At 44.1% G+C, this 71,603-nt stretch overlaps 2 protein-coding genes across 3 annotated transcripts; one reads left to right on the top strand and one right to left on the bottom strand.

The window, feature by feature from the left end:
- Positions 1–12,558: 12,558 nt before the first annotated feature.
- On the bottom strand, positions 12,559–28,895 carry DNAJC15 (DnaJ heat shock protein family (Hsp40) member C15). Its single transcript, XM_035103511.2, has 6 exons — positions 28,751–28,895; positions 22,596–22,647; positions 21,906–21,979; positions 20,112–20,188; positions 17,395–17,465; positions 12,559–12,819 (listed from the first exon to the last, which is right to left on the bottom strand). Exons 1-6 carry the CDS (start codon positions 28,844–28,846, stop codon positions 12,749–12,751), a joined length of 441 nt encoding a protein of 146 aa, XP_034959402.1. The 5' UTR covers positions 28,847–28,895; the 3' UTR covers positions 12,559–12,748.
- A 5,125-nt stretch (positions 28,896–34,020) lies between these two features.
- EPSTI1 (epithelial stromal interaction 1) lies at positions 34,021–61,562 on the top strand. 2 transcript variants are annotated; one of them, XM_060278073.1, is made up of 12 exons: positions 34,021–34,224; positions 40,436–40,494; positions 41,779–41,862; positions 44,230–44,303; positions 44,952–45,035; positions 47,883–47,956; positions 52,910–53,003; positions 53,166–53,249; positions 54,414–54,487; positions 54,944–55,046; positions 58,771–58,819; positions 60,761–61,562. In XM_060278073.1, the coding sequence occupies exons 1-11, from the start codon at positions 34,097–34,099 to the stop codon at positions 58,786–58,788; spliced, it is 876 nt and encodes a 291-aa protein (XP_060134056.1). In that variant the 5' UTR covers positions 34,021–34,096; the 3' UTR covers positions 58,789–58,819; positions 60,761–61,562. The 2 variants fall into 2 exon arrangements, with proteins under 2 accessions (XP_060134056.1, XP_060134055.1); XM_060278072.1 differs by lacking the exons at positions 58,771–58,819; positions 60,761–61,562 and adding an exon at positions 56,210–58,764.
- Positions 61,563–71,603: the final 10,041 nt, after the last annotated feature.

The raw sequence follows: 71,603 nt of genomic DNA, 5'->3' as shown, positions 1-71,603 counted from the left end.
TTTACACTACAAGACGTATTTGCTGAAATGATGCCAGGTGGTAGCTGAGAATCAGCAAGAGAGTGACGGTGCTTTCATTTTCCCTTTTTTGGCAATGTGCAGTTTGGAAGCTGAAGTCTTATTTGTGTGCAGAACATGTGCCGTGCAGTAAAAGAACACAAGGAGCACTTCTTGTCCCCACCACCCTCATGCTACCATCTGCTATAGCTACAATAAAATATCTGTTTTATTGGACTCCCATTGCCATGGAACCATGGGAACCGCCCATTTCCAAATGTATTTATTTCCACCCAAGAAGGAGAAAGGGAGGCGTTACTGTGAGGGGAGATGTCTACAGTACAAAAATCCAGAGGAAACTCGCTTCCCCAGTGCCTTCCCATCAAGTATTTAGTGAGCCACAATATTGTGAAATCAGCGCTCAGTATCCCTCCAGGCCTACTTAACCTGATCTATTTTGCATCTGAGGAAACAGCATGGGTGGGCTCGTTCCATATTGCTTGCTCTCAATATGAGGGGGGGGGAGGAAACTGGAGGGAAAAGAATGCCAAGGCATGGCTAAAAAGCAACACGGGCAGCTGGTGTAGCCTATGTGCCAAGACGATGAGGTACAATCAGCTCACCCCTGGCTCACATATTGCCCACCTGGTCTTGGGCAAACCACTTTCAGCACAACAACAGCGCAAGTCTCCTCCACCTGCTCAAGGTGTGCTGTGCCTGTGTCAGGCATTTCGGAAGAGATGCTAGCCTAGTTCCTAGAACACACCTGCCCTGTTCCTGCCTCTCAGTGCTGAGCCAATAACTACGGGGATAACAGACAAAACGGCTTATTTATAATGGACTATAAAAGTAACGGTTATTTTATTAACTGTCGTGGTCACCCCAAAATCTCCATTTCAAGGGAGAGAAACTAGTGGTGCTCAGAACCCCCTACATGAAGCAACAAGCAAAACACACACACGCACACACACACACACACACACAAAACCAATAAAAAAGAAAGTAAGCGCGCACACACACACACCCTCTTAAAAACGACAACGGAAGGCACAATATGTCTGGTGTTACCATGTTGGAAACCCCAAGTTAAAATCCTAAGACTTTATCAAATAAGGTAATCACTCTGCAGTGGAGAGCTCCTGTGTCCCCTTTCTGTGGCTGGATCCTTTGGGTCCTATGGACTGCAAGAAGATCAAACCTATCCATTCTTAAGGAAATCAGCCCTGAGTGCTCCCTGGAAGGACAGATCGTGAAGCTGAGGCTCCAATACTTTGGCCATCTCATGAGAAGAGAAGAATCCTTGGAAAAGACCCTGATGTTGGGAAAGATTGAGGGCACTAGGAGAAGGGGACGACAGAGGACGAGATGGTTGGACAGTGTTCTCGAAGCTACGAACATGAGTTTGACCAAACTGCAGGAGGCAGTGGAAGACAGGAGTGCCAGGCATGCTCTGGTCCATGGGGTCACGAAGAGTCAGACACGACTAAACGACTAAACAACAACAACAACAACACCCATTGCCTCCCAGTCTAGCAAGACTCATGTAAGTCCTTCAGCTGCTTGTTCTCCTCTGTGTCAGGTGCCTTTAATTAGTTTGTTATGCAATTTGTTTTACTGAAACTCTGTAATTGCAAAGGAGGGGGGGATCATCATATCAACCCACATAGTAAAATAAGTAAAATATGTATAATGACAATGTTCCATGTACAACACATTTACATGCAAATGGCCACCCATATAATTTACAAAGAAAACCAGAAGCCAGCAATTGCAAGGAGAAACCCATAAACAGGGATATAAATTCACAACATGAATTAGCCCAGAAAGATGAGAGGCAACTTGCTGGCGGTTATTTAACTCCTGAGAGATGAGCGGCTACCAGCTCACTGGCATATAGATTTGTATCCTGATTTCTCCTACCATATGTGAAGGGGCAGAGGGAGCTCAGCCCAGCGCATGTGGCTCTCACTCTGATGCCAGACAGCAGCCACAGAACACATCTTCGGTCTTAAGACAGATTGTTGACATCAGAGAACTGCATTTCCCAGTTATGACAACACTCTTATTACATTCGTGCAATCTCACCCTGCCGGGCTCACACATTTGCATAACAAGGAAAGTCAGATATCCAAATCTTAAGAGGCAGTTTCAAGTCAGCAAATTCTGTGGTTTGCTTTGTTTATTGGGACGGCGGGGGGGGGGCGGTGAGAGAGAGAGGGGGGAGACAGATATGCTGAGCACTGCAGCATGTGAGTGTTTGTAGCAGAATACACGCTATGGACCTTGTATGGATGGTTATAGAAAGATACTTATGGACAAGGACACTAGCAATGAGATTTCAGGCCAAGCCCAAGGCAATCTTTCTAATCTCTTGATCTATTTGTGAAATTTTGGCAACATGATCACATTGAGTACAGTCATACCTCATGTTGCATCCACTTCAGGTTATGTCTTTTCAAGTTGCGTCCCACGGCACTTTTGCCACTTGCGCATCCGCAAAAGCGCTAGATCGCGCTGCGCACAGGCGCGGTGCTTCTGGATGTGAACGCTTTGAGTTGCGGGCATGCCTCTAGGACAGATTACGTCTGCAACTTGAGGTTCCACTGTATAACTGACAGTGAGCAGATTTCTGTGGTTTTGCATTAGTTGAAGTCCCGGACACACTGTTGTGAAACATTTTGTAACCAAGCTACTGTCTGAAGTGACCAAAAGTTTTGTTTCTAAATAGGCAAGAGTTTGTATAATTAAAAACTTTGCATACTACTGCACCAAGGGAAGTTGGTCACCCGGCTGTTTTGTATCTGGCAGAATTAGGTCCCTCATGACGATTGAGAAAGCATCACCTCATGGATTTTGGATGTGGTGCAACTCTCTTCCACCTCAAGTTACACCAGCTTGCTTATTGTGTTGCTCCATTAATTTGTTACAACAAAGCAACAACGGAGTTGGTTTCCAGTCCTTGGAAGTGGAAGCTATAATAAACCTGCTAATCATTTAGGTGTCACAATACTTTCCGCCATCTTATTGAAATTTTCGTTAGTTTCTTTCTTTGCATCCCTCCAAAAATTTCTTTACGTGAATATGCGTGGCAATTCTAGCCTCAAGTCTTAATAACTTTATTGAGCGTGTGGAGAGTTTCTTCAACATGACTCCAGTTTTTCAACAGAACGTTTTATGCTGCTGAGAGAGGATCCCCACAGCAGAACTTCAATTTCCCCACGTTGGGTCCCAAAAACAGCTCTTCAGACCACCCCTGAAAAATGCCCATAGTCATTCTGAAACGCTTCCTTCTTTCGCAGGCCCTTGCTTGCTCCACCTGAGCAGCAACTTCCTCGTCTTCCATTGCCTGCAAAACCCAAACCGCAGTGACTATCGCTGGCAAAGCTGTGGCAATCCTGAGGCACAATGGCCTCCAGACCCAATTAGGAGAACAAGAATCCCGTGAGCGATCAATTAGAGAAAAACAACCTGGCGGCAGTAAATCCCTCCATTTAAAGGCAGCTGCTGTGTTTTTAATTTTTTGTGTATCATAAAGTACAAAGAAATGCATCTAATATTGATCTGGCTTAAGGGGTGAAGGCTGGTTCAATTGAAAAGTCATGAGAAACTCATTTGAACTCAAGTGGGTGTTTTTTCACGTTGTTCCTTTGCAAGCAGTATTTACATAGCAGTGTCCGTAGGACTGGCAAGGAGTAAAGACTGGCAAGGAGGGCAGAGAACACAGAGATCTTGTGAGTTGGCTGGCTTGATCACAGTCTCAAACACATGCAGCTTCTAAAACCCGTGGTGAGTGGAGACCAGCAAAGGTGCTCTGCTGCAGACATTACTCCGCCATCCATGGGCATTGGCAGGAACCATGCAAGTGTGTGGAACTAGGAGTCCCATTCAGGGCCGTCTTAAGCCCATCCAGCGCCCTGGCGCTAGGTCCCTCCAGCGGCCCCCTCCAGAGCCTCTCCAAGGGCCCGGGAGTACCAAGCGGACCGCGGCAGCAGCGGGAGGCCACCTCCGAGGACTCCACACTGCGCCTCCTTCTCATTTCCCCAGCGCTGGGTTCCGCTCAGTCAAGCTTCGCCACCAGCGCGCGCACCGCGGGACCAGCAAGAGCTGCTTGGGCGCTGTGCACGCGCTGGTGGCAAAGCTCGAGTGAGCGGAACCCAGCGCTGGGGAAACGAGGAGGAGGCGCAGGCAGTGCGGAGTCCTCGGAGAAGGAGAGAGACACGGCGCAGCCTCTCAGCTCGTGGAGCACAGTCCTGGCCAGATCACCAGAACCCTGCGCTCACTTGGCGCCCTTCCAGCGCCCTCCAGCGCCCGGTGCCGTGGTTCTCCGCGCCACTAGCCTCTATGGCTAGGAGGGCCTGGTCCCATTCTCGCTCTCTCTCATCAAGGGAGGGGTTTGGAGTGCCTGCATAGAGCAGGCATCCCTAAACTGCGGCCCTCCAGATGTTTTGGCCTACAACTCCCATGATCCCTAGATAACAGGACCAGTGGTCAGGGATGATGGGAATTGTAGTCCAAAACATCTGGAGGGCCGAAGTTTGGGGATGCCTGGCATAGAGCTTCTGTCTCTCTGAGTGTGTTGCTATGAAAATGTGATTCCTTCCCTTTCTTATATGGGAAAAGAGAATTTGAGCACTGACAACTCTTCTGCATCATGGCTATTCAACTCCTACCAGCTTCCGTGACTTTCTTGATTCGACCCCTAATCTAAATGTTCTCCCTAATCTAAATGGCACGACCATCCCCCATCCCAAAGCACACATTAATTTGTATGAAAGAACTGTCACTGCCAATTGCATCTGACTGAGGTTCTCTGGCCTTGTTTGATTTTAGTGAATTGTCGGGTGCATGAGAGATCTCATGGCCTCCATGTCTCCCCAAACCCACCTCCTGCAGGCAAGGCTCAAATCCAGCGTGCTCATTAACACTATCCACGGACAGATAAACCAAACAGCATCAAGGTCTACAGCAGGGGTCAGCAAACTTTTTCAGCAGGGGGCCGGTCCACTGTCCTTCAGGCCTTGTGGGGGGCCGGACTATATTTTGGAAAAAAATATGGACGCATTCCTATGCCCCACAAATAACGCAGAGATGCATTTTAAATAAAAGGACACATTCTGCTCATGTAAAAACATGCTGATTCCCGGACCGTCCACGGGCCGGATTTAGAATGTGATTGGGCCGCATCCGGCCCCTGGGCCTTAGTTTTGGGACCTCTGGTCTACAGTGAATACAGGACACAGAGTGGGGGGCAAGCAAACAGAAGGAGCAGCATGTGGGAACATCACAAACCTTAAGCAGTAACACCAAGCAGACCTTTTTTTAAAAAAAACACCCTGTTCATACTCTGTTTTGCTATTCCATCCACTTTTAATGAGGGTGAACTTCTGCAGGAAATGTGGCAAAAACATTTTTTTAAAAAACCTTGCCATCACACTCAACCCAATTATTTTTTTAAAATGGTAAAAGTAAAAACAAAACCCTCAATTTATTTTACAAAAAAGAGACTCGCCATCTGTCCAGTGGAGCTTTGCTAGTGTGCAGGTGTGGCCTTCAAGGAAACAGATCTGAGCATGCTCAGAACAGACGTATTGGTTCCTGGGTCTATCAGGATTGTCATCGTGACAACAGGAGGGTGGGGAAAACTGCTAAGAGGCAGTAGCTCCATTAAGCAAGGGTGGCAAATTTGTGGCTCTCCAGACATTCTCAAATTGCAATCCCACCATCCCTGACCGTTGGCCATGCCAGCTGGAGCTGATGAGAACTGAAATTCAACAACATCTGGAGGGCCACAGGCTCCTCATTCCTGCTGTAAATAATGTCTTATACTAGGGGCACACAACGGCAGTTTTCATATTTCCTAGAGATGGTTTTATTTTTTAGAATTTCAACACACGGGATAACAAACTAATGGAGACTTTGCCAACTCAGCAAATCCCTCCCAGCAGGAGCAGGAGAAGATTTTATTCTGCTCCGTTTTACAGTACTTGAGATGTTGTCATAGTCTCAAAATCCTTCCAAGTGATTTCCCTTGGGACTTTTAGAACTTGTAATCCTCTTTATCTAGCTCCAGTCTAATTACTTCTGTTATATATTAGAAATTAGGTTGTGGTTTGAAATGGACATTTTTTGGGGGGGTCAACTGCTCTGAATTAAATGGGAAGAAAATATGGCTTCATTCTAGCTTCTCTGCAGAACACCAGGGGGCACAAAACGCTGAACTGTCCATTGGCCAGCTGCTGCGACCCATCTGCCTTTTCTGGTTGTGAGTTGATAAGGTTGCGGAAAGCCCAAGCATTTAAACCAAAACCTTTAATCGTATTGGTCTGTATGAATTTATTTCATTTATTGCATTTATCTATTAATTTTGTTTCGTAAAATTTATACACCCCTTGATTGTAAAAATCCTCAAAGCGGGTTACCAAAAAACCAAAACCAAAAAACAACCACACACACACACACACACACACACACACACAAAATTCAGAATGACAGGAACATGGCTGTGATTAATGTAGCAAACTGAACATGGCCAGCCTTAGGGGGGCTCCTTGTGTCTTCATCTTCACTGCAGGGGCCTTAGTATGGGGACCTTTCATGCCAAAATCCTCCCCACTTCCATCCCATGCAACCAGGTGATGTTTCTCTGTGTGATGGGGCATGAATTCAATTCCGTTTGCATTAAAACAATGTGGGAACTTAAGCACAGCCATGCTTTGAAATTCACACTTATCCGAATTTTGCAATGCAATTCTGGAACCAAACAATGTTTACAGAAATGCCTATATTAAGAGGGAAGTGTAAATAAAAAATGAATATTTGAATGAAAGTAAACGGTATACAAACATGTGCTTATTAGGAGAAATTCACGTTAAAATGCTGATGGGTTCTGTAAGGGTTGTGGTTTTTTTAAAGGAGATTCCTGCAGATATGTGGACAACAATTAAAGACTGGGGAAATGAGAAATTAAGAAAACCTACATTAACGGATGCATCTGTCCCTCGTTTCAGAGAAGTGTGCATGCCAAAAGTCCAAGGTCCAGCCTCTCGAATCTCCGGTCAGACCTAGGAAAGACTCATTTACTGACACCCTGGCACCAGGGAGCTTCTCTGTCCCTATCCATGTGTCAATGGTCCTTTCAGTACGGCCACACAAACTTGCTGCCACCCCCCAGCACCAACATGCAAACCACGCTGCTAGTTCCTGGAAAGACTCTTGTACACCTGTAAAGCTGTGATTTAATAGAATCAGGAGCTGGAAAGGAGAATTTGCTGTTGCTGGTGGCTGCCTTAAATGTCCCTTGTCGGAAGGACAGGTCACAAGCTTAACTTAATAACTAAGAAGTACACCTTACTTGAAGGCATTTCTGTTTGATGAGAGTCCTCCTGCCTGATGGGTGTGTACTTTAATGAACTGAACAGAGGAATGGTTATGAATGAGACATTTGGAGGGGTGTGTGTGTACATAATTGTGTTAAGCTTATTTTAGTTGCTATTTTCTTAATACTGTTTTATACTCATACATGCGTTGTTGATGATTCATTAATAATATAATAGGGTTTATGCTGTAATTGTGATGTATAGACTATTTTTAGTTGCTGGTTTGCCAGTAGTGCTTTTATAGATGGCAATTGCTTTATTGATGTTTCGTTAATTATATTATATGATTTGTGCTGCAATTGTGATGTTTTCTTAAGTTATTGTTATTTATTGTTTGTAAGATGCTTTGGGATTCATGAGAAGAGAAAGCAGCATATGAAGTCCATAAATAATAATAATAATAATAATAATAATAATAATAATAATAATAATAATAACTCCTTTGCTACAGCCTGTTCTGCATCAAAACATTCCATCTGTTTATGGGTTTAATTCCACTGAAAGAAGCCTAGTACATCATTTCCTTAGAAATCCCCACCTAGGTTCCTCTTTGCTGGCTTTTAATAATGAAATATGGAAGGTTTATTTTAGGCTTCCATGTCTTACAGAACTGCTTCCTGCTTTTCTGAGCTGGTTGCCTTTTGAAATTTCCCTTCCTATTTCTGCCTATGTACCCATAACTCATCCTGGTGTTCTCCAGATCTTGGGGGACCTCCCTTCAGCAGCACCCCGTGTGCCAATTCTAATGAAGGAGGAGGGGTGTGTGTGTTGTTTGATTAATTTTATACCAGGTACCCTTGACCGTTAGGTCCAGTCGCGAACGACTGTGGGGTTGTGGCGCTCATCTCACTCTATAGGCCGAGGGAGCAGGCGTTTGTCCGTAGACAGCATCCAGGTCATGTGGCCAGCATGACTAAGCTGCTTCTGGCGAACCAGAGCAGCGCACGGAAACACCGTACACCTTCCAGTTGGAGCAGTAACCTATTTATCTACTTGCACTTTGACGTGCTTTCGAACTGCTAGGTGGGCAGGAGCTGGGAGCTCACCCCATCGCAGGGATTCGAACCGCCGACCTTCTGATCAGCAAGCCCTAGGCTCAGTGGTTTAGACCACAGTGCCACCCACGTCCCACCCAGATTGTTTAATTAGCCAAAGGCTTAATAAGAGGCTTAATTTTGCTGGGTACCCAAGGATATGTAACAAAGGCACCAGGCAAACCTCCCTGGGGAGAGCATCCTACAAGTTGTGTCGAAAAAAATCTGGGAGGCACTAGGCTGACAAAAGCTGTTGTTTCTGAAAATGAACAGTTACGGTCTCAAGTGATTTCTGGAAGTAGTATTGACCTTTACAATGAAAAGAATTTTACCCATGATTATGTATCTCTATATCTATCTATGTCTATATCTATCTTCTAGCTGCTAAATATTTCCCCCATGGAACTAGTCATTTGTACTCCCCTCTTTTTAAATGCCTCGTAGTGATATAAACGGTTTGCTTATCATTAACAAAAGCAATAAAGCTCTCAAGAATTGGTTGTTGACAAACACCCTGCCATTCTGTTTAATATTCAGCAGCAAGTCCTAAGTGCTGAAAATCACCAATTTATGGCAGATTATTGCCTGAATACATTTCAGAAGCAAATGCAGATCATTAGGCCTACAAGATAAAGTTTAAAATTTAAAAAAGCTAACTAAAGCTACTGATTTTCACTGAGCCAACTAGTGACATAATATATTTTTTTAATTTGAATGCTAAATGAAGCTTTGTTCATTTAAGGATTGCTGTTATCTACAAAAAAAATAAGCTCTAACCCTTTCCCATTTTTCTTCAGCAGTAGAAAAAACAAATAGATATGCATTTTAAAATGGGTGAAGACTTCACATCTAAGTGTATATTTGTATATGCATATATCACAAGAGAAGCATACAGCTCATGCAGTCTGCCGTATGTTAGTGAATTGCACTTACTTCAATAGCAAAAATATATTCCGATGGATCATGCCATGGGTGCCACCTTTTTTGCAATGAATGGCAGGGACCGTCCTCACCATAGCAACTACGGTTATCTCGAAAGAACGTTAGCCTCCTGCATTAGCAATTTTACATCCTTAAATATAAGAAGCAGTTGCATGGCATTTGGCGTGTGTGTGTGTGTGTGTGTGTTGTGTTGTGTTTTCCTCTCTCCAGCACTTACTAATGAAAAACTGAAATATATGATGAGATAATTGAAGAGCTAAGAACATACAAATCACACCACCCCATTATTAATGGGGGGGGATAGAGACTTTCTTTCATTCTGTTGCTCTCTTTTCCACATGTGACCTCCCTGTTGTTGAGAACCTTTGCTAAGTGTCAGATTTTTAATTTTTTTTTAAGGCTCTGAGCGGGGAGGAAAGCAGGAGGAGAAAAGATGAAAGACTGCAGAATTTCTCCTGATTGGCATAATATCTCATTTTGCATGGCCTCTATCCTTGTGCATGCAAATCTAAAATAAACTTTTAAGGTTCACGCTGCCAGAAAGCTTCCTTTGCACCAGAGGTTCCCAATTACCGAAATACTGTGGACCTCCAGTTTTTCAGAAGCCAAAACCATTGACTCCCTACTATTGCTATCTCTTTGACAGTTTTTGTTATGTGCCGTGCACCACCCACTCCTGGGAGGGAGCACTGAACACCTGTTGGGAACCAGTGCGTTAAAAGAAGCTTGCAGACAAGCACGGCAGGCCTTGTCCCGTCACCTAGTTTAATCTCAGTAAATGTCCAAAGGGCCATGGAGGGAGGGCAGGAAGTTTATCTTGTTCTTTTTGCCCTGGTGTTTCCTCTCTCAGAAGCCGCACCTCAAGGCACAGAACAAAAACTGGGAGATATTGGGGGGGGGGGGAGTTTGGCAAAAGCACCACTCAATGCCGTCATGTGGCTGTGTGCTCCTTTGTGCCTGAGTGGCGCTGTGGTTAAACCACTGAGCCTAGGGCTTGCTGATCAGAAGGTCGGCGGTTCGAATCCCTGTGACGGGGTGAGCTCCCGTTGCTTGGTCCCAGCTCCTGCCAACCTAGCAGTTTGAAAGCATGTCAAAATGCAAGTAGATAAATAGCGGGAAGGTAAACGGCGTTTCCATGTGCTGCTCTGGTTTGCCAGAAGTGGCTTTGTCATGCTGGCCACATGACCTGGAAGCTATACGCCAGCTCCCTCGGCCAATAATGCGAGATGAGCACGCAACCCCAGAGTCGGTCACGACTGGACCTAATGGTCAGGGGTCCCTTTACCTTTTTACATCTTTCCACCCCAGCGACAGGGGTGGAAAATTGATTTCCTTATTTCCTTTCTCATACCCCCCAAGTGTCCCAATGTCATGTGCTTGGATTTTACTTAATCAGCTGAAATGTATCTATGTATTTCAATTTTCTATGTATCTATGTATTTCAATTTTCCTGTGGCTAGTAAGCAGTCTATAAACGGACCAAATAAAGCAAATTAATGAAATGTCAGTAACTGCAAAGCAGCTACATGAATGTATGAATGCAGATGGCTTCAGGGCCTTCAAATGCTATCCATATGTTCCTCTGGTCAAAATGTGTTAAATAAATTGGAATACACAAAGCACCTCCTCCTGCCTTGGTTTGTAATGATATCCAGCCAGAAAGGGATACGGCATTTTGGTAACATCTGCAGAATGGTGCTTATTACGTAGGTGGGTAGGTAACCTCGACTGGCTAGACGCAGAGCAAAAAAACAAAAGCCTAATTGTGTGTCATCAACATAGATAGGTTGCAATTGAGCATGAAAACTACTTGCAGATGTTACATCTTGCCGCCTTCACACCTGGTTTGTAGCAGCCTACAAATTCCCAGGGCCTTTGCTGAAATGCTGTCTTCATGCTAGAAACAGCATTTCAACACTCCGTGGAGAACGCAATCAAGAAATAGCAGCACCCTGCCTGCATGCCTTACTCCCAAAATCCAACGAGCCCGTCAGCTGTTGAGCACACTTGTATACAGGGAAAATGTAGTTATCAATTCATCTATTTAGGTTCATCTGGGCAGGTGCTTTTCTCCCTTTTAACGCACCTGACATTTAGAAGACATCTGAAGGCTGTTCAGGGAAGTTTTTAATGTGTGACATTTTAATGTATTTTAAATTTTTGTTGGAAGCCGCCCAGAGTGGCTGGGGAAACCCAGCAAGATGTGCGGGGTACAAATAATAATAAATAATAATAATAATAATAATTATTATTATTTCAGCACAAGCCACATGTGGACATTCCCGCCACCAGAAGTGGATCTGCAATTCTTCAAGTTAAAATCCTGAAATTCTTCCACTGTTTTTGACTATTATCATTTTCCAGAACTGAGCTCCGCTTTGACCTTGAACAAGTGTCAACTAAGAGGTTGTCTCTTCTGGGTAGACTCCAGAAGGGACCTGCAACCCATTAGAAACACCAATTCCCCCCCCCCCCCGGTATCCAATCTTGAGAACAGAGCATTTCAGAGCTAGTTAGCTGATCAAACTCACCAGCTTCCCTAAGAAATGCCTTTAGTGAGCTGAGTTTCCAAATGATGCCCATTGCAGTCTTGGATGGCTGCTACAACAAGGTCCTGTATGCAGACAGACTTTGCATTTGTGGTCAACCTCAGGTGGAAGACACCACACATTATCTGTTAGCCTGCTGGAGTGAACAAAGGTTTCAGAAAGCAGTATTTATATCACTTTTTGAAGCCTTTGTTCACTCCAGCAGGCAGACACACCCCAGCAGAAACCGCCTGTTTTTTTTGAGTGACAACAAAACCTTCATGACACACAAAGTGGCCCTCTATGCACTGGCTGCAAAAACAAAATCAAGAAAAAGGAGTTAGATAACATCACTATAAATTGTTGTGGTGATTCAGAAGTTCTATTTGAAATCAAGCTAGATTTGGCTTTGTTGGTGTCTCTGGTAATCTCTCTTACATCATGGATGCTGGCTCATCGATGTTGGATGTTCTTTTATTGGTATAGATGCTGCAGGTTTAGTACGGACTTTGGCTAGAATAATAAACTTATATTGTACTGCATTATCTCATAGGGGAGGTCTTCCTCACCTAGGCTGCCATTGCTGATGTTTCTCACTGTTTTGGCTCCTAGAGGCAGATGCAAGGGTCCTGGGGGGAGCAAAGGAGTTTATTACCCATGGAAATGTACTTCCTACAAGAATGGCACATGTGAGGTTTCTAATACTGAAAGTGAATTTTATTATTAAGTGCATGAAATTACAAATTCAACTTTCTTAATACACTGTAGCTGAAGATCAGATCCAACATTAGCACCCACACAAAACAGAAAGCCGCTTTACAGGACGCTGCATGATCTACGATGCTTCTTAACAAAACAGAATCCTGGAGCCCTAATGTTTACTGCTTGATTCCAACAAATCTTTCGCTTCGTTGATTTTTGTTGCCAAGTAAGGAGAGCCACCTAAATAAAGAGAAGAGAGAATAAAGTGAAGACTACATAATGCTGGATTTAACAAGAAGCATAGTCCTCAGTTATGAAAAGGAAGATTTATAGGTCATCTCACTAAGTTTCATTAACTTTCTAACAAGAAATTGACCCAAAGTATCACAATGAACCACACTCCTAAGGGCAATTAAATTGCTTTTCCTGATGGCGCAATTCTATCCGTGTCTACTCGGAAGTAAATTCCATTATAGAGTCCACTAGGGTTCAAATTACTCCCAGGTATAGTATAGCATTTCAGGTTAAGACACAAGACAACTGACTTCCCTAAATCTATTGACTAGCTAATGTCTCATTTTGTTAGGCAATGGGTTCTCTGGAATATCCACAAGCAAAATTTTGGAGTGTTGCAATTCAGAGCCTTCTCAGTGGTGGCACACCATTTGTGAAACCCTTCCCAGTGATGCCTACCTGGTGCCAACACACTTTCAGCACCAGACAAGATGTTGTTTTTTCCCAGGCTTCTTAATAAGCTGCAAGTGTTTCATCTTAGCCGACCTGGAACTTCTGCTGTAGAGCAATATAGACATCTTTTGAATGAATGAATGAAGTGAAGCACTGATTTCTTCAAAGTCATTCCAGTCCAGTGCTGGGCTTTGAAGTCTATGTCAGGGCTGAGGAACATTTAGAACCCGAGGGCCATATGCTCTCATGGGTGGGCAGCCTTTCAGGGGCCACATGCCAGTGGTGGGCAGAGCCATGGATGAGGCTCTTCACCAGGCCCTGAAGTTCCCCACTCCTGACCTAGAGGCAAGGAAACACTGCTCTCCATCATAAGAAAAGTTGGGATTGCTTTCCCAAGATCAATTCCACAAGGACAGATATATAATTGTGCAGTAACAGCATCAAATTTTGAGCTCAGACCACAGGCAGATTAAGGTACCGCACCATGTTTAATTTATTTTTGACAGCATGCTTTGAAGGAAACTCCTGGAGGAATATTTTAACGTAGAATCATTAGGTGCACACTGCAAACATGGCCCATTTTTCAGTTAAGGCACAGGCATACCAGCCAAATGTGTCATGTTAATGTTGTTAGGCACAGAATACTGCCTTCTTCTTCCCTGTCCTTAACGCTGCCACTGCTTTCCAGTCCATCTAACAATCTGATTACAGTTCAGCAGCCTCGGTGTTTGTTTTTTTCACCCTCGAGTGCCAACCATCTGCCTCCTGCCACTGAAAATAACCACCAAAGGTCTGTTGTCAGGAGCTCACCATGCAGCAACAAACACCTAGATGTTTTTTTCTGGGACAATGTGCTTTCCACTGCAGAACATTACAAACAACCTTTTCTAAGCATCTGCTCAGAGGAATCACATACAATGGAAATTCCAACTACAGATTACCATGCTATGAGAATCCTGCACTTGGTTCCCTTCTTTTTATAGTTTTTGATCCATGTGCCGACCCCTCTGCATTTAGGGTCTGGAGGGAAGGAGCAAAGATGTGCAATGCGGCACACATATCGGCCCCTGCATGGAACAAACACCAGCTAAAGCAAGATGCCACAGGACACATGAAACCTTGCATAGGCAAAGACATTTCGCACACCCCACATCTTGTATAGCATTACGTTAGCATCAGAGAAGCAGGGAGACAAGTGGGAAACATACAAGGCACTCTGCAGCACTTTCGCAGCAGGAATCTGAGCATGCACACAAAAAAATCCTAACATCCAAACTGAAGGGAAGTCCATAGTGCCTTTACACCATTTAACAGGAACAGAAAAACCCCCCAGAAATAATTAGTACATGTCGACAGGATACAGCTTCTCAAAGTGAGGCATCTAGATCACCTTTGGTTAATGTGGGGAGGGAGAAGGGGGTAGAAAATTGGGTGGATGTTGCTATGAAGGTGGGTGAAGGGAAAGAAGAGGAAAAACAAGTGAAAGACAAGGAAGGAAACTATATTCTGGTGAGATGGCAGTGGGGCATCCCGTGGGTAAAAAAAGGAGAACTCTGAAGCCCCAAACTCCGAAGAGGGGCAGGGAGTGCTGCATTGCACATGCTCCTGATAAGGATCTCGACAAACAGGAACAGAAATACCTGGTAGATAGCAAACATATCGTGGAATACGGATGTAACAGCAACAACACTTACGATTCTTTGATACTGTATTATGTTCTCCCATCAGGGGATTTTACCGTAGTCACTAATCAATATATTTTTATCTGTGTCTAGGAATGTGTAAATATGTACGCCAGAAACTTGCCCCAACGTTTATTCAGGGATATAATGCCTGAATACACAATATTACTCCGCCAGGGCATTGCTGTAAACTGGCTGGCCTCAAATCTCATTGCTGAAAGTGCAGTAACTGGGAGAATCCCAAGCAGATGATGTTCCTGATCTGTGCTAGCCTTGGAATCACTAAAGAGCAGCATATAGCTTACACAGCATAGAGATTATGACCACAGCCTCTCAAAATGTCCCGTGCAGGCACATATTACAACTGGATATAATACGGCTCCATCGGAGGACAATAGGCAAGGAGACAGAGCAAAAATACAAACTAGCAAAAATACAAACTATGGTAGGTCACAGATATGAAAACATGATAGTACAGTGGTGCCTCGCTAGACGAATTTAATTCGTTCCAGGACTCAATTTGTCCTACGAAAAATTCGTCTAGCAAGTCCCAGTTTCCCATAGGAATGCATTGAAACTTAATCAATGCGTTCCTATGGGCTCCGGGGGACTGGCAGCAGCATGGGACGGGGCTTCGGAGAAGGTCTCCGAAGCCCCGTCCGATGCCGGCTGTGCGCGAGGCGCCGGGGAGAAGCTCTTCTCCCCACCGCCACCTCACTTGCCTTCCCCGGCATGGGACGCAGCTTCGGAGACCTCCTCTCAGCTGATCTTCCTTTGCCTTCTTCCCTTGCTACAGCTGGTTCCCCTTTGCTAGACAAATGCCTTTTGCAAATAGGTTTTGTGATCGGAGGTTTTTATGGCCACGCTTCGCAAGGCGAAGCGGCGGCCATAGAAAACCTCGTCGTCTTGCGAGGCAACCTCCGATCGCAAAACCTATTCATACAGCGAAAAATTCATCTAGCGAGGTACCACTGTATCTACATTTGTCAGCTGTGTATTTTCAACTCTTGTAATATTTGAATCTAACGTCATTTCACCCGTTGTGATCACTTTTTCAAAGCAAACCTCCATTAAGGAAACTGGCATTGCACAATACATTGTACCTCCAGCATTCCCACGGTTGCTCTTAGAGCTGCCAAGGTTTCTGCTGCTGACAATGATTGATGTCCAGGACATTGACTGATGCCAGCAGAAGTGCCTTAGCCAAGGCCCACTCCCTAAAAATGATCAGAATGAGCTTGACCTCCTGTGGGAAACTGAAATGGAAAAATCTCATGAAGGTCACTTGGACAACTAAAACTTCATGCTGGGCCAAGAGATCTGATATATGTCCAGCCCTTTTAGGTCTTGGAATGATGGACGGGCTGGATGAAACAGGAAGGAAGGATTGTGCCCAGTGCTGTCTCAAAAGCATTCTGCACGTGTGTAAGTGGGTGCTGGGGAGCCATTATGAGTTTTGTGCTATAGCAACTCCCCCTTCACTGCAGCTCAACTGCAAAACTCTTCCCTTTGCCCGTGACTCTCCAAGGGTTAAGCAGCAATGCAGACTAACACAAGAGGGGCAGTATTTTGACCAAGGAATCACACTTCTTTGTTTGCATCCAAATGCATTTTCTTCCATAATTGTCTCGTTCCTGCATCTACAGAGTAAATCCAATTTTATTTATTTATTTAATGAATAAATTATTAGCAAAAAAGAAGGGCAGGAAGAAATAAGAAATGGTGTACTCCACACCTTTCACCTTAATGAGATCAGAATTAATTTTATACTCCTGAAATGAGAAGGAATAAACTATAAATCTGTCAACGAGATATAAAAGTCTTCACTTCCCCCCTTTTGGCTTTTTAAATACTGTGCAACTCTATACCATCTGTTGTATCAAAGTACAAACAGCAATGAACATATGGGCTTTCCTTCTCAACCAGCTGTAGTGTAGTTAAAGTTATAATAAGAGCTTTTTTGGGAGATACATACATTAAAAACCTGGCTAGTTAAAACATCTGTGCCTGGTTTTATAGTTTTTAAGAGCACTAAAATCTAGTACATACATTTGTATAACATTCTGCTCAAAAAGGTGTTTGTCTATTTATGGTTGCACATACTCTGTTCATGTAGACATGGATTTTTGCAGCTTCATGGCTAATGTTTCCCCTTCTTCAAAAGCGAGCTACTTCACACAGCGGTTCTTCACGCTGTTCGACAGCCTACTTAGTTTGTGATCAAGTAAATGACCCCAAAGGCAGCTATACATTCCTTCCTTTGGATCACAGAGACCGGATGCAAATCTGTCTCACACTGCAGGCAACACTTCCAAGATATGTTTTGAAATGCACTGCACAGAATTTGTGAAGTTAGTGATCGGTGTTATGCTTCATACACATGTAAAGAGAGACGGTCTGGCAGCATGTTACCTATCGACTAATATTTATGAAACTCAAAGCTTACCTTTATCAGGGTGATTCAAAAGCATGATTCTTCTGTGAGCATTTCTAATCTTGGCCTTCCCAGCAGATGGGCTGCAAAGATAGAGTGTTTACCATAAATAAAGATTCTTGTGGGCTCTAAATTAGCAAAATTGTTTTCTTCTGATAAACAACATCTAGAGGTATTTGCCATCTGGTGGGGAAGCGACAGTATTACGCCCTTGAAGAATGAAGTTTCAAAGTACAGTGGTGCCTCGCTTAACGAATGCCCTGCAAGACGAATTTTTCGCTAGACGAATGGATTTTGCGATCGGAGGTTGCCTCGCAAGATGACGAGTTTTTCTATGGCCGCCGCTTCGTCTTGCGAAGCATGGCCATAGAAAAACAAACCTCCGACTGCAAAGTCCAGCGTGCAGCGAAAAATTGCCAGGGCTTTTTGCCGCCTGCCTTCCCCTTGGCGCTCCATGTCAGGGGAGGCAGGCAAGACGCGGCGGCGGGGGAACGTCTTCCTCCGCCACCGCGTCTTGCCGCGCACAGCCGGCATGGAGCGCGGTTTCGGAGGTGTCCGAAGCCGCGCTCCATGTCGGGGGAGGCAGGCAAGACGCCGCGGCGGGGGAAAGTCTTACGCCGCGGCGGGGGAAAGTCTTCCCCCGCCGCCGCTTCTCGCCGGCATGGGGCTTGGCAGAGGTGGGGGAAAGGCGCAGGATCGTTCCTTCGCCTTTCCCCCACCCCTCCCGACAGAGCCGGATCCGACGAAGCTTCTGAAGCTTCGTCCGATCCGGCTCTGTCGTTGGCAACAGCGGCGCTTGCTCTCTTGGCTCGGGGAAGCGCCTGCCTGCCTTCCCCGAGCCAAGAGAACAAGCGCCGCCGCCGCCACCAGTTCCCCCCGAGTCCATAGGAACGCATTAATTGATTTTTAATGCATTCCTATGGGAAACGGTGCCTTGCTAGACGAAATTTTCGTAGGATGAATTGAGTCCTGGAACGAATTAATATCGTCTAGCGAGGCACCACTGTAATCCATAGCTTTGCGTTTTGGGGATCTTTTGAGAGTGGTCTGCACACATTTACACATGAGTATTCACCTGTGCTGATCAGTGGTAGGAGACACCTGCAAGCAGTGCCAACGGCACTGACAGAAAGTATATTGGTGGAGCATGAGATGGAGAAATCCCCTCCTAGTGGTGCAGCAATAAAACTGCTAGCACGTTTGCAAAGCTAAGCAGGGTTTCAAATTGGATGGGGGACCTCATGTTGAGATTCCTGCATTGCAGAGGGTTGGACCAGATGACCCTCGGGATGCCTTCCGACTCTTACCATTCAATGGAGAGCGGACTATCAAATCAGGCTGTAATACATCTTCTCTCCAACAGGTCCACCAGCCTGGGCACTGCTGTGTTGCAGCAGCCCTGCTGGGAAGGGTGATGAATAGCCAGCCCAGAGATCTATGAAAGGGCCTCATCCCCTTTGTCTGTTGTTTGGATAGCTGCTGTTTGTGGGGGTCAACTGGCGAGTCCTCTTCAGTGAGGCCGTCACAAAGTTTACTCCAATCTGTTTGTCAGAGCTCATGTTTGCGGAAGAGTAGCCTGGCTGACGCCCACAAATACAGGTTTACATGCCAGGCGTACGGGAGACTGAGTGCTTGTTATAATGAAGTTCCACTTGTATTGGGCCATGTAGTTTAATGAATTGAGCAGAGTGAATGATCAAGGGCTTGCGGGAGGAAGGTTGGGAGGCTGCTTGGCAGGGCTAGCCTATTAAGTGAAATATTGAGGGGTGGGGTGGGGAATGGGTCCCATGCGCTGCCAGGGGGAGGAAATGGCCCCAAACGACTGGTTGAGGCACTCAGTCTACGCAGGACTCCTTCTGACTAGCTCATGTGCACAAAGCATAGATTTTAAGGCATCCAAGTTCTGAATCATGCAGAATTAAACATGTGCAAAACCGCAGAAGTATAACTGTACAGTGGTACCTCGGTTTATGAACACAATTGGTTCCGGAAGTCTGTTCATAAACTGAAGCGAACTTTCCCATTGAAAGTAATGGAAAGTGGATTAATCCGTTCCAGACGGTCCGCGGAGTAACCGTTCATAAACTGAAGCGAACTTTTCCATTGAAAGTAATGGAAAGTGGATTAATCCGTTCCAGACGGGTCCGTGAAGTACTTAAACTGAAGCGTTCATAAACTGAAACATGGGTGTAATTGGTTCCGGAAGTCTGTTCATAAACTGAAGCGTTCATAAACTGAAGCGAACTTTCCCATTAAAAGTAATGGAAAGTGAATTAATCCGTTCCAGATGGGTCCGCGGCGTTCATAAACCGAAAATTCATAAACCGAGGTGTTCATAAACCGAGGTTCCACTGTATAACTCTCCATTGAATGGTAAGAGTCGGAAGGCACTTAAAACTCTTTTTAATACGGAAGAATTAGTACCCAAATTTGCTATTGCCCCCTTTCCATGGTCATCCTTTTTGTACTGTCCAATTTAGTATAAGCCACTTTTTTATTTTGTAAGCTATTTTGAATTTATTAGCAGAGGTATACAAGTATATAAAGGTAGATAAATACCAAGAGTTCTTTCAACACAGCAAACTGGGTAGTTTTTGCATGCCACTTCTGTTAGTGATTTTTATCATTAATGAAACTACTGGATAAGATGGGCCTACCCCCACATTTTATACCACTTTTCATTCAGGCTTTGGCACTGAATAGATTCTGTTTCAATGCAAAACACTTACCTTGTGCCTAAAATAAGACTAGCTTCTCGGTGATTCATTTTCTGTTCAAATCCGCCTTTATAATAGGAAGAAAGATTCTGTATGGGAGAGACAAGATGAAGTAATTTGATCTGCGCGTGAGGTATAATGACCTTGATTCAATTTTGTAGCTAGGGCAAAAAGTGGCAGCTAGGCTACTCAACACTGTGGCGTGCTGCAGTCACACTGCATTGTTCTCAAACGAGCTGCACTGCCTACCAATAGCCGATTGGGCCAAGTTTAAGGTTTTGGTTCTCACCTGTAAAGCCCTAACAGTTTGGGAGTAGGTGATGTGAGGGAGCATATTCACCTCTCTTGCCCTCTTCAAGTGTTACAATCAGTTGAGGAGGCATCCAAAGGAAGAGGCTTTTCTGTGACGGCACCCTTCTTAATAAATCACCTCCCCTCTGAGCTCAGGCAGGTGCCAACACTGATGACGTTTTGGTGCCTACAAAGAACATATCTATGTTCCCAGGACTTTACAGGTGTTTAATTCCAACAGATTGCTTAAGTTTCACCTCTGCCCTGTGTACATTGATTTTAATGTGAATACAATACAAGTATATTTTATAAATTTGTTGTTACTCTGTCTCCAGACTGATGTGGCAAGTGGTATGGAATCATAGTTAGAAGGGACCCAGAGTCCAACCCCCGAATCTCAACTAAAGCATCTCTGACAGATGGCCATCCAACCTCTGCTTTAAAAAGATCAGATGTGGTTTTGAAATATGATCAATGGAACAAGACTTTTGCTGTTGCTGAAGAGTCATCATTGCTAGAGGAGATAAAATCATATTGTATCTACTGTAGTCATTTTTGACACATTTTTGAGGAAAAAATAAGTCATAAGGTCTCTTTGTAGTTTTCAAAAATGATTCTTAACTCCTAAGTCCTACAGTATTAGTAGGGTACTCTTTCCAACGTTTTGTGTGATTCTGAATATATTGAACTTCTATTTAAAGCTGTATCTTTAATATTGATCAAAGTTCCTTTGAATCTAATTTCATTTGCATTGAGGGATCAAAAGATTTCCTCCAAGCAAACTAGTCGATCTGGAACCTGATTTATACAACTAAACTGACTAAAACTGGAAATTGGAAGGATGCACTTATTTGCTCTGTAGAAATGCGTAGGAATTACACATAGTAATGGTTTACTATCTCAATCCATTATTTGAATGCACAATTTAAAAAAAAGATATGATTGGCAAGACCTAGGGAGGACTTGTGTGCACAGAACCAAAAGAAAGGAGGGAAAGTTAATACGGAAGACATGAAAGGGATAGTTGAACTAAAATGTTCTTTATTTTTCTTAAAACTTAATTCTGCCTTTTGCATCTGTCCTCTTGCCTTTTCTAAACAAGCTTCTAAAAATTGGCTACTGCCTGCAAGAATCATCTGCCTAGACCTTTTGGCTCAATGCTGCATGAGGTTTAAGAGACGTTTGAAAGAAGAAAGCTGGCTACTTTGGGCTCTAGTGAAGGACCAGTAAGCCAGCTGCTTGCCTTGCACCCCCAGGTTTCACTTCCACCCAGGACTGGAGGAAATGTAGAAGAAATGTGGTGGCCATATACCTGAGAGTCCCTTGCATGCCTGGCCAACCCAGACTTGCAGCCATGGTGGGACAGGAAGTGGATGAGTCCCTGCTCTGTTATGGTAGCCATCACCTAGTTGGGTCAGGGTTAGGTATACTAATCCTGAGCACAGAAGGGGCAACGTTATCTCTGTCTCTCTCAAGCTTCTAATCTCATCGGAGAGACCTGAGCTCTAAACTTACAGCGGCTGAAATTTTCCTTGCTGTTTCTGTGATTACTTGTTCTAGTGGTTTCCAGAGCTGGGATGCATAACGACCTATAAAATATTGAAACAAAAGCCAATTTAACATCTGTTCATCTGCTAAGCAAGCATGCAGCAACAATAATTTCTGCAAGAAAACAGAGAAGAACCCAATTTTTCATCTCATTTGTCTGAAGGTCCAAATTGTTGCCCTTTCCTGATTCAAAACGTTCCCTGAGTGGCTGCTTTTGGAGGAAAGCCCAGCAATGCACCACGATGAGCTGGCAGGCACACCTCCCATTTATAGCATCACAGGGAAAGCTGTCTTTTAATAGAATCATTAGGAACAGCAAAATTCTTATGTTAATAAGCAAGTCTTTTATAAACCTGCCTTGTGAATTTCAGGGGAAATCTTCCTACTCAAATTTATTTCCTTAGTTGGGAAGCCTCATGCTTGGGACACTGGAGAATCACTGCTAGCTAGAGTAAGCAATCCAGGGCTCAGTGTGCCCATTACAAATATATAAAATATAAAATATTACAATATAAAAAGAAGTGCAAGTCCTTTTCTCATTAAAACACATTCCATTACTATTCTGTTTGTCTTAAGAAAGGCAGTGATGGGTGACACATTTGTTTCTAAACACACACACACACACACACACAATTCCCCCCCCCAAAAAAAACTTACCAGCAAAAGCAATGGCTGCAACACCAAGGCCAATACTTATCATAGATCGAGCCTGTTTAAAATAGTAACATACTACAATTATATAGGAATGTGTTAAGTTGGAACTAGTCAAGCTGGCAATACATATAACAAACAGTGGAGGAAAATACAAAAGGAGTCCAAGTAATTTTAAATATCGACACCAGATTTCTAGGTGTCAATATTTAGCATTTTAATATGTTATATTTAATACGTTTTCTAAGGCACAGCACATACAGCCCCGCCCATAGCTCACTAGGCAACTTCCTTTCTTTTCCCCACAAAAATCTTCCCTGCAGCACTATCTCAAGCCTGATGTAACGGGATTTTCAGCAGACTGAACCACCCCTCTCACTTCCAGCCAATGTTAGAAATTTCCCAGGCGCTTTTTGCGACTGACACGGGTCCAATCGAGACTACGTGGAGATCTCTGGTTGCCAGGTTGGCGACAGACATCTCCCTCTGGCTGGCCTCTCCAGCTTTCTTAAGGAGGTCAGCAGCAGAGATTATTTACTGCATTTATATCCCACCTTTTTCTCCAATGAATACATGGTATTCATGGTATTTTATTTTTCTGTTGGAAGCCGCCCAGAGTGGCTGGGGAAATCCAGCCAGATGGGCAGGGTATAAATAATAAATTATATATTATTATTATTAATTATTATTATTAGTATGGGTCCCCCCCACTTAATCCTTACAACACCCTGCAAGATAGGCTAAGAGGCTACTACTGACTCCAAGGTCACCCAGTGAGCTTCATGACGGAATGGGGGTTTGAACCTTGATCTCCTCGTCCAACACTCTCACCACTACACCCCACTGGCTCCCTATAGTCCTTCTGCTACGGAGCAGCTATATAAACTGAGCAGGTAAATAAATATGGGGAAAGCAAAATGTCACTTAGAGAAAGATCTGGAATATTTCTCTTGTAGCTTGAATTTGTTTTCTTCCAGACTGCTCTATTTGATGTTTTAATGTGTTGTAAACCGCTGTGATATTTTTTCTTTAAAATATAAAGCAGTATAGAAACCTAGAAACGAATGATAAAATTTCAGAGTTTAAAAAAAGCGCCTAGACATCCCACTGTGGCAACTGCAGCCTAGGTTTAAGGCACCATTTGGCAATTAATTTATACACCTGAGTTTGTAACACTGCTTCCAGCAATTTCCATACTTTGGGAACCATGGAACCATGACCGTTTATTACCAAGATTCTACACATTTTATTTTACTTTCAGACCACTCTTCAACCTGCGTATCACAAAATATAAACATTAGATTTAACAGGATTAAAAACACTCCATCCAGCCATTTAAAAATAAGCATGCTTAGGGTTGCACACATACCCAATGCCTGGGTTGAAAATATGTGTTTTAACCTGTCACTGAAAAATCATTGATGAGGGAGAAAATTGTACCTCCAGAATGGTGGAACATCTACATACGAGGTGCTATGATAAAGAAGAACGTATCCTGAATCAACATAATATCAGCTATACCCATTGATAGGATACGGCTTCCCCTGAAGATAACAAGGCTTGGACTGACAGATACGGGGAGAGGCATTCACGTACAGTCGTACCTTGGTTGATGAACAGAATGCGTTCCGGGAGTCCATTCAACTCCCGGAACCATTCAAAAACCAAGGTGCGGCTTCCGATTGGCTGCAGTAGCTTTTTGCAGCCAATTGGAAGCCACAGAAGCCGCACTGGACGTTCAACTTCTGAAAATTGTTCAAAAACCAGAACACTCACTTCCGGTTTTCGATCGTTTGGGAGCTAAAATGTTTGGCAACCAAGCCGTTCGTCAACCAAGGTATGACTCAACACACCAGCAAAAGTAACAGTTGCAACACCAACGCCAGTGGTGACGAAGTCGTTCAGGGCTTTATACATTAAGATCAACACCCTGAATTGACCCAGTAGTAGATCAGCAGCCAGTGCAGCTCCTGAAGAGTCCTGTTTGTTGCACTGTTCAAAGCACTTGTGGCTGCATTCTGCACCAGCTGCAGCTTCCAGACTCTATTCCAGGATAGGTCCACAAAGACTGTGTTAGAGTTGTCTAGCTGGGAGGTTATTAAGCCACGAATAACTGCAACCACATTACTCTAGTCCAGGAAGGACTATAGTTGGCAAGCCTGATGCAGCAAGAAATAGGACCTTCACCACCAAATCCATCTGGGCCTCAAATAACAAAGCCTCCCATTTTCAAGTTCAGTCCTGTTATTTCAAGGGGAGCACAACTCTATCAAAAACATTATATAACTGCAATAGAGTGTGCTCTATGTGGGGCTGCCTTTGAGGCTACTGCAAAATTCAACAGCTTGACTGCTCACTGGGGCAATATATCGCCATCGTATTACGGTGCTACTGAAAGAATTGTATTGGCTGTCCATTCTCTACCAGACTAGTTTCAAGGTGCTGTTATTGGTGTAAAAGGTAAAGGGACTCCTGACCATTAGGTCCAGTTGTGACCGACTCTGGGGTTGCGGCACTAATCTTGCGTTATTGGCCGAGGGAGCCGGCGTACAGCTTCCAGGTCATGTGGCCAGCATGACAAAGCCGCTTCTGGCGAACCAGAGCAGCGCACGGAAACACCGTTTACCTTCCCGCTGTAGCGGTACCTATTTATCTACTTGCACTTTGACGTGCTTTCGAACTGCTAGGTTGGCAGGAGCTGGGAACGAGCAACGGGAGCTCACCCCATCGTGGGATTTCGAACCGCTGACCTTCTGATCGGCAAGCCCTAGGCTCTGTGGTTTAACCCACAGCGCCACCCGCGTGTGGCCCACGAACATGCTATTATCTATAAGATGGGTTGACTATGTAGGGGGTAAGACCCATAGCTGCCAAGTTATCCCTTTTTTACAGGGATTTTCCCTTATGCTGAATAGGCTTCCTCGCGAGAAAAGCGAAAACTTGGCAGCTATGGTAAGACCATTGCTGCATTCCACAGGAGAGGGTACCCTGCAGATACCACCCCATCAGGAGCTCCATTGCACACAATTGCACACAATGTTGGAACGGGACCTTTACTGTAGCAGCAACCACCTTTTGGCACCTGCTAAAGACATTCCTCTTTCAACAAGCCTTCTAAATGCAGGTCTTTTTCCTAGTTACTGTCTGCACTGGATTTGAAGTGATTTTATGTATGTGCTGTTATTTTAAACTGTATCAATTTTTTAAAAATTGCTCTTATATGCAGTGGGCCCGCCACCAAAGGCAAAATCGTGCAAAGTCAGGAATCCCTGGAACTTAAAGGTCTACTGCCAGTAAGAACTATAAAACCATTTATGTATCCCCAGTGATGTTTCCACAAACTGCAGTATGAGAAATCTTGCTATAAGTATGGATTCAATGAGAAAGCAAGGTTACATTTAAAACTATTTTAAAAGTGTTCAATGACAGCAACCAAGAAACCCATAATTTAAGGTGCAATTAGATGCAATGGCAGCAGGACCCCAAAATCCTACAACACTATTTCTTCTAAACAAATTTTTTTTGGCCATATGTCTAATTTCTGTGTCACTTGCTTATGCATAAAGAGATTTACAGGTTTTTGTATCATCCACACATACAATTGCTGAACATTTACAGCTGCATTTTCTTGCATGGCAGGGGATTGGACTAGATGATCCTCAGGGTCCCTTCCAATTCTACAATTCTCTCTCTCATGTACTAATAATCTTGACTTCACAGAGAATACAATTGTTAAGACTTCCTTTCACTAGTCACATGTAAATAAATAACATGCGAAACTATCAATAAAGGTACTCAGTACTGTTTTAAGCTAAAAAGGAAAAGAGCTTTTAAGCTAAAAAGGAAAAGGAAGAGTGCTGCACTTAATTTCATTGAAGTAAATTGTAACTTTTCTCTATAAACACATTGTGAAATAGTAGTAACACTTTCCAGCATACAGATCTTTAAAACAGGATGAACGTATAAATTCTAACAAACTTCATCTCACCTGTTAACGCGGCTAGACTTTATGGTCCTGCATAGAGTGAATATGCTGTACTGATTCAGAGCTTGCTTTCATTCCCTAAGAAATCACATTAATATTCTTTAACACCCCAGCAGATGCACCACTTCAAGTGATTACAGTTCGCTGTTGGAATTCTTGTCATGTTTTGCCTGGTTACAAAAACCCAACTCATCATTTTCAAGACTAATTCTTTCCACTTGTATGGCATCTTTAATCTAAACCTCTTGAAGCAGTTTACAAACATTAATTCTTACAATAAGAGACACAAGGTAATTAGATTGTTCATTTTGCTAATGGGAAAAGGCTATGTTTGTTGCCCCTGACCTCCAATCTATGCCAGAAGAAAGCAGGTACTTTATGTTAAGTGATCAAGAGGTTCATAGTATATTAGTACAAAACTAAAACAGATAACAGAGGTTGGTCAGGAAGGGACTGGTGGTTGAGTGGCTCAATATGGCAGCAAGCAGCCAAAGTAAATGTCATTTAGGTTTCTGACCAGTTCTATTGCTCTCTGCAGTGACAGAATGGCATGCATCCCAACCCTGCAATTAAAATGTTTACACAATACACATTTTAATTTGTCTACGATCTCCAAGCCTACCACGACATTTCATATTGATATATTCCTACAAAAATCATGCAGTCTCATCGGAGCAGTGTTAGAAACTCAGATATGTAAGCTATTTGCCAAATGGCCCCTTAAAGCTAGGTTACAGGTGCAACAAAGGAATGTCCCACCCCCAAAAAACCATGGGGATCTTAGTGACCTGACAGAAATGCATCAAACATAGAAGGCTTTTGTGCTAAAGGTGGGATTCCCCACCAGTGCTGATTGGACAGTTCGTTTGCCATTCAACCCCCCCCCCACACACACACACCGTGAAATCTCCTGCCTGTCGAAACCGGTAACAAAGGAATGTCTAGTCACCATTTTTTTCAATATTACAAAGCAAAAAATGAAGTTGGTATATTGTCAACGTTTTAATATATTTTACAATTCAGTCACACATTTTACCAATTACAGTAATCTCTCTCTTTTTTTAAACACGTGAATTAATACAGGTAGGTAGCCGTGTTGGTCTGAGTCGAAGCAAAAATAAAAAAATTCCTTCAGTAGCACCTTAAAGACCAACTAAGTTTTTATTTTGGTATGAGCTTTCGTGTGCATGCACACTTCGTGTATCTTACGAAGTGTGCATCTGATGAAGTGTATCTGACGAAGTGTGCATGCACACGAAGGCTCATACCAAAATAAAAACTTAGTTGGTCTTTAAGGTGCTACTGAAGTGAATTAATACACAATTCAAATCAGTGACACATCTTTAATATCACATTTTTAATAGCAAATGTTTAATTGCTTTCTAATGATTGCTTTCCCCCAATGTTTTTAGCTGTTTCTATTTTATCTGTAAGTCACTCTGAGTTCCTGTCTGGGGGAAAAAGCAGGATATAAACATATAACAAAACTTACATCTATCTGGCCACTGGAGCAAATACCAAAGCCTCACAAGCCAATCGTGTAAGAACCAGTGCTATATATATCTAGTTAACAAAGCGAAAGAACATTTGCACTTTTCTTCTCGCCTATCTGCACAAATCACACACAGTACCCCATGGCACGATGGTTGACAGGCGAAAGCACCCTATAGAAATACTTTTACGTTTTCGTGAAGTCATGGAAATTCGCAGAAGGAACTGCCAACACCAGAAACCCCAAGTGGGGAAAGTGCCCAGATGCTAGCAACGCTCCTTGGTCGGAATCGGGTGGCAAAGTTGGTAAGAACCCCCCCCCCCAATTCCCCCCTAGCACTAGCGCAGGGGAGGGGGGGTCTCCGCACAGGCCCTGCGCTCCCCCCCTCTCTCTCCTGGGCCGAGCCCCTTTAGACTTTGGGGAGCTGGGGGGTGGTTCCCTTTTCGAAAGGGCTTCAGTTTAACGACCGGCAGGGCGACGGCGGGTCCCGCGCCGCCCAAGAAGGAAGAGGTGCGACAGAGAAAGGAAGGCCAGGACAAGGTCTCCCTACTGCGCAGGCGCGGCGGAGGGACGTCGCTATGGCGACAATCGGGCGCTCGAGTGGGCGTCCAACTCCCGCTAGGCCGCAGGGTGCGCGCGCACGCCGCTGACCCACCCCCACCCTACCCGACCCCGCCCACTCACCAGCCCCTCGTTCATGCCGGGCCCGCTACCGCCGCCGCCCTTGTACTCGGCGTAGCGAAGGCGCTCTCCCTCCGAGGAGCCCTTCGCGCTCCCCATCGCAGCCAGGCAAAGCGTAATGGAGATTGCGGCGTCGGCGGTTACGGGGCCCCGCGAGGGACAAAAGGCGCGCGCCTCTCTTTGCCCTTGCCCTCCCACGGCCAGGAGAAGCTGCACTGAGCATGCGCGTCGTCCGTCAGCCGCCTCGAGCCCCTTGCCTTGAAAAAGGCGGCGTGTAAACGAAATACGTACCGTAGTCATCTTGGCGATTTTAGCGCTCTGGGTTAGCGGCTGGCTGGCAACCCTACAGAAGAGATGCAAGAAATGAATTAAGTGATTCTGCTCTAGGTGCCTAGCAGGGCCGTCTTTAGCAGATGCAGCACCGGGGTGCAAATATTCGCCCAGCACCCCCAAATTACCAGAGGCTTGGGAGTGAAGTCGCGCCCCTCCCAAGACTCCCTGGGAGGAGAGTGCAGCTTCCCTCCCAAGCTGCTTCGGGAGGAGAGCGATCCCCGCAGAGGCTTGGGAGGGAAGCTGCACATCCGCCAGCCTTATGGTTGGCGGGGCGCAGCTGGTGGGTGTGCAGGGAAAGGGGAGGCTGCCGGCAAAGCTGTGCAACTCCCCCACTTGCTGGGGCACCCCTGAAGAGGCCCGCGCCCTGGGGCGATGCACCACTAAGCCCTATGGGAAAGACCTCTCTGGTGCTTAGCATGGGATTGAAAAAATGCTCGCTCCACTTTTCAGGAGGCGTTCACATGGTATCAAATCAGTGTTCTGGGTTTTCCTGGTATTTCTTCCCCCACCTTCCTGTAAAGGCCCAGCTCAAAAAGGCCTGCCATGAAGGCTAGGGGACCCTTTGGAGGTGTAAGACAACCCTGCCATCTTGCTAGACACCTCCCAGTCTGCTGAGTTTACCCAAAACACCTATTTACTTCTGTTCCAAAGCAAACCTTGTCTTTCTAATGATGTAATGGACAAAAATCAAGTAAGCACATTTAAATTGCTGCAACAAATGCTTTCAAACTAATTAAATAATCACGGAATGGTCAGGTGAATTTATCCTTCCCCCCTCACCACCACAGAAGTTATGTCATGACACTGGTATGAATGGACAGAAACTTCTCACCACTCATTGACAGAAACTTCCAAACAGAATGTTGGGCTCTGTGAAGGTGGCAGTTGGGACAGGTGAGCCAGAGAAGCTCAGGGATGTGCTTTGTATGTTGCCACATCTGGCAGCAACCTGTTGACTGCTTGTATAAGTGTAATAGATGTCAAGTAAAAGGCCTCAGCATCGGTTGGTGCCTTTGCGCACAAAAACAAAGAAAGACCCCAACGTGAAGAAAGGCCACAAAATGGGGTGAGTTTTGACTTGCCACACAAATGCCAACACACAAAAAAACCCGTGAGTTTGTTGTGTTTATGATAAAGGCTTAGGCGCATGTCTCCCTCAGTATGCAATGCAGAGTCTGAAAATTTCCCTCTGCTCAATTCAGAAAGACTTGATGCTACAAACTTTATTGACATTTCTCAGGGAGAGCAGCTTTCAAGAGTTCTCACCTAGATTGTAAGGTTGGTGCAGGGACACTAAACCTTTGGGTTGGATTCAACTGACCAGTCCCACACCAAGACTTCAGCTAGTACAACAGGACTTCTCCCCCTGATGCCCCCAAACTGTCTTAAAGGTAAAGGTACACCTGACTGTTAGGTCCAGTCGCGGACGATGCTGGGGTTGCACACTCATCTCGCTCTATAGGCTGAGGGAGCCTGCGTTTGTCTGCAGACAGCTTCCGGGTCATGTGGCCAGCATGACCAAGCCGCTTCTGGTGAACCAGAGCAGCACACGGAAATGCCGTTTACCTTCCCGCCAGAGCGGTACCTATTTATCTACTAATTATCTACTTGCACTTTGATGTGCTTTTGAACTGCTAAGTGGGCAGGAGCTGGGACCGAACAACAGGAGCTCACCCTGTTGCAGGGATTCGAACCGCCGACCTTCCGATCAGCCAGCTCTGTGGTTTAGACCACAGCACCACCCGCGTCCCTCAAATTGTCTTAGGGGGAGATTATTATGTTAGGCAAGTTCAAATGGGAAACATTTGGGAAAGCGTGGAGTTGAATTCTTCCCCTTTACACCTGCGATGTATATTTTTAGGACCCACTCAAGTTGGGATTGTATTTTGTTTTATACTGCTTTTTATTGTTGTATTTTACGTTGTTGGGAACCACCCTGGGATCTTCTGGCTGCATTTGCCCTGCACCCACCCCACAGTGCCAGCCGTTGTGTGTACAGTCGTACCTCCTTTTGCGTCTGGGATCCGTTCCGGAGCCCTGAATGCTCGGCGAAGTCCCGTTCTGTGCATGTGTGAAGCGTGATTGGCAAACTCAGAAGGAAGCCATTGTGGCACTTCCGGGTTTGCTGCTGACGTTGGACGAAATGGACCCTAAACAGGGCGGACTCAAAACGAGGTACCAATGTCTGGAAATTCAAACACAAGAGATGATTTTAGATCTGGTTGGTAGACAACATCCATGTAAAATGCCTGCAACAAGCAAGAGAAATCACTAGCCCAAATATAGAGATTATATTCCACCAAGTAAAATCTACTTGGTTGTGTTTACACACCTCATAGCCATTGAGTTTTATTTAGAACAAGGGGCTAATATGAGTTTGCCCCTGAAAAGGGAACATATTTCAGTGGCCATTTTCTGTTATTAGTTTAGTTTGTCACTTGAGCATGAGACTCTGAAGCTCAGGGTCGTGGGTACAAGCCCCACATTGGGCAAAGGATTTCTGCATTGCAGGGCTTTGGGCTAGATCAGGCATCCCCAAACTGCGGCCCCCCAGATGTTTTGGCCTACAACTCCCATCATCCCTAGCTAACAGGCCCAGTGGTCGGGGAAGATGGGAATTGTAGTCCAAAACATCTGGAGGGCCGAAGTCTGGGGATGCCTGGGCTAGTTGAACCCTCGTAGTCCCTTCCAACTCTACGGTTCTGTGATTCTGAGTTTTGCAAGATGATCTACAGAAGAACCTCAGAAATAACTACATGTGACAAACCATACTTTACAGGTTTGCAGGAGAACATCTATTGAAAATGATGCTCAGAAATACACCTAGCAATTACAAGATGGACAGGTTCATATTTTGAACCAGAATATCTCTAATGTGAAATGAAAAGAACTAGGGTATATTTCCCTGACAGAAGAAGCGGTTTTCCCTATTGCCCAACAAGCACACCTATTTCTGGATTTATTTGTTACATTTTAATCCTACTCCGTCCTCCCAGGTGTTTAGGATTCACCCCCTTTTAACCCTCAGAACCATGGGAGGCTAGGATGAGTAATGTTGTTGAGTAGCCCAAGGTCACTAGGGAATACAGTGGTACCTTGGGTTACAGACGCTTCAGGTTACAGACTCCGCTAACCCAGAAATAGTACCTTGGGTTAAGAACTTTGCTTCAAGATGAGAAATCGTGTTATGACGGTGCAGCGGCAGCGGGTGGCCCCATTAAAGTGGTACCTCAGGTTAAGAACAGTTTCAGTTTAAGAACGGACCTAACTAATTAAGTTCTTAACCAGAGGTACCACTGTAGCTAGATTTCAAATCCTGTATTTGATAGGATTCAAGTCCAATAGTTACCCGCTACAGCACCACTACTTGTACAACACATTTAGGTTAGGGGACTAGACCCAACAGTGGCAGATTCCTGTGCCAGAATTTCAGTGATTTCTTATAAAGGGGGCGATTCAAAGTTCAGCAGGAGAGGGAGGAGAGCTAAATTCTACCCCTGTTGAATTTCTACCGTCCTGCTGCTTCTCTCTGGCTGTCATCTTTTAAGGCTCCAGTTCTGAAAGTAACCCATAGCAGAAGAAAAATGGATAGGAAAAACCAGGAGGGGGGGCATGTAAAGCACTCAGTTCCCCCTTCCTGCCTGCCCAATCTGTGCTTTAAGTTACTTCTCCAACTTTATATGGAATTGGTGCAAATTGCACACTGAAACAAATGCTGTGTACCATCTAGTTTTGCTCTTGAGGTCTCCTTTCTTAAGCAGGATTGCCACACACATCGCTCTTCTGTGTGGGATGGGAGCCCCGCCCCCCCCCAACAATTATGGGTTTCTGTATGCCAGAAAGAGCAGCAGACCACCCCGGCTCCCATTTCCACGCCAGAAAACTCCCCACCAGAAATTCTTTCTGCGGTGTGGCTATTAAAAGCACAGGAAAAAGAGACGTCACCTGAATTATTCCAGAGAAATGTGTTTGCATACAGCAGTCTAGAAAATTGCAAGCTGTTTCCAGAGTGTGTTCTGGGACATTCCTATTGACTTCAACGGGGCCAAACTGCATTTGCTTCAGCAGCAGAAATTATGTGGGTGAACTTTTCCTGGATGGGAGATAAGTGGAGGGAAAAGACTTGCCTGCTGTGCATCAGGCTGTTGTTAAAGGCACAAAGCAGGTCCAGGAAAGGGAAAGGAAAGGCTGGAAACCTTGGAGTTGGCAAAGGCCTTACTAGATAACCATTTCCAGGTTACTTCCCATACAGAGCTTGGCTCTGGCAAAGTGAATGTCCTTTCCCCGTCATGTCTACTAGGCAGGTTTGCTCAGAAGTGCCCCCCAGCATCTAGCCCCCCCTAATTCTCCCACATTTAAGCTACAGTCGTCAACCCACATCCTAGGGCGCAAGGGACCCGCAAAACTTGGACCAGAGGACTGCGCCAATGGGATTGTTCCCTGAGCCACCACTTGCAACTCATGAGAACGTTGGTCCCACTCAGTCAACTCAGTCTCAATGAGCACAGTGCATATGTGCCACACAGTGCCAGGAGGGAATTTGGAGATGCAGAGCTGAGGAAAGTGGCACCTGCCGGGGGGGGGGGGGCTCGTTTGCCTCTTCTTTGGGTGGGTGTCATGGGGAGCCCCCCTTGGCCCCTGAGCTTCCTCTGTGTGAACTTGAAGGCAACACACAGGCCTTACAGCGCCAGCCCAGCCATGCCTGCCCAACAGCGAGTCCTGTTGCACTGCATGGCACTTACTCGCAGGTAAGTGGGATCCAGAATGGCCCTGCAACGGAGCATGCTCAGCGCGCATTTTGGCCCCTGGGTGTGTGTGACTCCATCCCTCATGGAGACCACCTGTGTCCCGCCGCGGGGGCGTGTATTCGTGAGCGGGGCGGGAGCGTGTCTTTTTGAGGAAAGCGAAAGCAAGCGACTGCGGCATACTTTCGCTTTCGTTTCCGGCGGCTGGGCGAGGCAGCAGCTGTTCTGGGGCGCGCGTGTATCCGCGAGCGGAGTCCTTGCAGCCGGAGCCATGAGCTGGACGCGTTCGGCTTCTCCGTCTTCCTTGCCAAGGGGCGCCTCGCCGGGCGACGCCTCTGCCGGCCCCCGGGATGGGGGAGCTTCGGGGCCGGAGGGCGGGCAGGTGCACCGGCCGCAGCAGTAAGTAGCCCGGGCGCCGTCAAACTCGCCCGCCTGAAATAATAAAAGGGAAAGATAAGCAGAGCCGTCTCATTCCAGTGACCCATTTCGTCCCGCGTTAGGATCTATTTCTTGCTTTATTTCTTTTTAAAAATAATTTCTTACTAAAGACTTTCTTAGTTTGCAAAAGTACATGCGTTGTTGTCTCTCTTTTCAGGTTGCGTTTTCTACAGATCAGTTGCATTCGTTGCGATTGTATTGCATGGTACCGGTATATGTCTTGCTTCCTCTGAAGCTCATTATTCTCTTCCCTTCATTTCAATAGGACTCCCAGTAATGTCCGTCGGTATTGGCAGTTGCCCTTGTTTCCTATCCATTCTAAACTTGTTCCCAGTGGGTGGTATTTATTCATTTATTTATTTAGTGTAGCGCCACTTGGTTGTAGTGTATCATACTCTAGTGTTGCCAGCTGGCACAGGCCTGTCTTTAAGAAACCTAGTTGTCGTCTGCCAAATAATATATTTCAAGAACCTCTTTGTGGTCATAGGAGCTTTTGGGTTGAATTTGTAAAGTATCCTGGATAAAAGGGCCCTTACAAAGTCTAGTAAACTACTGTGGTTTTCAAAGTATGCTGCCATCTACCGTGAATGATACTAACAAGGTCTTGTTACTGTACTACCAGCCCTATTATAATACAGTTTCTGCACACTTCCCCTTCTCCTTTACCTAGAAAGCACAGGTCCTAGCGGTTTTCCATTTGTCCCACAGCTCTCCCTGGAGAAACCTGCCATTTATTTTCCACTGAAGTGGAGCAGATGGCCATCCATTGAAAACCTGGTTGACATTTTCTCCAGTTCAGTGGTAATGAGGGGGCTTCCCTATGAGAAAGCAGCAGGACAAGCAGAAGTGTGGCTGAGCCCTAACTGGCATGTTCCTGAGTCTTTAGGAGTCATTTGTGGGAAGCAGCCATCCTGTTCCTACAGGTATGAAGAGAAAACCAAACAGCAGGTATGGCCAGAACTTCTGTCTCCATTGAAGGCGGTCAGCTCTCATGCACAAAACATGTAAAACCTCATTACCGGTAGGTGTAGCCACATGTAGACATTTCTCATCTTGCAAAGGGGAGTTTGGGAAGCTTTGCAAGACCACGCCCTACCTAGAAACTTAATTGAGTCATGCTCTGGAGAACTCCCATTGCTACGTAGCAGGAAGTAAAAATAGGAAGGGTTTGGTAAACCCACTAGCTCAGCTTGTTGTGGCATTTCCAGTACACAACTTTTTAGAAGCTTGAACACGACCTTAATTGTCTTTTAGGTGCAACTGCACAGTCCTTGTGTGGTGTTGTTTGCGAATACGTTCCAAAATCAAGACGATCCACAAAATTGGAACAACAAAATGCACTCTGCTTGTTAGCTCAGCTTTTGGTTAATTGGAATTGTGTTTTGAATAAACTATTGGGGGCTTTTTCATGAATCAGTTCATGATCTGATCACCACCTCCCTCAAGCACTCCAACAGCATTATTCTGAAGTCTAATGTGGACAAAATGAGAGTGCCATTATCATAGCTTCCAATGCGTACTTTAGAAAGCTGCATGGGGTTCCAAACTGGATAAATAAGGGCTGCAGTACTGAAAGTTTATGTGAGAATCATTTTTTCTCCATGTAATTTCTCTTAATCTCTTTCCCTGAGCGGCTTTTCCCCCTGCTGAGATATTGGGAGTCTTCTGTACCCATAAAACCGGGTCCTAAGAAGAAGCTGTTTTCTTAAGAGTTTGATTGTTTCCGCTGCAGCATGAGCAGTAGTAGGAACCTAGGATATATTGACTAATGACGAGCATAGTTTCCTGCAAAAATGCCCTACCAATTCAAAAGAGGCTTGTATTTTTTTAAAAAAAGTCTTTGAAACCTACTTCTTACATTATTACAAAATGTACAATCCACCTTTCGCCCATATCAGGGCACAGTGCCACAAACAAAATAACCGAACATCAGAAATGGAATTTCACAAGCATAACAAATTAAGACCGCTAAAACTTATCAACAGCACAGCTGGGTTAAGCAATCAAAACTAAAACTCTGAAAATGCCTGGATGAGGAAATATCCCAAAGCAACTGAGTTGGTGCCAGTCAGACCGCTTTAAGGAGAAAGCAGTCTATATCCAGAGGGCCATTACCCATTAGGGTCTCTCATGTATTGCCACGTAATGGATTTCCATAGATAGTGGAAGCTAAAGAAGATGCCACTCCTCAGCCCCAGACTAAAGGCGCAGGATAGGCAGAGGGGCTCCTTGATTAGTGTTGTCTAAGGCTTTAACATGCACCTTCAATTGGTCCAGGAAGTGAACAGGCAGACAATGGAGTAATTCTTCTAGAATTGGTGTCGTGTTGTTGCATCTGACTGAATTGATTAAAAATGTAGCAATGGCAGACCCATGTGTAGTGCATTAAAGTAAGGCAGCTGGGAAATGACCAGAGCACAGAGTTGCTGTGGCCAAACACGCTCTGTCCAGAAATGGTCCTAACTGGGGAACCATCTGAATCCAAAAGAAGGTACTTTGTGCCACAAAAGACATTTGCATCTCTAGTGACAATGTTGGATCCAGGAGTCCTCACAAGTTATGTAGATGCTCCTTGAGAGAGACTGCAATCCTATCGAGAACAGGCAGGGTACCTAAATATCAGGTAGGAGAACTATCTCTGTCTTGTCAGTATTCGGTTTACTGGCCTCCCGCTTTGACCAGCGGGATCCAGAGCCCACGATCCAGAACCCGCAGGTCAGGTAAGTGCGGTAGTGAGGTGGCAATGGGTAGGGATGGGAGACCCGGAGCTGCCTTTTGCTGCCGCCAGTGCTGGGCCCGGTGGCAGCCTGGGCATGACTCTGCAAGGCGCAGGGTGCAATCCACCCCAGCGCTTAGCGGATCAGGGCCTTTGGATGTCGCCAAGGGGTGCAGGGCCCAGTGGCAGTGTTGGCCAGTTTTGCAAGGTGTGAGGTCGCCTGGTGCTGCTGACATGCGTCTAGTAAATAACAAAGTGTCTACTCAGAAGAAAGCCACACCGAATTCAGTGGGCCTTACTCCCAGGTAAGATTGTGTGAGTCTATCGGGTTTTATCTAGGCCAGGCTTCCTCAACCTTGGCCCTCCAGATGTTTTGAGACTTCAATTCCCATCATCCCTGACCACTGGTTCTGCTAGCTAGGGATCATGGGAGTTGTAGGCCAAAAACATCTGGAGGGCCGAGGTTGAGGAAGCCTGATCTAGGCAGCCAGGGCTCCTCCAGATGACAAGATCTTTTTCCAGCAGGTCAGTGAGGACCACTTGCTTTTTAAAATTCTCCCATATAGAATTCCCTGTGCGCCTTTTGGACTGTATCTGTAGGTTTCCCCCATCTGTGTCAAATAACTGGGGTCAAATAAGTGTTGTTTTCTTTTTATAATACCTGGAAGATGGATCTGCCTCGGGAGGTTCTGGACTCTCCTTCCTGGGAGGTTTCTAAGCAGAGGCTGGATGGCCATCTGTCATGGATGCTTTAGCTGAGTTTTCAACATTGCAGGGGGCTGCACTTGGGCGTCCCTTCCAGCTCTAGAATTCTATGTTTTTGTGCTTCAACAATATTTCATTAAGTTCCTATCATTTTATGCAATTGTATTTTGTATAAATTATAAAAAGTATAAATAAAACATGTTCTATTTACAAACAAAGCATTTAAATAGCTACCTTTCTCCTGGTAGGATGGGGGGTCGCCAGGATTTTTCTTGGGTGGGCAGAACCTCAGATTTGTATTGATTTATATTGATTTTTTTTCTTATTGGGGGGCAGTTGCCCCCCCTGCCCCCCTTGGGGGGCACAGGAAGGAAACAATGTCAGAATGGGGCCACATTCAGAAAAAGGTTGTGAAACACTGATGTACACAGATCAGATGCAAGCTGATACTGATAATTACTTACGGCAACTCTCTAATGAAAGCTTTAAGAACAGTCGGCCTGAGAAGCAACCGCTTGCATTTCTGCAGGGCGCATAATGAGGTTGTACAGGTGTTAAAATCCATTTGCTACATGTTCATGTGCCTAATTAACTGAAAACATGTCATAGAACAGGGTCATCAAGAGATGTGCGAAAAGGCAGCAGTTTTGCAACAAGGTCAAACTGCCACATAGCATTTTTAATCGCCCCACCGAACTAAGAATATTGCTGAGTTTAGATGCACTGTATGTTATCACCACTCTCTAGTGATGTACAATAAACGGGGATATCATACCAAAAGAGGAAATCAGGGTGTGTGCAGTCTAGTCTTTGGGCATCTCTTTAATTCTCTGCTAGTGTTTGGCAACCCTTTCTTTCTGCGCTCCAACTTATAAATCACTTTGGCTTCTCCTTTCCTTACAGATGTCATTGCTATTCTTGCTGACTTGCAGAGCTATCATACCAAGTGTTGAATGTATTTGGATTTTGCCTTGACAGATTGTGTAGAAGGACTCTTGTTCCCTGGCGATGTTCTGTAAGCGTCTCACAGAACTGAGCGAAGGCCTCTGTCTGCATAATAAAATAAGATTTGTTGCCTTTTCCCCGTGCGCTGACATTTCCTGTGTATGCCACAACTTTCTCATATATACTGTATATAAAATGCTAGAATCTATCATTTGCTATTACCAAAAGCTACACAAAGCCTTTAACTTTGATGCCATGGAAATGAAACGAGAATCTGCCCAGGCTGTGACAGAGTTCTGCTACTGCGCTTAGCAGCAGGCATTACGATTATGATCTAGGAAGTTTTGTCCTGGGAAATAAAAATACATTCTTCCAACTTCAGAAGTGTCTGCAAGGACGCATTCACCACTCTCCTTCCTCTGTAACAGGGAGAAGGCAGCATAACTTCAGGTAGGGTGGTGGTGGTGAAGGAAAAAAATTGTATTCTGTGCAAAGTCCCAGAGAGGTTAGAATAGGTAAGGAAGCAAATAGAAGCACTAGGGTAGCCATTCTGAAAATGCTTAAGTTCATATTTCTTCTGATAAATACTAATTAAAAGAAATATGAACAGTCATACATCGACATCCGAATGCTTCGACTTCCGAAGTCGACAACCCCCAGAGTCTTTTCGTTGCGTGTGCCCAGCACGTGCGTTCTGCACTTGCGCAGAGCGTCGTGCGAGGTCGGCGCATGCGCAGAAGCGCAAAATCATGCTTTGCGCATGCGCTGTAGCGGCGCTTCGACATCCAAAAACCTCGGCTTACAAAGACGGCCGTGGAACGGATCGTCTTCGTAAGTCGAGGTACCACTTTTATTATAATTATTTATGGCCTGTGTTTCAGGATAATGCTTCCAAAGCAGTATACGATTAAATTGATCCCAAGTGAGACTTTTTCCTTTTCTTTGGGGCTTCTCTTTTGGGGTTTTCTTTCAGATTTATTTAGCTTCATACGTTTTGTGAGACGAGCAGCTGTGTCTTTTCATAGCTGGCAAAATGAAACTATGGGTGGTATTTAGCTGTGGCTGTGTACACATTAATGGCTTAAATGTTGAAGTAATTTACCTCCTCCCTCCCTCCCTCTCTCTCCATTTCAATTCACATTTGCCCTTTGCTGTACACACCAGAGAGGGGTCAGGGGTGTCTTCACCCAACAAGTGTTACCTGCTTGGTTCTCCTGCCCCTGCAATGCGCGCACACACAGAACCCCTGTTCGTGAAGCTATCACCTGTGAATGCTCATTCATCTGAATGTGCACAATGATTCTCTCAAATGCACACACCAGATTCAACATGAGAATGTGGCCCAACTTTTCTAGTTGCATTGAAGCAGGTTTGAAGAAAAAAAAAACCATCAAACACCAGGGGTTATCTAGAAACTACAAAATCGATATGGATTGTAGGTAACATGTAATGTATACTCCGTGCGTACCCAGGTTTTTACTCAGAGGACACCCATTGCAATTAAGTTATGCCCATTAATTTCAGTAATTCTACTATGAGTAAAACATTGTTTGTTTTTTTACTCATATGAAATATGGTTGCCATATTTTATAGCAACCATCACCATTATTTTACATTGAGAGGAAAGACTGGATCTGTGCAAGAAATAGTTTTGGAGGGTGACATATGAATGTCCTTTTCTCAAATGAACAAATGAACAACTAAAAATCTACAACAATCTAAAGACACATCTAGTGAATGCTAGATAGTAATGCATTTTCTCTCTCCCCCTCCCATGTCTCTTCTTCCAACCTGCAACCTCTCTAGTCTGGGTGCCTATGCTGTGATTCCTCCAAATCCAGTAAGGAGGAATCAGTTACAGAAAAGTAAGTACGTTATCCTGTTGATGAACCTCTTCGTAAGCGTATCAGTTCCTGGGTTGTATGTTGCCTTTGTGGCCAGGAATAGATGCTTGCTCACAAGTCTTCTGTCTTGCTGACAAGTCCTGAGAAGAGGATGGGTGTCACTAATCTAGAAAGTTGCAGATGATGTATGAAAGTGCCTCAAACCACCTGGGCTAGATTGGTAAATGGTAACAGGCAGCTCCTTATGCTTCAGTTTTAACAAAGTGCACCTCCCAATTGGTGTGCTCTATAGCTTTTTTCAGGACATGGGTGGCGCTGTGGTCTAAACCACTGAGCCTAGGGCTTGCCGATCAGAAGGTTGGCGGTTCGAATCCCCACGACGGGGTGAGCTCCCGTTGCTCGGTCCCAACTCCTGTCAACATAGCAGTTCGAAAGCACGCCCCAAAGTGCAAGTAGATAAATAGGTTCCGCTCCAGTGGGAAGGTAAGCGGCGTTTCCATGCGCTGCTCTGGTTTTGGTGTTCCATTGTGCCAGAAGCGGCTTAGTCATGCTGGCCACATGACTCGGAAAAACTGTCCGCGGACAAACGCCGGCTCCCTCGGCCTGTAAAGTGAGATGAGTGCCGCAACCCCAGAGTCGTCTGCGACTGGACTTAACTGTCAGGAGCCCTTTACCTTTACCTTTTTAGAGCTTTTTTCAGCTAGAGAATATTTTTATTGGGCAACTCGTACATTATTAAAGTATACATAAACAAACGGCCTTTGCAATTCAATTGCACGTGGGTGGATCTGATGAGATCTTTCCGTTGTGTCTTGAAAGGATTATGAGGACTACAACCTCACTTCTGCATTTTGTATATCCACTGAATCATTGACTGAATTGCATCTCACTCCTTTCACTTCTGCCCCTGTGCTCAGGGTATCATGACCGACTTCAGCTATTACAGTGTAATCCTATAAATGTGTAGTTGGAAGCAAGCCTACACCTTGCAAGTGGCCTTCACTATTGCGAATTATAGTGCCCTGTAGAAATCATGGGCGCCGATGGGTGGCAGAGCCTTGCTCTCCAGGGCCGGCCCACCCACGAGGCAAGGTGGGGTGACTGCCTCGAGCGGCAGAAGCCCCTGTGGGCACCCTGCCACCAGCGTGGTGACACATTCCCATTTTGCCTCAAGCGGCACTTGAGTCCATCAAGTGACTACTGACACTAAACTTGTGAGACATGTAAGGGGCCATTTCTTTTCTGCCTGGCCTGATATCTGTTCCTTCAGTATTTTGACTCTTTGCTTCACTTACCATATTTCAGTTGCTACCAAAGAGTTGGAAGACCTGGAGAAATGGAAGGAACGGCACAGGCCGGGGCTAATTACCTTGACACCCCAGAAACTGGGTAAGCGAACAAGGGGGGGGGGAGAGGGAAATACATTTGAGTTGCTGTGTTTTTCTTAGCTTATTTTGAAGAATTCAGATTGTGTCCCACTGTTCGATTGTTGTGAGAATTAAAACTTCCTCTCTTTGGGGAAATGGAAGCTTCAGTGGCCAGATCATCACGCTGCTTTAACTTTGAAGCTTTATATCGCACACTTGGTAACCTTGAACAAATAGAGTAGGAATTCCCATAATTATTGAAATATTCCATGCCCGCAGCTGACACCCAGGCAGGCAGCTCCAGTGTCTAGCTGATCTATAGAGCCAAGGATAAAAGCAAATAAGATCACAGAACTCACTGTCTCTTCTGTAATGGAGTCCCAAGCAATAACTAGCATGGGTTTATAAATAGTTTGTGCCTGAAAAACTTGATTGGAATTGTTTATCACTTTGCGTTTAGTGATTGTGGCCATGTAAGCATTCTGCCCTGAGTCAACCGTGTACAGTTTTACCTCGGGTTACAGACGCTTCAGGTTACAGACTCCGCTAACCCAGAAATAGTACCTTGGGTTAAGAACTTTGCTTCAGGATGAGAACAGAAATTGCGCAGCCACAGCGGCAGCAGGAGGCCCCATTAGCTAAAGTGGTATCTCAGGTTAAGAACAGTTTCAGGTTAAGAACGGACCTCCGGAACAAATTAAGTTCTTAACCTGAGGTACCACTGTAATGCACTTCATAAACTTACCTGGAATATCAAAAATTCACTATTGAATAGTTTGAATAAACTGGTGGAAGTGATGGAAAATAGCAATGATGTGTTGAGTAGAGGCCAAAGCCCAGAATATTTGACTCAGCAATAGTCTTTGTCTTAACATAGCAACTTGGGTTGCTTCCACACTAGAGCTCTTCAGTGCTGCAGAGGCATTTATTTTGTGTAATTAGCTGGAAGCAGAATTTAATACTGTATAGTGCTACATTATGCCTCCTGGAACACTCATTTCCACTAGCAGTGTCCTTTCTCATGCCTAAGATCTATGCCATTCAGCAATGGCCTCTTTCAGCATTGAGGAAAAGTTTTACTGGGGGGGGGGGGGTAGTGGAGAATAGCCTCTGCCATGGGCAGCCTTCAAAACTTCCCCAGTGTCTGTCCTGGGGTTAGGCTGGCAAAAACTGGGGAAGGAAAAAAGGCAAGAAACTCAGAAATTAAAAAGTAGTTGCCCTGCAGAACAATACAGGGTTAAACGTCGTCTCCCTCTCCCAAACTATTGGATAGTGCTATGTAGAGAATTAACTATATTGTCCTAGATTGGTTTTTGTCTCCCTGTTGACTTTCACAGGGTGTTAGGTTTCTACAGTGGTACCTCGGTTTATGAATACAATTGGTTCCGGAAGTCTGTTCATAAACTGAAGTGTTCATAAACTGAAGCGAACTTTCCCATTGAAAGTAATGGAAAGTGGATTCATCTGTTCCAGACGGGTCCACGGAGTACTCAACCTGAAGCGTACTTAACCTGAAGCATGGGTGTAATTGGTTCTGGAAGTCTGTTCATAAACTGAAGCGTTCATAAACTGAAGCGAACTTCCCATTGGAAAAGGTCTGGTGACTTCTGTTGCAGTGTATCTGATGAAGTGTGCATGCACATGAAAGCTCATACCAAAATAAAAACCTAGTTGGTCTTTAAGGTGCTACTGAAGGAATTTTTTTATTTTGTTTCGACTCAGACCAACACGGCTACCTACCTGTAACTTTCCCATTGAAAGTAATGGAAAGTGAATTAATCCGTTCCAGATGGGTCCGCGGCGTTCGTAAACCGAAAATTCGTAAACCGAGGTGTTCGTAAACCAAGGTTCCACTGTATTCTTCTCACTGTGCAGGTCACATGCCTGTGTTATGCATTCCAGCAAAAAATGTTGGAATCACAGGAGCAGATGTTTGCTGTATTCTGTTTCCATTTGTTTGCTTTTTCTTCGGTCTTCTCTCAACAAGAGGAGACATGTTTTCCTTTTGTTCTGCCTTACCTTTACATTTAGTAAAGTAGCTTTTAGCACACAACCTCAGCCTGGCTCCGTTTGCGTTTTATCTCTGCTGGACTCTGAATATTTCCTCAGTGTCTCCAAGACATGGGTCGTAATAAGGGCTGTTGGGACTCCCTAGAGCTGCACACTGAACGCTGATGGGAGAGACGGGCTGGATTCGTTCCTGCATTATGCTTGTGGATCGTTCCTGCCCCCGGCTGACCCAACACTGGATACGTCCCTGCCTCTGCAAGTTTTTTTTGTAGCCATAACCATTGTGTCAGCAATGAATCCTTCAGCTAGCATACAATGTAGTTTGATGCTGCCTCTGACAATGCAGCATCAAACAGATGATGCATGTTTGTATTTATAGGTGGAAGAATATCGGAGGCTGAAGTGAGGCAGAAACAGCAACTTGAGCACATCCAATCTAAATACCAGCAAAAGGTCAGGCAGAATGCGACTGTCAGTTCCTTGGTCACACCCTGAAACCAGGAGATGAATCTGTTGCCTTAACTTACCTTACGCCCTGTTTAGGGAGGCTTTTAATGTTTAAGAAATTAGTGTATTTTAATGTTTCTGTTGGAAGCCGCCCAGAGTGGCTGGGGAAACCCAGCCAGATGGGCGGGGTATAAATAATAAATTATTATTATTATTATTATTAACTTTTTTATTTTTTGTAAAGGAAACAAGTGCATGGAAACACGAACCTTTTCCAGCACTGATTCAAATGGTCACAAGAGGATAAAATTCTGAAGCAGAAATTTCTGAACTCAATAATTATCCCTTGTTTTTTATTTTACAAGAAAGGTCCCAGGGTGTGTCCGTGTCTGTTAAAAACCAAATAAAGCTGTTACAGCCATAAAATACTCGATTTACTCAAATCTAATGCTCACCTTTTTGGGGCAAATTACGTTGCGAAAATTAAGGTGCACATTGGATTCGATAGCACGTTTACATTTGCCAACAAATACTTTTTTGGGTTTCAAGGTTCTGCTTGTCAGTTTCCTCCCTGAAATGTTAGAAGGGTAAAAGTTAGCTTGCAGGCAGGTGTGTCTGGCCTGTAAAGTGACAGAACTTTCCCTCTCCTTGTAGCTGAAGAAAGAAGAATATGAAAGACTCAAAAGAGAAGCTGAAGAAGCTGACATTTTAAGAATGAAAATGATCCAGAGAGAGAAAGTAAGAAGAACCGCTCAGGCCGTTTTAACATATATTTTTCTCACGTACCCCTTGCAAATGGGCATGTGTGTGTGTGCCCCACAAACCAACTGACATTACAGTGGAACCTCGGTTTATGAACACCTCGGTTTATGAATTTTCGGTTTATGAACACCGCGGACCCATCTGGAACGGATTAATTCATTTTCCATTACTTTCAATGGGAAAGTTTGCTTCAGTTTATGAACGCTTCAGTTTATGAACAGACTTCCGGAACCAATTACACCCATGCTTCAGTTTATGAACACTTCAGTTTAAGTACTCCGCGGACCCGTCTGGAACGGATTAATCCACTTTCCATTACTTTCAATGGGAAAGTTTGCTTCAGTTTATGAACGCTTACTCCGCGGACCGTCTGGAACGGATTAATTCACTTTCCATTACTTTCAATGGGAAAGTTCGCTTCAGTTTATGAACGCTTCAGTTTATGAACAGACTTCCGGAACCAATTGTGTTCATAAACCGAGGTACCACTGTACTTGATAGTTCTGGTAAATAACCTTTCCCCACAATGGAAATATCTATTGCACTCTTTTCAAAGAAATACCTTACATTGCAAGAGTGGCTTTGTTTGGAAGCAACACTAAGCTGGGGTTCAACATTATGTGCTTCTGCGTCAGCTCCTGAGTTGCCCCCCCTTCCGTCTCCTCCTCTGAGGTGGTCAAGCGGGAGGCGGAGACCTTTTGCTTCTGTTTTAAGCCAGCTGTAAGGTGGCGCTGTGGTTAAACCACTGAGCCTAGGGCTTGCTGATCAGAAGGTCGGCGGTTCGAATCCCTGTGACGGGGTGAGCTCCCGTTCCTTGGTCCCAGCTCCTGCCAACCTAGCAGTTCGAAAGCACATCAAAATGCAAGTAGATAAATAGGAACCGCTACAGCGGGAAGGTAAACGGCGTTTCCATGTGCTGCTCTGGTTTGCCAGAAGCGGTTTGTCATGCTGGCCACATGACCTGGAAGCTATATGCCGACTGCCTCGGCCAATAATGCGAGATGAGCGCGCAACCCCAGAGTCGGTCACGACTGGACCTAATGGTCAGGGGTCCCTTTACCTAATTACTTTATTTATCATGGCCAAGCATAAGCGATGCTTTTAAAAATATATACATAACATTTTATTAATTTTCCAAAAGTAACATCAACAATGAATAAAGGTAACAACAACAATTCATAAAAGGGGGGGGGAAGGGGCGGGGAATCATAAAGAAATTTTTAAACCATAATTTTTCCTTGACTTCCCTCCACTCCCCCTCTTGGTTCCATTGTGTTCATGCACATCCTTAAAAACTTATATTGTGAATAGTCCAAATTTAAACCTAGTTCATCATGTTACAAGTGACTTTTAAAAGTCATACTAATGTAGAAATCTGTACACAAAACTTATAAGGTATGCATTAAATATTGCTCCTTTTCAAAAGTTCAAAGTCCTCTTTCTTGGGTTTCAGGTTAGCTAATTTGTCCTGCATAGTTCAATAGTTTCTTTTTCCTGTCATCTTTGGCGGAGGCTTCTTCCTTCTGTAGAGGCTGGCTGGTCTTGGCCTGGCATCCACTCTTAAGTACAGGAGCAAAATCTTTCGTTCAAAAAGTCCATCAAGTCCTGTACATCTCAATATTAAAACTTCATTATTTTTTAAAGCAATAATCACTTTCCACATTCCTTTCAAATCTTTGTATGTCTTTCATGGTTTTGGATTTGCACAGAATATCAAACCATTATTAATGGAAAAGATAAGCCAAAACTTCCAATATCCTCAGCAGCCATGTTGGGGGCATAGCTGCCAAGTACCCCGTTTTCTCCGGGAAAGCCCCAATTTTACTTACCTTTTCCCGGTGGTCCCCCGTATCACTTCGTCTCCCGTTTTTCTCCGTTATTTTCTCCTGCCGGTGGCCATTTTTTTTCTTTCCGATTTGCCCTTCTATGGGCACCAAAAATGGCCGCCGCCGGCTTCAAAAGTCGCATCTACGCATGTCCGGAAGTGCATAGACGCTACTTCCGGTGTCGGCGACGGCCATTTTTGGTGCCCATAGATGGGCGGAGCGACACCGGAAGTTACGTCGACGCAACTTTCGGTGTCACACGGCTGCCGGTCCCAGATTCTGCAGTCCGGGACTTGGAAGGTAAGGTTGGGGGAGGGAAGGGAGGAGCGATATCAAGCCATCAGCCCTGGGTCCAAAGCAAACTGCTAGGAATGAAACCCTGGTACCTTTAATGAGGTTGCCCCTTGTGAATTGTTTCAGGGGGTGGGGGAATAAATCACTGTTACACATGTACAATTTTTTATTGTCCTGTGTGCCTGGTTTTAAAAAGGCCCTCAAATGAGAGCTGGTGTAATAGTTAGCATCTGCCCAGATCCCTACTTTGCTATGGAGCTTGCTAGGCTACTCGTAAGTTTGAGATTTAAGAATAAAACAGAGAAGAAGCCATATATGCCACCCTGAGCCCATGGGGGGAAAGGGCTGGATAAAAAAATGCATGAAATAAAATATATTTACTAGTAATAAGGGACAAGCAGATTGCAGAAAAATACGGGTGCAGAGAATCAAGATTAAGTGGTGACTTTATATCAGGCATCCCCAAACTTCGGCCCTCCAGATGCTTTGGACTACAATTCTCATCATCCCTGACCACTGGTCCTGTTAGCTAGGGATAATGGGAGTTGTAGGCCAAAACATCTGGAGGGCCGCAGTTTGGGGATGCCTGCTTTATATCTTTGGGTCTTCTCTCGGCCTGTGTGTGTTTAGCTTCTGGGTGACCTCTGTTAATTATTTTTTACCTGCTGAGATGACACATTGTTTTGATGCCTTCCTGTTATAGGCCAACAAGCTTGAAGAAAAACAAAGGCAACAAGAATGGCAAAGACATCGGATGCTTGCTGAAGACCACTGCTTGTAAGTTGAGCTTTGCCTTCAGCCTGAAAGGTGATGCTTTTTTTGCTTTTGTGCCCAGACAACTTGCCACCAATTCCTGATAACAAGCAAACAATATCCTTAAGTTCTGGCAATGTCCTTTTGGACTCAGGCCGCTGTGCTCTAGTTGAGCAGTCCCTTCCCCTTTTCCTTGTTGCATGACATTTCACTTGGCGCAGTGAGATGTGTGACCTATTGTTCTCCTTCAGGGTAGGCTAGCCTCTATAAAGCATGGATCACCATATGGTTCCTGGTGACACAATGGCACCCAAGGTCTTCCCCAGTTCCTATGGTTAGCTTTTTAATAGAGCGGAAGGGGAAAGAGTAACATTCTTTCCTGCTTCCTCTTTCTGTTCTATGTGCTTTTCAAGGCTTAGATTAATTTTACAGCTTCTGCTTTTTAGCATCCCCTGCTATAAATAAATAGTTGCAAACTAACACAAAGCATCAGAAAGGTAGCTGTGTCCTCTTGCAGAATCTTGGAAGTCGATAAAAAGAGTCCTTGAAGTTTATGATGGACAGAGTGCAATACTGCATTTTTCTAGTAAGATAAGGTCATTGACAGGTCCTTGTGGTGGTTCGTCTTCAGTACCTGAACAGGTCAGGATGTGTGTGTTTTTTAAAAAATCTTATTATTTCCAAGGTTATTTCTTCTGACACTAAAACAGGTTCTAAATTTTTGAACTATATCCAGCTCGTGAAATAAATTTCACATTTTAAAAATTATTGCACTACCAAAGCATTTTTTAAAAAAAAATATATATTGGGAAATATTCAGAAGAGATATAGACTTAATCCATATGAATAGACTTAATCCATATGAAAGACTGCTACAACAGAAGAACCGTCTCTGAATATAAAATGCTATTCATTACTCAGAATTATCAAACCTATTATCAGCAAATAAAAGTTGATGATAGAAGAGCATTCTTTGTTAAGAATTCCATAAACAAAAATAAAAATCTAATTATAAACATGAATCAAACTTTATTTTAATAATATGCCTGTCCCATTAGCGTAATAAAATCAAAGGGAACGTTTGAGAATTGTTCTAGTATTAAAACAAATTCTCATCCCATTAGGTGGAGCAGTTTTTTCATTCACTTTAAATTTCTATTTTAGCTACAGCAAATAAACAGTCCTCCATATTTGTAGGAATCAGATTAAGAATGAAGGGCAGATGATTTTCATGTCTGCTGGAGTTATTGAAAATTCAGTCTTGTTGCAAAGAGGTTTTGATGATTAAGAGATACAAGCTGGATAGATTCACAGGTGACCTCTTTTGAATATTCCAAAAGGGCTCCCAAAGGGTGTCGGCAGTGAATTGCATCTTTAATTATGAAACCCTGTTGCCAACAGTCCATGAAAATCATTTGCCTCCAGTTCTTGGCAATATCACAATAAATCTGGAAATGTTGGGGGCTGGATTTGTGTAATTTTAAAAGGTGTAAGGTGTCCTCTATAGAACACCTTAAAATAATGTTCCCTAAGAACAGTGACTATATACATAGAGTGCTTAACTTCCTCATTGGAAACAAGTTTCTGCATTTGTTAAAGTTAATTCTTTCTCAGTCATTTTCCAATAGAAAAATTCAGGGGCATGTGGGGAGAGGAGAGTGCAGACCAGTTCCATTGCACAGCTCAAACTCCATAGCAACTGAGGCTTAACCCTCTTCCGCTCTCAGTAGTCCAACTTACAGCTGTGCAGAGCCTCTTTGATTGCTCAGCGTAGATCTTGAGCTCCAAACTTTTTAGCTACATTGTCTGACCATTTATTGAGCTTGGTGACATTACTAGTCGCAGTTTTAAGTCATTACTTTAAGCTCCCCACTACAGTCAATAGTGTGAATCCACTGCAAATGGAAATACCAGCTTGTTTCCCCTGTATGACAGAGATCTTTTTCAGAAGTGGTGGTCAAGGATGGCAGGAGGCAGAGGGTCCCAGTAACTCCTCAGCTGCTGTGTATGATGTTTAATATTCTGCAAAGTTTTAGTAGAACTTTGCCAAAATGTCGCAAGGGTCTTCTGGTGTCTTCAAATGTAGGGTATGAACCTTGCCAATGGAGACCTTTTAAAATTGTCTATCCACATAACTATTCCGTGTCGTAGAATTGATCTACTTAATGATTCAAATAGGAAAGCCTTAGGAGCAGGGCATTTTTTCAGTCAGAGCTAACAGGAGCCCAGCTCCAGCAACCTCTCAGGTGGATGCCATTGCCATTCTAAGGGAACAAGGGAGGAGTTTGTGGTGACTTCCGGCACCTCTTTTTCTGGAGAAATAGCACTGGTGAGGAGGAATGGAGCCATTGACGATCTCGCTGCCGTGTGGCTGTTGCTAAAAGGCTGGAACCCCATTTTCACCCCTGAAGCCCTCTCATTGTGTCAGCACTTTAAACCTTTCTAACTACCATAGGTCTGCTTGCTGCTATGCCCAGTTTTGCTTTTGCCCCTGATTATTTGGGCATGGTCAAGTATTGATGGCTAACCAGCAGAAAACTAGGCTTCTGTGGGCATCCTCTTGAGCATCATAATGAAGGCAGTTTGAATGCCTGTGAGGGCGCTTTCTAATTGTGCCCATTAATCTGCCCATTCAAGCTGGCTGAAAATGTAGAAGCAGATTGCCCACACAGATGGGGAACCCAGGATGGCTTGCATGAGTCAAAACCTCTGCAATATACACTTCGTGGCTGTAATTTCCTATGCGCTATGGGATTTATGTCAACTGTTTCAAAATAATAAATGAAATCTTGATGCCTGAAATTGCCTCCAGCAACACACTAATAGGTTAGTGTAAAAAGAAGGTAGGCAAGCAAGCAGAGAAGCTAAGTCTGCCAGCCAAGAAAGAGACATGAAATAACATTAAGGTATTGGCAATAAAAATAGCTGATTGGAAAAGTTAATGAGAACTGAAATAAGATGATGCCATGAAATTTTCTATTGATCTTTTTCTGCCTACTTGCTATCAAGGAAAATAAGGTTAGATTACCAGATACTTGCACCGTTTATCAAAATTCTATCTCTCTGTGTATTCATTCCACTCTTGAGGGGAGAGAGAAATGAGTGTTGGGAACTGGGGCCTCTCTGTTTAGTGACTTTATCTCCATCTTCAGGTTCTGTGAAGGGCCAGATGAATTATTTGGGGGTTTAGAGAAAATCAAAATAGTAAGTTTTTTTAAAAATCATCCCTTGTAAGAAATGGAAGCAGGACATTGTTCTGACCAATGATTCAACAATTTTATCATCTCCCTAGGATATGATGAAAACGAGAGAGCAGAATCCCATTGGTAAACTGGAGACATCTCAGCCTAGATCTTTAAATGACTTCACTCAGCTGTTTCATGTAGATGTTCTTGTTGAGTTTTGTTCTCTCCCCAAACTGGAGCTACCTGAGCATGGTCAGAAAAAGAAGCCCTCTGTGTTGCATTGCTTCCCAATTCTTTTTCAGGAACTTGATAGTTACAAGCAAAAGTCAAGTTGTCTTGTCACCATTGCAGGCCTTTAAGCCTTTGTGGGCAATGTTTTATGCACAGTCCCCCAGAGTCTGTCTTCCAAATACTGCAGGAGTTTTCATTCCACCTCTTTTCCAGCATTTAGTTTATTTTGGGTGGTATTCAACTCAGTTATGTCTATAAAATTGAATTGGTTGACTAAATTGAATACCACCCTATATTTCTGTATTCATTTTAGTTTTATGGCCATCTTTCTGAAAATTGCCCTTGGAATATAATTCAAGGATGATATAAAAATACACCTTTTATTTCTCTTGTGACTGAGCAACAGGAAAGCCATCCAGCTTAGCCTGTCGCAACTTTAACTAACTTTAAAGGAGCAGGTTTGGATGAAATGCAAGACATTTGCAGCTGCATGTCCTGTGTTTTCTGCGGTTAAGTTTGAGGAATATAATTCTGCTTCTGCTATATCCAAGATGGAAAAACACCTTGGATACATGGTTCCACATGTTTTAGTATGGCTAATAATAGCTTGCATTCAAGCTGTCCTTGACCCACTTTAAGGGGTAATTCAAAATAGAACAGACTGTTTAGATGGATCACAGAAATGGGAGGGTGGGAGAACCTGTGAGCATTTTCAGGCTATTGGACAAAATGAACGGCCTTGTTTGGAGACAAGTAGAAACTACTGCCTGCTGAATGGCAGAGTGGAGAGAATGGAGAACAGGACTTACTAAGTGTCCAATGGGTTCTTCTGATTCAGCATGTAATCGAAATGCAGGTTTCTGGTTGCCTGGCTGTAAACTCTAGAGCAGTGTTTCCCAACCTTGTGCCTCCAGATGTTTTGGGACTACAACTCCCATCATCCCTAGCTAGCAAGACCAGTGGTCCGGAATGATGGGAATTGTAGTCCGAAAACAGCTGGAGGCACAAGGTTGGGAAACACTGCTCTAGAGCAAAACTTGGTTGCAGCTTATGGTTTGTCTAGAGTGAGACAAACCATGAGGCTGGCTTCAAATGGCTATGCAGCAGCAGCAGGACTGGCGGAAGAGCACAGCCCCTGTGTGGTCATGCTAAACCATGGTTTGGCTTAGTGTTACATGCAGACCAGCTCAGCATGAGAGACGTTAGCTAGAGCAGAGAGATTTGGGTTGAGACATCAGAGTGGTTTCTACATGGAAGGGATAGAAAGAACAAGGAACAGACTACAGTATATTGCAATTTTATGTTGTGAACTGCGCTGAGATTGACGGATTATGGGTGATATACAAATTCAATAAATAATAATAAAACACCTTGCTGATAGCTAAGTAAGCAGTTCTCTTTTGTAATCAGCTATTTTCTTTGGCATCTCACTTTCTGATCTTTAGTTCTGCTTGCTATTTCTTGGTCCTGTTGCAGATCTAGCTACAATCCAGGGTCTGATAAAATGCAGAATCCTACTACCCTGAAAGCTGTGACAGCCATATTTATATCCATCTTACAGGAAAAACTCTGAATTGTTGCACAGATTGGATGGAAGCCCATTGAACAGAACACCTTGTCCAGTGGACCACCATAACCTCCAATCCACAGCCTGGGTAAATGCTTTGCATGAGTTTGTTTTGTTTAGCAAGTGTGGATCATCCTTTCTGTTTTGAAAACCATAAGGGCTACAAATTACATAAGCATGGTCTCAAGGTCTAAATTCTATAAAGCTAATTAATGCATACCTTTTTTGCGCATTGTTTACTTTGCAACAGACCAGGAACCAGTCATACAAGCAAATGCAAAGAGAAGAAGAAAACAGGAAACTGCAGCTGATGAAGGAAGAGCAACGAAGAAAGGTGAAGAAAAGCAGCAAACATAGAACTTGCTTTTTCCATAGCTTGTTCTACAGCTGTTCCCTTGTTTTGCCCCATGGCGTCTTAAAAGATGAACAAATTTATGATGGCATAAGCTTTCGTGGATCTTGTGGAGTCGACTTCATTAAATGGAGGAAATAGTCTCCTGAATTGCAAGTGTAAACCTGGTTGGAGAGGTTTGCAAACAGTGAGGTAACAGGGATAACTTCGAAGGATCCTTGTGGAGCAAGCTTCAAACACTGTATAGAGGACATCTTAGGGATCTGTTTTCCAACTACAGTGGTACCTTGACTTCCGAATGCCTCGACTTACGAAGGTTTCGACTTACGAAGTTGGCAAACCCGGAAGTATTTTCGCCCCGTGCGCAGCCTGCGCCTGCGCAGAAGCGATGCGTGCAGTCTGCGCAAAGCGCAAAATCACGCTTCGCACATGCGCAAAATGGACGCTTCGACATCCGAAGTTTTCGACTTACGAAGAGCGCCGCAGAACGGATTGCCTTCGTAAGTCGAGGTACCACTGTATTATGTTTTTACTTTGTTAATTAAATTTGTATACCGCCCATCCTCTGAAGATCGCAGAATGATTCACAACATAGAAATGCAAAATGAGAACACAGAATACATAACAAAACAAAAACAAGCTAATAACCACCGCCTCCCACAAACAAATTTAAAAGGCTATAGAATGTTAGTTAGCCAAAGGCCTGGTTATAGAGGAATGTCTTCGCCCAGCACCTAAAGATAGGTAATTAAGGTACCAGGCAAGCCTACACTCTTAAAGGAATTATCTGCCAAGCTTTTTTTTAAAAAAGAAATGTGTTTAGTGTTGCACATATAACCAAACCATGCAAGTTTAGTTTTGCTTCTGGGAGAAAACATCGATTTGCATACTTTCACCAAATTTTTGAAGGCAAGTGCAGAGTTCCATACCATAGAATTACATCTGTTTCCCCCTGCTTCTGTGACGGTTGAGAACACTAATTTGTGTACCAGTGATAACAATAGTGGAACCGGTTGTCTTGGTGTGGCTTGGCAGGGCCTTTAATGGTGAAGTATAATGCTAGTTTATTATCATATGATAATTGCCTATTGCGTTCTGCATAACTGTTGAACGTTAACTCACAGGTTTTTATTTATTTATTGTCAGGCTGAATGGTTGGAACTTAAGAAAAGGGAAGAGGAGAGAATAAGAATGAAAGCACATCAGAATGAGCAGAGGAGGTAAAATTAGTGGAAGGAAGCTTGTGACTTGTCATGTGAAACATTTTTTAGGTTTGAATTCAGATGGCAGTTTTCATGTATGCTTCATATAATATGACAATTGGTTATAGTTCTGTAGCGCACAGGAGTGCTTTGTGGACCAAAGAGCAGGATATAAATGTTGTTGGTTTAAAATCTTCTGAATAAGACGCATTAATCTTTTTTTTTTCCCCGTACCAAAGCTTCCAAACCTTTTGCCATGTCTCATGTAAAGTGTGTAGGAAATCTGATGGAATGCATTGCCCAAAAATGTCCACCACTTTTATTCTAAACAAATTTAGAGGGTCCCTCCCTCCCAGCAACTAACTCAAGTCTTGTATTACACAGCATACCACTGGATTTTTAAAAATCAGGTTTCATAACCTCTGCCTTTTGCAAGATTCTGTTAATGTTCATTTTCTCGTTTCTATTTCTAAGGGTGAATAATGACTTTCTGGACAGACTACAAAACAATAGTCAGCCAGGTGGCATGTACGAATCTGGATGTCTTGGGAATATGCCTTTTATTGGTGACAGCTGGGTAAGTAACAAACCTCATATTTCAAAATCCTAAAGAAGAAAAACAGTGAGGTGTTTTTTAAAAAGTCACGCTACTTGAATAGTCTGTGTTAGTAATGTTCACTGTCTGGAGTGGGCATGGAGCCAGACTGATGAATATAAATTCCACAATCACTTTCGAGGAGAAAGGAATCGGGACTTAAAACAAGCTTATCTAAACACCAAATGACAGCTGCCCACTTCTGCAGAGTTTAGATTGCCATGAATGTTCTGTTTTATCACTCCTTCTGTATACCACAACAGAAAGGGATCTTGAGAAAAATGTGTTTATCTGCGGAGGCAGAAATAATAGCTCATATATAAGCATGGCAAGCAATACAGTCCTTCCAACCTCTAAATATAAAATGTTTAGAAGTTGTTTAAAGGAGGAGCGTTTGGTGCTCTACTATCGCAGCTTGTCAGGAGTATGGGCAGGAGTCAGGCTCTGGGACCTGTAGTACTTTGCAGGACTGGGGCCTGCCTCAGCTTGTGCTGGAGAAGCAAGGAGTGGCCACTCAGGTGAGGCCACTTGATACCTCACTGCACCTGGTGGCAGGAGCTGGGAGGGATAAAAGCTCAGCATTCATTCATATTTTTGTGTTGTGCGATCCATCCTGATGTGCCACAAACAGATTGATATCAAGTTTTGGCAACTTTACCACATTGCCTCCCACCTAAAAATGTCTATGATGGCTTTTCTGGCTGATACGATTGCAGAAATAATTATCATTAGAGAGCTAAGTTCCACTGACTGAAAAAGTGTGTCAGCAGTATGGGCAGGAGTCAGGCCTGTAGTGCTTTGCAGGACTGGGGCCTGCCTCAGCTTGTGCTGGAGAAGCAAGGAGTGGCCACTCAGGTGAGGCCTCAGCTTGTGCCAGAGAAGCAAGGAGTGGCCACTCAGGTGAGGCCACTTGATACCTCACTGCACCTGGTGGCAGGAGCTGGGAGGGATAAAAGCTCAGCATTTCCCTTCAGCTCTTCGCCACAGCAACGCTATCCCTGCCTGGTTGCCTCTGGCCTCTCGCTCCTTGGACCCTTGCCTTGCCAACGCCTTGATCCTCGACCCTTGGACCCTTGCCTTGCCAACGCCTTGACCCTTGACCCTTGGACCCTTGCCTTGCCGACGCCTTGATCCTTGACTTCCAGACCTTCGCCTCTGCCTTGCTCCTTGACCCTGCAACTGCCTGCTGCTGGACCCTCAGCCCTGCACCTGTTCCTGCTTCTACATCACCATCTTGCCTCTGGTCCTGACGTCCTCAGCCAGGGCTTCAACTGCCCGCCGACCGGACTGTGACACAGCTTCTACTATTTTCACTTGCTCCGAGTAGTATAGGCTGGGGGGGGGGAGGCTCAGAAGAACTAAACGCAGGTGCCCAATTCTCCTTTGAGGGCTGAGAAATAGGGGGAAGGGGGCACTGATCCCCCTAATAGTTGTGACCTTGAGGGGCCCTGTCCACACCCTGGCATTTGCCTCGGCATACCTACTACTGACACCAGGCCTGCACACAGCTCCAAATAAAGTGTTTTGTCTTTACTCCAGCATGCCGTGCTGCATCCCCGTTGAGGTATATACCTCTTAGAGGTATATTTGCTCAGAAGCATGTGTTTCCACCTCACAGTCTTGCCTTCGAGCCCCAAAGAAGGTTATCTTCATGACTGAAGTGGCTCCTGTTTTTCATGTCGCATTCTTGAAATGCCTTGTGGAGAAATAGTTTCTTTCTGAGGCAATATTTTTGTTTTAAAGGATGGTATAAAGGAATTCACACGCTTCAGTGTTGAGGGTTAACTGACTGCAAGCTTTCTGCCGAGAGAGCTGAGGAATCCGCAGGAGGGCTGTAGGTTTAACTGACCTTTTGCATTGTCAGCAATGGGATTGACTCTGCTGTCCCTGTGGATTGAAAGCTGTTGAGTTGTCATTTCCGTATCACCGCTACAAGAAGGAAAGAAAACAAGTATAAGCACCAGATATTGGAGAATTTTAGATAAAAGGTTTTTCTTTGCAGCATATTAAAAACAACTCATGACCTAAGAAAATCACAGAACCCTAAGACGAGTGAACACAATCCTAGATGTACATGGTAGTGTTTGGGTGGTAAAAATTAGTGTTTGGGGAGATCATTGGACCAGAAAGGCAGCTGAAAGTCTGGAGGTTGTCTAAAGCAGAACCTGAATGGGCAAGAAAGGCCACCAAGTAGCAGCAACTTTGTCTGATTTTATTCTTCTTTACGAAGTCTGCTTCGCTGCGCCAGCTTGTTCCACTCCCGGTTCTTTCTCCAGCCTCTTCTCCTCCAGCTGCCTGGCCATCCTGCGGAATGAATTGCTTTTACAGGCAGACACCAAATTGCACAGAGAACTCTTACAAAATGTATCCTAGGATGGAATCTCCCTCCTTGGAGGTTTTTAAGCAGAGTTTGGAAATAATAATAATAATAATAATAATAATAATAATAATAATAATAATAATAATAATACTTTATTATTTATACCCTGCCCATCTGGCCAGGTTTCCCCAGCCACTCTGGGCGGCTTCCAACAAAATACTAAAATACAGAAATCCATCAACCATTAAAAGCTTCCCTAAACAGGGCTGCCTTAAGATGCCTTCTAAAGGTCTGGTAATTGTTGTTCTCTTTGAACTCTGGTGGGAGGGTATTCCACAGGGTGGGTGCCCACCGAGAAGGCCCTCTGCCTGGTTCCCTGTAACTTGGCTTCTCGTAGCGCGGGAACCGCCAGAAGGCCCTTGGCGCTGGACCTCAGTGTCCAGGCAGAATGATGGGGGTGGAGACGCTCCTTCAGGTATACTGGACCGAGGCCGTTTAGGGCTTTAAAGGTCAGCACCAACACTTTGAATTGTGCTCGGAAACGTACTGGGAGCCAATGTAGGACTTTCAGGACCGGTGTTATGTGGTCTCGGCGGGCGCTCCCAGTCACCAGTCTAGCTGCCGCATTCTGGGTTAGTTGTAGTTTCCGGGTCACATGTTGAATTTGATAGCACTGTACACTGCTCCCATTTGGTTGAACAATTCTTCCATTTCTTGCCAGGTCCTGAGTGCCACTTAATCTTAAATCCAGGTTTTCTGGCCCTCTGCTTGGTTTCACAACCTATTGTTCTAAGGGCACCGTTACTTAGGATAGCTAGAAATTTTGGCCTCTTAGTTGTGACTGGAGCATGCGAAGTTAAGTGAAGACGCTGCAACACTTCCCCTTTGTGTGACTCCTTCATTTAATCATCCATTTAAAGATCACTCTGGGGGTTTAAGTCGAGGGGGATGAGGGTACAACCGCTGCACTGAATTACTCCTGGATCTCAGTATTGCTACCCAGACTAATTCTGTGGCAGTGTTTGCCCTTCTGGGATTTCTAGCTTGTTAGACTCCCATGTCCTCTTTGTTGCACACCCTTCCCTGGCTCTCCTTTGCAGTTTGCATCCAGAGACAACTGTGATCCATTGGTTCTCCCCATTCCATCAGGTTTCAGTCATGCCTTCCAGATCTCTGCACTCCTTTAAAACCAAACCCCCTCAATTCACTTCTGCTGGTTCAGGGACATCAAGCATTAGCGCACATGCATTTTACTCTGTAGCACTTTGGCCTCTTCCGTATTGTTTTCTTGCAACTTTGATCCCTAGCCTACCCCCCTTTGTAACTTGTTGTTGTGCCACAGCATAAGAATGTACTAATATATAATGATTTTTTTTCATATAACAGCCTGAACATTTCCAGTAAAAATTGATCTACAGAACCCAAACTACAGAGGGTAAGTGGGGTTTTTTCCCCTCCTCTCAAAATGTAACTAGATTTGTATTAAAACATTATGTTGGCTGCCTGAATTTCATATATATATATATATATATATATATATATATATATATATATATATATATATATATATAATTTAGGCAGCTTGGCTACAGGTACAGTGGTACCTCTACTTACGAATAACTCTACTTACGAATGGAGTTCCGTCCGCCATCTTGTATGTGGTTTAGATAGGATTTTTTCTACTTATGAATTTTTTTCTCCCAGTGCATTCCTATGGGATTTGACTTACAATTTTTTTCGACTTACGAATGTGCGTTTGGAACGCATTAAATTCGTATGTCGAGGTACCACTGTATGTGAATGAGAGGTGTTCTTACAGGTATACGGCATCACTGTATGGGCAGGCAGGCCTACACTTGTTGCCAACAATACTGCCCTGTACATAGCTGCCAAGTCTCCCGTATTCCCCGGGAAACCCCCGTTTTTCCAGCTGTTCCCAGCTGAAAAAAGACGGATTTTTTTGTTTATCCCCGGTTTATTCTGGTGTGGCGGCCATTTTGGAACTGGGCGGAGCATGCTCAGAAGCGACTTTTGATGCAGCTCTGCCCAGTTCCAAAATGGCTGCAGTACGACTTCTGGCGCAGCGGCCATTTTGGAACTGGGCAAAGCAGCATCAAAAGTCGCTTCTGAGCATGCTCCGCCCAGTTCCAAAATGGCAGCAGTGCTACTTCCGGTCCGGTCCCTTATTTCTCAGACAGCAACTTGGCAGGTTGGCCCTGTATGCCGGGACTCATGCAGCTTATCCACACTTACGGTTGTCCCGTGAACCTCACTGTTTGCTGCTGAATTGGAAAAGGCCTCAATCCACAGAAAACCCATGTCAGAGAGGCTGTGGCTCTGACCCTCTCTGATGTTGCGGTCCTCACACAGCAGCCCAACACAGGCTTCAGTGGGTGAATGTCCCGTCCATCACTAGTCAGTAAGACTTGATTTAAATTATTTTTTTACAGAAAGGTTCGACCTTGCTGGTATCCTCTGAATATTTTCAATCTGCTGAAGGCTTCATTTTTGGAATAATAAATTTTCAGAGTAGTTTTTACAGTTATATCAAAGATGACTGATTTGGTTATACTATCAGAAATACATACAGATAATTATTTACCCTGTTTCCCCTATTTTAAGACGTACCCATAAAATAAGCCATAGCAGGATTTTTAAGCATTCAAGGAATATAAGCCATGCCCCGAAAATAAGCCATAGTGATGGGCGCAGCAGCAATGCCGGCCGCGGCAGGAGGAGGAGGAGGAAAAAAATAAGACATCCCCTGAAAATAAGCCACAGTGTATGTGTTTTTGAGGAAAAAATAAAGATAAGACGGTGTCTTATTTTTGGAGAAACACGGGTATTATTTGGACAGCTTTTCTGCTGGGCTTTATTGGAAGGAGAAAAATAATCATTTCCTTAATAACAATTTAAACGTTTTATTTAACTAAAACAATAACATTACAGCATTTGTATCCAGGTTTGTTAACCAATGTGGTTAAACGAGTGTGGATGAGCCTTTACAGCCAGGAAGGCTCAAGGATGCATAGGAGGAGAAGCCCGGGTCTTAAAAATGGACACCCTGCCAGAGTTTTCATTTATCAGAGCGAGGAAGCATACATTGCTGTTGCCCAACCATCGATTTTGGAGTTCTTTCTTTTTACTTTTTTCAACAATAGATTTTGGACCAATACGGGTACTTTGGTGCCTTATATTTAGTATGAAATACATTTTGAATTATATGTTTCTTCTGCTGTCCTTTGACTAGAAAGGGTATTATATACTTCTCACATCTCAAACATGGATAGCTTCAAGGCCCCCCCCCCCAATTCAGCTCAATAGCTTTCGGTTTTTTCCTGAACATGATAACACTAATTCCAACTTCATCTTACAGGTTTCCAGGCATATTATCTTGGAGAAAATATCTTGGAAAAAGCTCCAGGGATCTATTCTTCCTCTGCCCGCACATCGCTCATCGCTTTTTTTTTTTTTAAGCCTTGCTGGTTTGACCTGTCTTTCCTCTCCAGCTTATAAGTATTTCAAGCTATTGATTATGGTGCTGCTATTAAATCTCAAAGAAATTGTTTCTCTCACAGCTTGTCTTGCTTGTTGTGGCGGTTTTTCATCTCTCAGAAGTTTTATGTCCATTTGCTCCTGACTAGAACACCACCTGCAAGCTGTAGGAGCTTGTAGTTCCGACATGTGTGTCCGTGTTGGTCCATGCTCGTTTTTAATGTTACTGAGAGAAAAAAGTAATTTTTATACCATATGTTGTAACTGGTTTTAATTCAAAACTCCTCTTATGTGCAAAAGTATAATAAAATATTACATACCATAAATAAATTAACAGTGTCATGGCCATTTGTACCACCTTTTTGATGTTTTGTGTCTTGTTGGGGAAAACCTTAGAAGAACAACTCCAAAAATGTTTATTTAGCAGTCCTATGGAAAAAATAATATTGGACAAATGTTAAATAGCTGATAGAAATATTGATAGGCTAAGCTAAGAAATATAGAACTATAAATACAGGGTGAGAAGAATTTAGATGATGAAATAGCTAAGATACCTCAAGTTGAGGTATAAAAACATAATAAAACATTGCACATTAAAAAGTGCCCCTATTCAGGGCTGCCTTCAGATGCCTTCTAAAGTTTAGTTACAGGTGGTCTGACGTAGTCGAAACAAAATAAAATCCTTCCAGCATCACCTTAAAGACCAACTAAGTTTTTTTAATTTTGGTATGAGCTTAAGTGTGCATGCACACGAAAGCTCATACCCAAATAAACTAAGTTTTTTTTTAATTTTGGTATGAGCTTAAGTGTGCATGCACACGAAAGCTCATACCAAAATAAAAAACTTAGTTGGTCTTTAAGGTGCTGCTGGAAGGATTTTTTTATTTTGTTTCTAAAGTTTAGTTACTCATCTCCTTAACATCTGCTGGGAGGGTGTTCCACAGGGAGGGTGTCCCTACTGAGAAGGCCCCCCTCTGCCTGGTTCCCTATAGCTTCACGTCTCTCAGTGAGGGAACCACCAGAAGGCCCTTGGAAGATAACCTCAGTTGAGTGATGGGGGTGGAGATGCTCCTTCAGGTATGGTGGGCCGAGGCCATTTAGGGCTTTAAAAGTCAATACCAACACTCTGAATTGTACTTTGAAATGTACTGAGAGCCAGTGAAGATCCTTTAGGACTGGTGTTAAATGGTCCCAGTGTCCGCTCCCAGTCACCAATCTAGCTGCAGCATACTGGATTAGTTGTAGTTTCTGAGCTACCCTCAAAGATAGCCCCACATAGAACACATTACAGTAGTCCAAGCAGAGGATAACTAGAGTATGCACCACTCTGGCGAGACAGTGCGCAGGCAGGTAGGGTCTCAGCTGGCGTACCAAATGAAGCTGGTAGACAGCCACCCTAGACACAGAATTAACCTGTGCCTCCATAGACAGCTGTGAGCCCAGAATGACTCCCAGGCTGGACAGGGGCACAGTTACCCTATTCAGGACCAAGGAATCCCCCACACCTGCCCACCCCCTGTCCCCCAGAAACAGTAATTCCTTCTTGTTGGGTTTCAACCTCAATCTTTTAGCCGCCATCCATCCTCCAACTGCCTCAACACACACAGGACATTCACTGCCTTCACTGGTTCTGATTTAAATGAGAGGTAGAGCTGGGTATCATCCGCATACTGCTGAACACCCAGCCCAAACCCCCTGATGATAACAGTCATAACACGATAGGGCCAAGAAGGCAAGGAATACTAGAAAGACACAAGTTGGTAATGAGCCTTCTTCCATGCCATAAGGCAGCCTTTCCCAACCTTGGCTCCCCAGATTGTATTGGACTACTACTCCCACCATGCCTAACTTGCAGGCTAGGTGGTCAGGGATGATGGGAATTGTAGTCATACAGCATCTGGGCACCCAAGCTTGGGAGATGCTGCTATAATGGGATCCACCTGGGCAAGGAATTTTGAGATAAGTAAAATGATAATCATATACACAACACATATACACACCTGGAACAAGACTACGCCTTACTGGACAGCAGGAGCTCCTGGCTTGGGAAGAGTCTTGCGAATTGGCTTGCCAGGACAGCATGCCAACTTGATGTTGAAGGTGGTAGACCATTAGATATTAACTGATATTACTGATGTTAACTTCTTGCATCTTTATGTGGAAATTGTTCAGTTTGGTTATGTAGTTCTTAATGTTTTGTTTATTTTTATGACTACTTTGCTATGTTTGTAATTATGTAAATCTTTTCATATTGTAAGCCGCCTTGAGCATTGTTTTAACTGTGGAAAGGCAGCATACAAATAAAAGGATGATGATGAGAATAGGCCGTGTGCATTGAGGTGAAATATTGCTCATAAGAATTGTATTAATGAACATCAGAGTGAACTTTTACTTTGTAGCAAATGTAGGGTTGCTATATTTCATAAAGTGAAAATCTGGACGGAAAAGCTGATGAGCTTTCTTTGCAAAATCTTGGGGAGAAAATGAAGTTTTTGAACTATTTTTAAGGGAAATCGCCAAACATTTCCCTTATGCAGGGATGATGCAGCAGCTAAAAAAGCCAATGCAATTCTGGGCTGCATCAATAGGAGTATAGCATCTAGATCAAGGGAAGTAATAGTACCACTGTATTCTGCTCTGGTCAGACCTCGCCTGGAGTACTGTGTCCAGTTCTGGGCACCACAGTTCAAGAAGGATACTGACAAGCTGGAATGTGTCCAGAAGAGGGCAACCAAAATGGTCAAAGGCCTGGAAACGATGCTTAGGGAGCTGGGTATGTTTAGCCTGGAGAAGAGCAGGTTCAGGGGTGATATGATAGCCATGTTCAAATATATAAAAGGATGTCATATAGAGGAGGGAGAAAGGTTGTTTTCTGCTGCTCCAGAGAAGCAGACACGGAGCAATGGATTCAAACTACAAGAAAGAAGATTCCACCTAAACATTAGGAAGAACTTCCTAACAGTAAGAGCTGTTCGGCAGTGGAATTTGCTACCAAGGAGTGTGGTGGAGTCTCCTTCTTTGGAGGTCTTTAAGCAGAGGCTTGACAGGCATATGTCAAGAATGCTTTGATGGTGTTTCCTGCTTGGCAGGGGGTTGGACTGGATGGCCCTTGTGGTCTCTTCCAGCTCTATGATTCTATGAAAAATGACACTGCCAGCGTGGGTTGCCAGCGCCCGGATTTTCCTGGATATTTCAGCTATTTCCGCACAGACACAGCTTCCGACAGCCGATTGCCGACTATGTCTGGGAAAATCCGGGTGTATGGCAACCCTCAGCAAATGTGTTTCTTCCGGCAAAGAAGAGTACAGGGGCTGGGCATGAGATCCCAGAAGAGAAGCAACATATCTAGAATGCCACTGAACCGTTTGATGTTCAGTAGGTAACGGAATCAAATTCCACAAGTACAAATTGCAAGTGTAAAAAAAAAAAAATTTAAAGTCTCCTTCAGCTTCACCTTTTAAAAATGTGGAACTGTGATTCATTTCCTTTTCAAATGCCTCGTCTGGTAAAATGCATTGGTATTCGCTCCCTTCTCTGCCTTGTACAAGAGCCAAGCAAAAGGGAGAGCTGGAATTGGAAATGCTTCCCCCTTTAACTTAACCTGCCGCATCATTAAAAATGGCCCTTAGGTTCTCATTAGGTGCAGTCAGGATTAAAAGCAAATTTCTTATAAGCTCTGGATACTTTTGGCACCCTCTAGTGCCATTGTGGCAATTGTACACCTGTCGTTTTAAATGTGTGTCTGAGAAGCTGGTCTGGGTTGAAGGCTCAAAACTGGAAGCTTGAGGGCAGAGAGATGGTGCTGATTTTGAAATGCAATGCAATTTTGCTTTGGTATTTAAAGACTTCATACAACCATTCATGTGGTGAACGGTACCTGCTACACGGAAACTTACTAATGCAGAACTTGACTAGGCTTCCAAGGCTAGTAATAAATGCTCTTGTTAAATGTTATCAGTAGTACTTCACTCATAGAAACAATGCACACTCTTCAACAGAAGCATTGTTGTTGTTTAGTCGTTTCCGACTCTTCGTGACCCCATGGAGTGCATAGCATGCCAGGCACTCCTGTCTTCCACAGCCTCCCACAGTTTGGTCAAACTAATGTTCGTAGCTTCAAGAACACTGTCCAACCATCTCGTCCTCTGTCGTCCCCTTCTCCTAGTGCCCTCAATCTTTCCCAACATCAGGGTCTTTTCCAGGGAGTCTTCTCTTCTCATGAGGTGGCCAAAGTATTGGAGCCTCAGCTTCGGGATCTGTCCTTCCAGTGAGCACTCAGGACTGATTTCCTTAAGAATGGATAGGTTTGATCTTCTTGCACTCCATGGGACTCTCAAGAGTCTCCTCCAGCACCATAATTCAAAAGCATCAATTCTTCGGCGATCAGCCTTCTTTATGGTCCAGCTCTCACTTTATGGTCCAGCTCTCACTTCCATACATCACTACTGGGAAAACCGTAGCTTTAACTATACGGCAAGGTGATGTCTCTGCTTTTTAAGATGCTGTCTAGGTTTGTCATTGCTTTTCTCCCAAGAAGCAGGCGTCTTTTAATTTCCTGACTGCTGTCACCATCTGCAGAAGCATAGCTTTGTACAATGGTACCTTGACTTACGAATGACTCTACCTACGAATGTTTCTACTTACGAACGGAGCTCCATCCGCCATCTTGGATGCGGTTTAGATAGGATTTTTTCGACTTATGAATTTTTAGATAGGGTTGCTTCGACTTACAATTTTTTTCTCCCAATGCATTCCTATGGGATTCAACTTACGAATTTTTTGACTTACGAATGTGCATTCAGAATGCATTAAATTCGTATGTTGAGGTACCACTGTATTATGTTTATACCAGATCAGGATCCACATCAGGTGCTTGCAAAGGCAGTGGAGGTCCAGCTTCAGGCATGCTGAATTCAGGAGCTGAGATATTCAGGAGACAGAATATCTGAATGCATTTGAGTCTGGCTTCCAGTCTGGTCATAGCGCTGAAACTGCCTTGGTCTTCCTGGTTGATGACATCAGTCAAAGAGAGATTGGGAGAGTTCAGCCCTGCTTTTGATACTGTTGACCACAGCATCCTTCTGGGATGTCTCGTAGAGGTGGGGTTTGGGGCACTGTACTTCAGTGGTTCTGCTCCAACGTATGGTAGCTCCCCCATGGTGTCCTTCAAGGTCTCATCTTGTCCCCTGTGCTATTTTACCACCTATGTGAAGCCGCTGGGAGCTCTCACCAGGAGTTTGGGAGTGAAGTGTCACCAGCCTGCAGCTGACACCCAGCTCTATCTCTGTGGCATGTGAATCAGGAGAGGTGACTGAGGTGTTAGACAAGTGATTGGCTTCCCAAACCTTGTAGTCCCATCATCCCAATCCAGGTCACTTCAAGCTAATCTTAGCTAAACTGCCTGGGAATGGTAAAAGTAGGAGCCCAACATTGTCCAGGGACCCAAAATTGAAGAACATGGAACTGTAGACCTGAACTGGTCTAATAATTATTGCCTCTCTCCAAAGAACTCTGGGAATTGTAGTTCTGTTTGTAAGGGGGTCTAGGGATCTCCAACAGAGACTTCTCACCACCCTCCCAAAATGCCATTCCCTTGAATCTTTGGAAGAGGTCATGATGGTGGCAGCATGTCTTACCTTATCCCCCCCCATTGTTACTGAATCTTTTCATCAGACAATACAATAAAAAACAAGCTAATCTTGAAACACTTCACTCTTAAAGGTCGTTCTTAACACTTGTCTCACCCAGAAGGGGGGTGGACCACCCCAGCTCTCAGCTGGATACTTTACTTTCTGCTTCCAGCTTCCCAGCCTGGGAGATCTTCCTTTCCCTACCTCTCACACAGGCAACCCCTACCAGACAACCTTCATGTTTGTACAAGAAGAAAAAGAAGCAGGAAGATAAAAATAATGAAAAGAAAAGAGAGGGGGGGCTTGGGATTCTGCACCTATCAGTTATTTATATATAAAGATTATTCAAAGTACAGGCAATGACTGATTAACACCTGCCCGAAAGACGCATGATCGTGCACACAGTGCCGAACCCAGAAGTGACTGAAAATGTCATGAAAAAGTCATGGAAAGGGCAGAACAGGGTGGGCCATGCTAATACATTTTCTGGTGACACATGGGCCAGTTACGGAACTCCTGCACAAAATGGTCATTCGGAGAATACAGAGTATACAGATGATATCCAGCTGTTTCCTTCTGCTAGGTGATATTTTCCCAGTCTTCGGACCCAGACATCTCAAGTTCATTCATCTTCCCTTCCACACAAAAAGTATAAGAGGAGTTCTCCAATTATTATTATTGGTAAATGTCAACCATAGTGTTCCTCCAGTACAGCATAATAACGACTTTACATCCAGTGTTGAGAAACAACGACGCCTTCATCTTTCTTCACACAGAAGTCTCTGTTGTGGTTCTATATTAAAACAGCATCCCATAGCTATTTATTTCTTGTATATTCATTGATTCACTCCCAGTTCGATATCTTCCAATCCCATTTCCTGTTGTCTGTGATTTTCCATCTTAAATTGGAAAAAGGATTTCCTTCCATTTCTGCTTCTTCCATTCTTTTTCCAGGAGTGCCCTCGATTTGAAGAGCTGTCCAGTCTAAGCCTAGTTTAGAGATAAGCAATCCAAACAGAGAGGGACATTGAAGCTGCCCATTCACAGTTACCGAGAGGCACAAAGCACACCTGGTCACAGGCTTCACACTATGGTTGAGATGCATTTTTTATTTAAATGATAGTTTGTTTTTTTAAGTATACCTATAGCCTTACCTTCCAAGTCCCAGACTGCAGAATCCGGGACCGGCAGCAGTGTGACACCGGAAGGTGCGTCAACATAACTTCCGGTGTCGCTTTGCCCTTCTATGGGCACCAAAAATGGCCGCCGCCGGCTTCGAAAGTCGCTTCTACGCATGTCAGGAAGTGCGTCGACACAACTTCCGGTGTCGCTCTGCCCATCTGTGGGCACTAAAAATGGCCACCGCCGACACCGGAAGTCGTGTCTATGCACTTCTGGACATGTGTAGATGCGACTTTTGAAGCCGGCGGCGGCCATTTTTGGTGCCCAGAGAAGGGCAAATTGGAAAGAAAAAAATGACCGCCGGCAGGAGAAAATAACAGAGAAAAACGGGAGATGAAGTGATACGGGGGACCACCGGGAAAAGGTAACTAAAAAGGGGGGTTTCCTGGGGAAAACGGGGTACTTGGCAGCTATGCCTATAGCATATGCAAAGTTCAGACAAAATTGTACCCTCTTCTTCCTCAATGCACATGAGGCCACTCTCGTTAAAATTAGCAGTACAAAACTATAAGTTTTCCATGTAGAGATGACCTCAGGTATTGCCTTTTTGCAAATTCCACAAAATGCCTTTTAATACAGGCCTTTTATAGTGGTATCCCACTTCAGTTGTGCATCACTTGACCTTGCATGCGAATACGGGGAGTAACTGGTCAACATAGCTGCCAAGTTATCCCTTTTTTAAAGGGATTTTCCCTTATGCTGAATAGGCTTCCTCGCGAGAAAAGGGAAAACTTGGCAGCTATGCTGGTCAAGCCCCCCGCAAGGAGAGTTGAATACTGATTTGTCTAACCCACTTTTGCTTTGCTATCCTCTTGCTTATTATTATTATTATTATTATTATTATTATTATTATTATTATTATTAGACTGTACCACAGCAGCAGCAGCAGCCATTTCACCATGCAGCTATAATCAATGTGGGAAAGGAGAAAGAGCAGAGAAGCTGTGAAGCTGTCAAGGGCTTCTGTGAAAAGTTCAATGTATGTCAGCAAAATAATAACTAAAGCTAATGGGAATACGATCCTAAAAATTAGGTTTGGTATCACAGTGTGACTGCACCTGTCAGTGTCAGATTTACATACAGGCTGAGCAGGCTGAAGCCCAGGATCCAGGGCCTCATAATCTAGGGGAGCCTCAGCCTCTTGCCATTTTTTTTAAAAAAAAATTAAAACACCTATGCAACCTGCAACAAAATTGTCCCCTGTGGAGTCCATCAACTCCTTCGTGCATCTACCAGAGTTAAGCATGCTGGTTATATGAGGCTGTTTTATCCCACATGTTCATCAAGTTGTTTGGGAGAACCCACTCCCCACTTTTAGGGGCTTATTTTTTTATTTTATTTTATTTTTGTGAGGAAGTGGCACCTCTGCAACTTTGAGGTTTAATCAAGCCTGCAGATAGCTGCTTCGAGTGCCTAGATGCAGTGCCGGATTTACATATAAGCTAAACAACCTACAGTTTAGGGCCCCACTCTCTTGGGCCCCCCAAAAAAAACTTACAGGAAAAATAAACCTGGATGTACATTTCCAAAATATAAGATAAAAACACTATTAATATACTTCTTCTTAATTGTATTTCAGTTCAACAATTACTTTGATAAGATACATAGTTTGTTATGCGCAAATGGCTTTAGATACCTATTAGGTCCATAAATTACTGTCAGGGGATGTTGTGGCTACTCTTGAGTAACGGCCCTCCACATCTGCTTGTCTATAAGATGTTTTTATTGGTGCATATTATTTACAGTGCAAAGTGTCCATAAATCATGTCTGCCTCAGTCTGAGTCAGAACCTCGCAATGGCTGTTTTCTGTTTCGCGCCCAACATAACAGCCTGGGAACCCCAAAGCGCCGCCCCTTGCTCCTACGGGGAGCCGTTCGTCTCAATTCAGGCATTGGGGGGGAATGGCCTCCCTTCTGACTGTCTGCCGGTCCCTTCCTCCACCGCTCTTTCTCCCTCCCTTTGGAGCTCTCTGAGGCTGCCAGAGCCTTGGGTCTCCCTTTCTGTTTCCTGGCTCTTGTAATCTGATCCTGTGCTGGACTTACTGCTCTGCGAAGAACTCGACCTGATGAGGGGGGGGGAGCTGTTCCCTATAAGTCTTCCCCCTTACAATTACCATATAGCATATATTCAACACACACACAAAAAAAACCCAGTGACAATGTGTTGTTGACAAAGGACAGCATATAAAGGGCCCCATTACCTCAGCAGCTTAGGGCCTCATCAAACCTAAATCCAGCCCTGCCTGGATAGCACCAGTTTGACAAAAAGCAATGGCACTTGCCTCCTGAATAGAATCAATGAGGTGAAATGCTGAGATGGCAACAAGTATAACAGAATTTAAAGGGTTCACAGGGACTTTATGTTGTCACTAGGTTTCTGCCATTATAGCAAAACGTGCATTCTCCACTTTCAAGCAATTGTATGAGTTTGACCTACTGGATACTTGGACATAAAAGATGTATACACCAAGATCCTACTCAGCTTTTGATGTCCCTTATATGCATTGCACTCTGGCTTCATTTCTGCTTTTTCAGAAAATAGTGCCAAAAAGATGGCTATTTTCAGTGCTTTTTTTCTGGGGGGACGCAGGGGTACGCATACACCTAAACATTTTGTGACTCTAAGTTTGGCGTCATTGAGGGGCAGTATTTGAACATGAGTAGGAAAAAAAGTATCCCTAAACTTTATTTTAGGGGGGAAAACACTGGCTATTTTCAACATTTACAACTTGGTGCATGAGAAAAAATGGCACTGTGCTTCCACATTTCTGCCCTGAGCTAAAGTCTTTTGCTTTCTTTCCAAGATTCTCTGCCATATTTTAGTTCTCGTTTAGAAAGGCTCTTTGCATGTCTGCTTATCTATAAAGAGTTTTGCTCAATGGCGTTTCAGCAGGAGATGAACTGACCGCAGCAGGAAATGCCGATGCATTAAAAAGAAAGGAAACTCAAATGTTATAGTGCAGCTGTTTAATTTGCTCCCCACCCCCTTCCCACATTAATTTCTCATTCAGTCTTTTGGCAGTTAAAGCACGGATATTTTAAAAGCTATCCACATTTTTATAAACAAAAACGTACCTCTTTATTTTCCCAGTTCTCATAAAGAATAGTCTCTCTTCCTTGTGGATTTCGGGGTATCAGCCAGGGTTTTCTTTAGCCACCCCTTCTATCAGTTCACCGTTTTCAGTAGTTTAAGACTCAAAGGTGATAACATAATCTGGAATTGTGAAAAGGGGAACAAAAATACAGGTAAGTAAAAATTGAAACTCCTTGTACAGCCAAGGACACAGAACTTTACAAAACAATGTGCTTTTATGCTGCAATTTGTCATAATTTATGTGCTTCCCACATCTTAAAATTCTCTTTTTTTGGAGAAAGATCCATACACTGCCAGCTCAAGCCCCGGGGTTGTTTGTGGTTCACTATATGGGTAATTGCAAAGCATTTCATGGGGGAAAAGAATAGTGCTAATTAAGCAATGTTTTCTGGTCGAGACTATCTCCTTGTGAGGAGAAGCCCTTGTGGAGTTCAGTTCCCCCCCCCCCCCGCCGCCCCACATATGCTCAGCAGCGAAGCTTTGCATAGCCTTTTCCTTGAGGGGAAGCCCTAGCAGAGGCTTAAGTCGCTTCTCCGCATCACAGGCGTGGCAGCAGGGTCCTCAGAAGTGAAAACGTCTTGGGCCACCCCCGCCGTGGTGGGGCAACTGCAAGCATTCTTGGATGGCACAGATTATTTAGATCAGGCATAGGCAAACTCAACCACCCAGATGTTTGGGGACTACATCTCCCAACATCTCTAGCTAACAGGACCAGTGGTCAGGGATGATGGGAATTGTAGTCCCAAAACATCTGGAGGGCCGAGTTTGCCCATGCCTGATTTAGATCCATTCCAATCTGGGTTTAGGCCTGGCCACGA

The sequence above is a fragment of the Zootoca vivipara genome, chromosome 8 (genome assembly GCF_963506605.1).
Source record: "Zootoca vivipara chromosome 8, rZooViv1.1, whole genome shotgun sequence".
NCBI lineage: Eukaryota > Metazoa > Chordata > Lepidosauria > Squamata > Lacertidae > Zootoca > Zootoca vivipara.
This window is presented reverse-complemented; position numbering and strand designations above follow the sequence as displayed.

Excerpts from the sequence above, each read along its gene's own strand:
- EPSTI1 (XM_060278072.1), top strand. The coding sequence starts at position 34,097 with ATGAGCTGGACGCGTTCGGCTTCTCCGTCTTCCTTGCCAAGGGGCGCC. Across the intron at positions 41,863-44,229 it reads CTTGACACCCCAGAAACTGG|GTGGAAGAATATCGGAGGCT; the intron begins GTAAGCGAACAA and ends TTGTATTTATAG. Across the intron at positions 55,047-56,209 it reads CTTTTATTGGTGACAGCTGG|ACCTTCGCCTCTGCCTTGCT; the intron begins GTAAGTAACAAA and ends CTTGACTTCCAG.
- DNAJC15 (XM_035103511.2), bottom strand. The coding sequence starts at position 28,846 with ATGGGGAGCGCGAAGGGCTCCTCGGAGGGAGAGCGCCTTCGCTACGCC. Across the intron at positions 21,980-22,595 it reads TGCAGCCATTGCTTTTGCTG|GTCGTTATGCATCCCAGCTC; the intron begins GTAAGTTTTTTT and ends AATATTTTATAG. Across the intron at positions 12,820-17,394 it reads TTTGAATCACCCTGATAAAG|GTGGCTCTCCTTACTTGGCA; the intron begins GTAAGCTTTGAG and ends CTCTTTATTTAG.